Consider the following 71,428-nt stretch of genomic DNA (forward strand, 5'->3'; position numbering starts at 1 on the left):
TGGAGAAGAAAAAAAACCTCGCAAGAATAGTAGCAAGATGGGAGGTTGTGTCCCTCGTTTTGAGCAATGTTCAGGGCAGTGAAAGGCAGCAGAAAGGACAGTCACTTTTTCTGGGTTGTGGTCTGTCTCAGATATAAGGCGATGAAAGGTCCAGTGCTGGCATCTTGATACTTGTTGGGGGCCCAGGACTTCATGGATGTGGAAGCCATGATGACACAGTCTTCTCTATGTCATCCAGATACCTGTCCCCAGAAATGTTCTTCTTTCCATTTCCGTAACAGGGGGTTGGACTGGATAAGCTGAGAAGGTCCCTTCCAACCCAAATTATTTCATGATTCTGTGTGGAATGGAGACACAGGATCAAGCCAGGCTGGCACCTTTGCACCAGCCATGCAAGATCCACCCCACTCCTGGGGGGCAGGGGAGGTGCACCCCCCCTTCCCAACACTGAGCTTCTCTGCCGGGCCATGTTTAGCCTGAATCTCCCCTCTTTCAGTTTAAAACCATCATCCCTCGTCCTATCATGACAGGCCCCATTTTTCTTATAACAACCTAATTGGAAAGTGATGGATAAATAGACCCCCTTTAAGGAGTTTTAAACTAAAGGAGGGAGATTCAGGCCAGACATGAGGAAGAAATTGATGCCCCTGAGGGTGGTGAGAGCCTGGCCCAGGTTGGCCAGAGAGGTGGTGGCTGAACCATCCCTGGAGACATCCCAGGCCAGGCTGGACGGGGCTCTGAGCAACCTGAGCTGGTGAAGATGTCCCTGCTCATGGCAGGGGTGGCACTGGGGGAGCTGGGAAGGTCCCTTCAACCCAAATCTGTCTGTGATTCTACGTGCATGATCTGCAATGCTGACCACCCATTCGGGCCAGGGTGAGGATGAGAATAGAGAACATGATTTTGATTTTGCTCCCTTCCCATCAAGAACTGCTGACTTAAAATCACTGTAAAAAGAGAATGAGGCACGGGACATTGCTGTCTGAATACAGATGTTCACACCATTGAACCTGTCGTTACTCGTGCCACCCAGCAAGCCAATTGCAGTGCTGACACCAGCTTTGGATATGTGACTCTATTACCAGAATCTCCCTTATGAAATATAAATCCTACGTAATATCCAAGTGATAAAGTCCTGTAGGAAAGCAAAACAACAAAAATAAGCAACAACTCAGATCAGGGCATGAAATCAGATGCAGTGAGAATGACACAAAGCATTTGCTCATCGCTCACCCACCTAAAATTCCATACCTTCACTGAGCCAGTTTGAGAGGGCAGGAACCTATTTTCCAGTGCAAGTACCTGTTTGGGGAACAGGGCAAGGATCATTAAAGACACCGTTGGTTTGCAGCTCCACCCATTACAGCTTTACAGACACGGTGTGTATAACTATAATCTTCTAACTCACGTAGTTCACCTGGGGTGAGAAGGCTACTGTGACCTGGGACTTAAAATAGCTAACAAGCCTTTTCTTAGGAAAGCTTTGGAAAGCCAGAATACCCTGGGAAGAGGTGTGATTCAACCTAATGAAGAATGGAAAATATTCTGGAAGCTTTCAGTCACTGGATTTGTGCCAGCCCAGGAACAGATCCACAGGTCAGAAGCAGGAGGAACATAGTCCTCCAAGCAGTGTCCAGGCAGGAGGGGCTGGAAACGCTCTTATGTGTCACTGCGCTTTATATAAATGGGACATTTTGGGACAGTAGGTTGATGCGGAAGAAAACTAATCATTGGGAAGCAAAACGTATATTCCACACTTAGATGGTTGTCCACGTCTTCAAAGAAATGGGGAGGAAATTTCTTCATGTGGCCTTTTCAATAATGTGAGTTCTTGGAAGATTTCCAACACAGTCAGATTTCCTACCTTGGTCAAATTTTTTGCCATCGGAAGGTTTTCCACATCAGATGCTTGTTCTTGGGTTTTTTTGTTTGTTGGTGTTTTGTTTGGTTGGTTTTGGTTTTGTTTGTTTGTTTTTTGTGCTATGTGAATACAGAATGTATTAGACAGCAGCAATCTTGGATAATGCAAAGGTTAAATAAGTTTAACTGGAAAGAGCTCATTCTCCAAGGCCCCTCTCCTGACTTTCCTTGCCAGGCCCTTTACTACTTTCTATAACCGAACCTCCACCATAAATAGAAAGGAGATCTCCTGCTATAGGAACAGTTGGCCTTTGGTCCCTCTCGGGCTTGAAAAGCTACAGTTCAATCCATCTGCCAGACCTGACACAAAAGAAGGACCTTTTAACAGTACTTTAGAGGAGAAGTGAATAAATCTGGCAGCAGAGGCAGAACAGAGTAGTTGAAATATTCAGAAAAGAGTAAAACTGGAGTGTCCTGAGGCCCATAGGAACTGGAGGCTTTTGATGAAGGCGCTTCCATGTAATGAATCAAATGCGATATATTTATAGTTGGAATCTGGTCCTAGCTGTCACCTGACCGACAAACAGCTCCAGACAGATGACAGCACCGTGTCTTTTTCCACAACCCCCTCCTGCACATTTTCACACGTGCTGCAGCCACAGGCTGCAGAGATCCCATTTTACCTACTGAAAACAAGTCTTAAGGACATTCTCTCGGGGCAGCATGACGGTGTCAGATGATCCAAGGTCACTTACCTACTGCAGGTCTCATCTTACCAAGAGGTAACGTTTGCATCTCTGCATATTTGTGCAGGCTTAAAGGTTTTCTCAATCAGACCTTGCTTCAGGAAGATTTTTAAGACAGTATGTCACTTTGTGTGAGTATTTCCATTACTGCTCTCATGCCTGAAGTTAAATATGTCCCTTAGTAGTCCCACCAAGGATGCAAAGATGAGCATTGCTGCTATGCTTTCCTAGAACAGCACATACTGCGAGGACTAGGTAATATATTTTGTATGTCTTATGATTCATCGTGCGTAACAATTATCCCAGGTTTGAGCCAGAAATACATCCAGGGGATTGAGATCAATTGACAATAACAAACGCTTGGGAGGGGAAAGGATGAACCACAGAGAGCAGGCGAGTTTTTAACCCTGCTGAAATCAATGGTAATACATCAGTCTCAGTAAAGCTGGGATTTCACACGTGATCACACCGACAGTGACCTCAAAGCCGCTTTTAGTGCCAAGTGTTCCCAAGGTCCTGCAACTCCAGCAATGCTTTTGGGTGCTATTATGAGACGAAATTGTGTGTAACCCTCCAGGCCTCGTGACTCGGGTATAGAGAGCTTTAAAATTTCTTCATTCCCCATCTGACGCCATTCCTGAGATACGTAGCTGTGAACTCTAGCACAGCCCCAACCGCTACCCAACCCTCCTGACCCCAGCCCTGTGTACACCAGCCCTCTCCCAAGTGAATAAGGGAGTATTTTTGGTTTGTTCCCTTATAATCCCTATGCACAGGAGTTTTTGATGACTTGGTCCTGGTGGACAGCAGGATGACCATGAGCCAGCACTGGGCCCTTGTGGCCAGGAAGGCCAATGGTACCTGGGGTGGATTAGAAGAGGGGTGGTCAGTAGGTCAGAGAGGTTCTCCTGCCCCTCTGCTCTGCCCTGGGGAGACCACACCTGGAATATTGTGTCCAGTTGTGGCCCCTCAGTTCCAGCAGGACAGGGAACTGCTGGAGAGAGTCCAGCGCAGCCACCAAGATGCTGAAGGGAGTGGAGCATCTCCCGTGTGAGGAAAGGCTGAGGGAGCTGGGGCTCTGGAGCTGGAGAAGAGGAGACTGAGGGGTGACTCATTCATGGGGATCAATATGGAAAGGGTGAGTGTCAGGAGGATGGAGCCAGGCTCTTCTTGGTGACAACCAACGATAGGACAAGGGGTAATGGGTTGAAACTGGAATACAAGAGGTTCCACTTAAATATGAGAAGAAACTTCTTCTCAGTGAGGGTGCCAGAGCCTGGCCCAGGCTGCCCAGGGAGGTTGTGGAGTCTCCTTCTGTGCAGACATTCCAACCCGCCTGGACACCTTCCTGTGTAACCTCATCTGGGTGTTCCTGCTCCATGGGGGGATTGCACTGGATGAGCTTTCCAGGGCCCTTCCAACCCCTGACATTCTGTGATTCTGTAATCACCTCTTGTTCTTGGTTTTTCAGCCACTCACCAGACAGGGGGTTTCGTGCAGGATAAAGGCATTTTTTCCTTTTCCTTGCTGGTGCTTCCAGCTTGTGTGTCATATCCTTTCAGATGGCCAACTGCAAAGTGTGTCTTTATTTCAGTGTCTACAGAGGGGAATGAGGTTTCTGCTTTCCCAAAGGTCTGTGATGGTTTCCTCTGGAAGGTCTTTCTGCTTCACGTCTTGGCTTAGCGGTTGGCACAGTGTGAATACAGAGCCCTTGACCTGGTCAAGTCCACAATCAAGACTTACCAGAATGTTACACAACACCCCTCTCCCCCTTGCTAAAAATTATTTGAGTTTGCTTTATTGTTCTTGGAGCTACAAAACTCATTTGTCTCCCATGTGCCTACACTCACAGTATCTCATAAAGAAGAAAAAAAAAAAAAACACTTGAGGAGAAATAAGTTTACTCTCAGGTTATATTTTAAAGGCTTTGGCTAAGTGAAAGACCTTGAGAAAGCAGAACTTCAAGCATCTTCTGCATCCTGTTACAACTGGGGGGAAAAAACACCACAAGAACTACCTTTTCTACATTATTTTCATCCATGTGTTCACCATTTATAGCAAGAAAAGCAAAAAAACAGTGATAGTAACCCCTCTAATAATAGGAACTGCTCCAATCCAGAGCCAAGGGACATGTGACAAAACTCTCTTGGAAGAGTATTCTGGATGGAAGGGAAATATCCTATAAATGAGATGTCATCTTTTACACAGTTGGCATCCTTGGAAATGGGCTGTGGCAATGCTCTGTGAGGAGAAGAACCTGGATTTGAAGGTCTGTCTGGTGTAGGACAAGCATCTGGATTTCAATCACATTTACAGGAGAGGCCTTTTATCCACCTCTTTGAACATGTGCACACACACAGAGAACATTATTTTAGTAAGTAAGCCTACCTTGTATTTTAACACTCCTCAAAAGAAGGCTTAAGGGGTCTTGGCTAGAATTATAGAATCAAAGAATCATAGAATCATTTTGGTTGAACCTTTAAGGTCATCAAGTCCAACTGGTAATTAGAAGACTGAGTGTGGCCCCTTCTTTTGATGTTTTTATATCTTTCATATCTTTGTCCCCTTCTTTAACAAGGGGACAAGTGCAGGCCCAGGATGATTTTTAGAGAAAGAATGAGCAATAATTCATGTCCAGCATCTCTGTGCCAATATTAGTTTGTGTGATAACAGACAGACTTGCCGTCAGAAACTCTTCCTTTAGCCCCATCAACCCCACTTTGTCACGTTGAACAAGTTACCACATTTTCATTCACTCCTGCAAGTAGGGGAAGATCCATATCCCTGGAGATTCAGAAAGAGGTGAAGAGCAGCCAGGAGATGATGTGGTGGCTGCGCCCACACCAGCCCCAGTTCAGCCTTTTCTTTGCAATTGCTGCCAGCAATCTCCCTATACACGGCTCTCTGCAAGTCTCACCAACACATAGGTGAACGCTTAACACTAGGACTTCGGCAAATCAAAGTCTGGAAGAGTAACTATTTCTGCCAGGGGTCACTATTTTGCTTTCTTCTTTTGTTTGCCCCCGAACAAAGGGAAAAGAACAAAATAAAGTAAAACCAAAACAAAAATACTGTGCAATTTAACAACGCTGCATTGAGAGAGACAGTATCTGATATCACAGAAATGACCCTCTCCTTGCCTCCTAATTCTTGCTTTTCAGAGCTGGGGGATATCGTGCTGCTGCTTGCAGCAGGGGTAAAGGAATGTGGAGCTGTGATTTGGAAGAACATTTCAGATGTAGCGAAAGGCACTTTTGACCTTGGCAGTTGTACCAAAAGTGCTGGTGTTCACAGAAAAGAAAAACAAACAAACAGAGCGGCCTCCCATGTCTGATAGTGGGGTAAAACACTCATAAGGGGGATTTTTAACCCAGTTGACCAACATCGCTTCTGAAAGAGCCAGAGAGTTAATGTTCCCTGTGCAGAAAATATCATGTTGTAAGCAAAGATTTTTTTGGAACTACGCTTAATTTGATGAACAATATTTTAGCGGAGTCCAAGTATGCAAATATATTTGGGTAGCTGTGAAACTGAAAAAGCAGAAGTGTTTGAAAATATTTCCTGCCTGTATTTGAGATAAAGTTGGATGCCATTTCCACATTATATAATGTTGATGAAATGCTTCCTATTCAAGCACCTTTGAAAAAGAACATCAAACAGCACAATAAATGTTTTAAAAGCAGCGGGTCTAGAGGACTTACATGTTGGCATTTTTAAGAGAAGGTTCTTCATATGACTCTTCTCATATAAGGTGGGAATGTGGCAGTTTAGAAGTGGCCCAGGAGACCATTTCTAAGAAGAAAAACAGTGTTGTGTCAATATTTGAAAAGCATGACCAAGGTAAGCCCACGTAATTTCAGGCTGACTAGTCAAACATCACTCCTGACCCAGGTATAATGAAGTGATTTGTACCAGTTAATAAGGAGGTGGAGAGTGGGTTGTAATGAAAGGGCAAACAGCAGTTTCCATGGGAAATGGTTCCTGTCAAAGAATAAACTTCATCTTCTTCTGTAATAAAATCACAGGTATGGTTGATAGCAGTAAGTGTGTTGACTCAGTGCTGCACAGTATCCAGACCTGAGGGAAACAAAACAAAACAACAACAGCAACAAACCAAACAACAACAACAAAAACCAAAACAAACACCAATAAAATCAATGTAAGTGCATAACAAATGGTTTAAAAATAGCTAATGGAAAGATCTTAAAATGGCTTTGTCATAAAGGATTCATCAATGAATAAAGACTGTTTTTAATGGACTCTTGTAAGCACTTGCACTTGTGCTATTCATTGTATTTTATTTAGGTTCTGCAAGAAAATACAAGGTGCTTACACCATTAGTAAGCTGAAAGAAAGAGTTTCAAAACTGACTACAGTACTTAACATCACACTAATGGGAGTAGCTTGTCTTGGAAACAAAGACTGCTAGGATGGGGATAATTAGCAAAACTTGGTAAAATGATCGTAGTGAAAGGAGGTCTTAGGACAGACAAGTGCAAAGTCCTGTGCTTATGAACAAGTATCCAGCACAGTGCAGGGTCATGTAAACATAATTTTGAAATGTAGAAATGCCTTTTGGTTAGTCCATGCCCTGGAGAGCAGCAGAGTTCTCCGCTGTAAACTGTATTTCAGGGATGTTTATAACGAACTACACCAGCACAATGTTGTGGCCACCGGAGCGAACAGCAACCTTGGGCAAATGAACACCATAAAAAGGAGGCACGGCTGAGTTCCATTTCTGGTGAAGTTGCTGCAGAAATTCAGAGTTCAGTTCTAGCGTGCAAAATTTTTTTAAGTGATGTTAAAAACTGGAGTATATTCGCAGGTGTTTTGCAGTGTGTTATACTTTCAGTTACACCCATACTCACTACATTCGTGGTATCCCTATTTCTCTTGGACAAAGGGAGGTCCTCATGGTACCTCCCTACCTCTTTCTCAGGAAATTCCCAACTGTATTAACTCTGCAGAAAGGAAACGTATATATATATGGTTATGGAAGTCTTCTGTGTAGGTCTTATGATAGAAGGATCACAGCATCCATTGCTTGTAAATCTGCACAGAAATTCACAGGGTTATATAAATGACACTTCAAAATAAATGTAACTTTCCTTTAAAACTTCCATATAGACACATTCTTCCACATTTATTCCACTGTAAAGAAGACAAATGAAGTTTATACATTCAGTCTTCTTTTTGATTTAATGCAACTCCATGGTGATGGTCCTGTCTCATATCAGAAACTTTCAAGCTACTCCAAACCTGTGAGCTCAGAGCTGCTTATAGTAAAGAGGGAAAATACTCTGCTTTTGAGCTCAAATAAGAGAGGTCTGGGCTCTCAACTTCATCCATACCAACCTTCCCCAGCAAAGACCTTCCTCACAAAATCCAAATGAAAGCCATTAGGACTCTTTCAAGAGGGGCTCCAGGCCCTGAAGTTCCCTTCACTTTGCCTTTAATAAACCAGTTTTCAGGTTGCGTGCCTCCATAGGACTCCAAGAGGGCTGTAATGAAGAACAGTCACATCACAACCCTCTGTGCTGTGGTTCAGCTTGATGATGATGAACCACGAGTGCTCAGTCTTTCTGCTTGTTGTCTGCAGAGCGACTGTGCACACGAATGTAGTGTTTCCATATGGAGAGCAGACATATAGCCCCGTAAATGCACATCAGGAAAGAAATCAAATGATCTGAAAAAAATATATCAAAAAAGATAAAGAACATTTAATGTGCCCCTTGTTCATTTGGATGAACTTTCCTCAAACTCAGACAAAGAGCAAAAGAAGGAAGAATTTGAGTAGGGTGACATGAAAAAAGGGCAAAATGCTTGTTGAATGAGAAAAGATGGTGAAATCCACCTGGCTTTCATGGAAGTGAGGATAAAAAGTGAGAACTCTACAATCTCTGTCTTCAAAGCAACCTACAAGGTTGTCGGGCACTGGAACAGGCTGCCCAGGGCAGTGGTGGAGTCACCATCCCTGCAGGGGTCAGACAGACGTGGAGATGAGGTTCTCAGGCCATGGGTTAGTGCCAGGGTTGGGTTAACGGTTGGACTCGATGACCTTAAAGGTCTTTTCCAAATAAAATGATTCTATGAATCCACAATGTAAGTAACATTCCCTTTCTCTTCCCCACTGTGGAGAAAAATCTGGGACAGGCGTCATGGAGAGATGGCCTTGTGGAATTCATTAGAAATGCAAAAGACAAGTTAAACAAACAGATCACCTCCCTGTTGCTGGAGCAATGTGGTCAAATGCCCTAGCACAGCCTCCTGCCCTGACTTCTTGTTTGTACGTTGTTTATGTCATCTTTTTCCTCTCTTTCTTCATTTGCAAAGGTAGAACAAGCACTCACAAAACTCCTACAGTGGGGACTTGCGAATGCTAACAAAATTCTTGGAGCTTTTAGGACTGAAAAGTGTTGCCAATGCATTTGAGGATCTGAGTACAGCCTTTCAGCATGATTATAATGACTCAGGGAAACAACACACCAGCAGCAAGCATTTTTAAAAGCTTCACCTACCCTTCCAACTTGAACTTAATCTGGCCTCTCTCTGTGTTTTAACACACTCCATTAACAGGATTCCCTTGCTGGAAGCGGACGTAGGAGGTAGAGCACAAACCTATTTTTGGACATACAATGACGTGCAATGCACAGAAGTCCCCTTGTCGCAGGAGACTGTAGGATGGAGACAAGCAGAATGTGTAGGAGATGGAGAATCAGGGAACATATGCATTGTAGCCTGCTGGGGTTTTTTCCATAGTCGATGTACAGGGCTGTGCAGGGCATTTTGCTGTATATCAAGGAAAATGACACATATAGACATTTAGGGATGGAGGCACAGCAGGATCTGTACTCTACTCTGGGTCCTCAGCACAGGACACACATGGACCTGCTGGAGAGGGGCCAGAGGAGCCACAGAAATGATCCGAGGCTGGAACAGCTCTGCTTGGAGGACAGGCTGAGAGAGTTGGGGTGTTCAGCTGGAGAAGAGAAGCTCCAGGGAGACCTTATTGCAGCCTTTCCGTACTTAAAATGGCTTACAAGAAAGATGGGACAGACTTTTTAGCAGGGCCTGTTGTGATAGGACAAGGGGTGATGGTTTTAAACTAAAGGAGGGGAGATTCATGCTGGACATGAGGAAGAAATTGTTGGCCCTGAGGGTGGTGAGAGGTTGGCCAGAGAGGTGGTGGCTGAACCATCCCTGGAGACATCCCAGGCCAGGCTGGACGGGGCTCTGAGCAACCTGAGCTGGTGAAGATGTCCCTGCTCATGGCAGGGGTGGCACTGGGGGAGCTGGGAAGGTCCCCTCCAACCCAAACTATTCTATGTTTCTATGAAGTGTATATAACACCCAGCCAACCACTTTCCTTCCTGCTTTCTGACTGTACACGCACACACACATACCCTCTAGCTGCCTCTTTTAGATGGGGTAAAACCCAGCCATCCACTGTAAGGTGGCACAGGCAGTGAGTGTTGTTCAGAGATGATCTCCAGTCGCCTTCTCTTCCCCTGTGTGTGTGTGAATGTTGGGTGGGGGGTACACTCTGCGCACAGCCACATCCCCCATCAGGCTGTCGGGTGTATATGGCTGGAGGATGCAGACTGTGATGTATGAGCGAGGCAGCAGGGACACTGTACACATAGATGTGTCAAATGTGCAGCTATCAGCTCCCTCGCCCTTCGAGCTGTAGGTGAGATAGGAGTATCACTCACATACCCTCTCGCCGCCTCCTTCCTCCTGGGCATGTTGCGAAAAGGGGGGGTGTCTCATAAACAGGCCACCGCACCCCTGTAAGCTGGGGTGTGTTTCTGGGAGTCTCTCTCTTTCCCACACGCACAACAACCCTCAACCCATGAGAAAGGATGGGGGGGAACTGGCACTGCAGAGGTGATCCATCACTGCCCCTCTGTCGGCTGGTGTTGAGATGGGGAGTTGTCTCACACAGGTGTAAAACAGGGGCACCCTGCGTCATCCTTTCCCCCCCTACAGGCTGCCAGGTGTTTTATCACACAGATACGCATCTCAGCACCCTCTCCTGTTGATTACAAAGCGTGTATTGGGGATGGAGGTGGCTCTTTCTCGCTCTCCCACACAAACAAGCACAGGTGAAACCCAGCCTCTCCAGTTTTGGAGGACATAGCTAGTATTTGGATGATTGGGTAATCTCTCATGCAAGGGTGACCCCAGCTCGTTGCCCCCTGTAAGTTCACAGACTGTGTGTTTATAGAATCATAGAAAGGTTCAGGTTGGAAGGGACCTTAAAAATCATCTAATTCCACACCCTGCCATAGGCAGGGACACCTTCCACTAGAACAGGTTGCTCAGAGCCCAGTCCAGCCTGGGCTTGAACACTTTCAGGGATGGGGCACCCACAGCTTCTCTGGGCAGCCTGTGACAGTGCTGCAGCACCCTCATAGCCTGTCTCACACGTACCCCTACATAACTAAGAAATGCCTGGCTGAAGGGAAAATGAAGTCTCACACCAGCAAGAAGACGTCAAACCTGACCATGTCTCCCTGTCGGGCTATCGGGGTGTTTAGCTGGGAGAGGACATCTCACGCACAGGATCACCCTGTGCATGATCGTCAACCATTAGCCTGCAGGATTTCCTTGGCATGGGGGTTAGTGTTGCACGCACACAGCAGAGACCCCTGTTGCACTTTGGTGGTCATAGGGTGCAGCATCCCCAGCATGCGTGGAGGTGAACAGGTTACCCCCATCAGGTGCTGAGGGGTGTGATGAAGGCTTCACTTTCCCCCTGTACATGAGCCCTGGTGCTTCCTGGCACACTGCAGGGTGTTGGCTGGGGTTGTCTCTATTGTGTATGTGCGAACCCCACTCGCCCTGTTAAGTTACAACGTGTGTGTTGGGCCTGACGCCTGCATTCGCAGGTCAAACCTCAGTGACCCCCCCGGTAGGCTGTAGAGAGCAACACACGTATAGACTGACACCAACACTCCCATCAGACAGCAGGATGAGTGCTGGGGTTATCGAATACCTCCCCAAGGCAGCAGGATGAGTGCTGGGGGTGTCTCACACACAGACACCAATCCCCCGTGGGGCTGCAGGACATGCATTGTCTTGCTCATGGTACAAAATGTGCTTTAAGAACGTCTGTCACCCACATGAGGCCACAGTTTGTATCCACACTCAGAGAGGGTGTGCTGTCCACACTCAGAGAGGGTTGTTTGAGGACCACCTGCCATGATCACACCAAGCTGTGGTTTGCGTTTTGGGGGTGCCCATCACTCACACACCAGGCTGCAGGGTGTGTGTTGGGGTGTCTCACCCACCTGTGGTGCCACAGGTTGTGCTTCCGGGTACCCCAGCCATGTAGAGGGCCAGGGCTGTGTCATGGAATGTCACTCATGTCCACGAGGCAGCAGGTTGGGTTTTAGGGGTCTCACACACACAGGTTGTAGTTCAAGGTGCCTGTCACACCGAGAGCCACGGCTGTGTTTGGGGGTGTTTCACGTGCACGCACAGAGTTGGGGCTCTAACTGCTGGGCAACTCACACATGCACATGGGGCTGCAGGCTGTGTTTGGGGGTGTCAAACTCACCACCAGGGCTGCAGGCTGTCTTTGGGGTGTCTCGCATGCTGACAGGCTGTTTTTAGGGGTGTCTCACACACACAGGCATGGCTGTAGACTGTTTGGGGTGTCTCGCACACTGACAGACTGTATTTCGGGGTGTCTCACACACACAGGCATGGCTGTAGACTGTTTGGGGTGTCTCGCACACTGACAGGCTGTATTTCGGGGTGTCTCACACACACAGACAGGGCTATAGGCTGTTTGGGGTGTCTCGCACACTGACAGGCTGTATTTCGGGGTGTCTCACACACACAGGCAGGGCTGCGGGCTGTTTGAGGTGTCTCGCACATTGACAGGCTGGTTTTGGGGGTGTCTCACACACACAGGCAGGGCTGTAGACTCTTTGGGGTATCTCGCACACTAACAGGCTGTATTTCGGGGTGTCTCACACACACAGGCAGGGCTGTAGGCTGTTTGGGGTGTCTCGCACACTGACAGGCTGTATTTCGGGGTGCCCCCGACACCCCCCCCCCCCGCCGTCGCGCGTGCCGCCGCCCCGCCCCCGGTCGCGTCACGGCGCGCGTGACAGTGCGGCACCGCCCCCGTCCGGACGGAGCCGGCGGCGGTTGCGGCAGCGCGGGGCGGTGAGGGGGCGGCCGGGGTGAGGCGAGGCGGCACCGGCGGGCTGGGCGCGCTGCGGCATGGATTACCCCGAGCCCGGCTCGCCGCAGGGCGCTTGGGACGCGCCGGGCGAAGCCAGCGGGTACGGCGGAGGTTGCTACGAACAGCCGGCCCGCGGTGAAGAGGAAGCGGCGGCGGCGACGAGCCGCGCCGTGCAACATCCCCTCGCCCGCCCGCCCCGCCGCCCCCAGCAGCGCCCCGCACCGCCGCTCCGCGCCGCGCTCTCCACCTCCTCCTCGGAGGGGGAGCCCGAGGCGGCGGCCGCCCCGCCGCGGGAGCCCAGCCTGAGCGACGAGGCCGGCGTCGATTTCGACGAGGCCGAGTCCGACGCGTCGCTGCGCTACTCCACGGGCACGGGCGGCGAGGTGGAGGGCGCGGGGCTGGCGAGCAGCGAGAGCGGCGGCAGCGGCTTCTCCCTGGCGGCGGCCGCGCTGCCCGAGAGGAGGCGGCCGGGCGGCGGCCGGCCCCGCTATGAGGTGGTGCGGGAGCTGGGCGCCGAGGAGGTGCGCTGGTTCTACCGGGAGGACCGGAAAACCTGGAAGCCCTTCATCGGTTACGACTCGCTGCGCATCGAGCTGGCGTACCGAGCCCTGGGAGCCGGCGGCCCGGCCGAGCCGCGGGAGGGCGAGGCGGCGGCGGCGGAGCCGGTGTGTGTCCGGAGCGGGCTCTACGAGGTGGACGTGGTCAACGCGGAGAGCTACCCCGTGTACTGGAACGGTGAGTGCCGCCGTCCCTCCCGCCGGGAGCGGGGAGCTCCTCTTCCCTCCCGTGAGGAGCAGGGGGTCCCGGGGTCCTCACCCCGAAACCGTGCGGGGCGGATGGGCTGCCTCCTGCTCTCCCCAACAAGGGACGCTGGGCATCCCGTGTGTACATAGACCCCCGATGGGGACACCGGGTGGCCCATCTTGCACCCCCCCTGCCCCCAGCACACCCCCGTAGGGGTCTGAGTGCTCCCCATCACACCGGCCCGGCCAAGGAGACCGGGCGCTGCTTGTTGCCCCTGTGTGCTTGGGTATAAGGGATACAGGACAAAACCTTCTCCAGGCAGAGGGAATGCTGGTGCCCATCTGTCATACACACCTGAGCAAGGAGGGACTGGTAATTCCCCTTGCAAGGCTCAGACATGGGGGGGAATGGTGGCATGGGCATTCTGTCCTTCCAGGCACACCCGTGAGGGGAGTGTTGTGGGCATCACTCAGCATACACTTGAGAGAGGGGACATTGGACATCCCCCTCCCAACACACCTGAAGGATGAGAGGCGCTGGGTAACCCTCAACACCCATGTGGGGTCATGGGAGAAGAGTGTACTGGGCACCTCTTCACCCACTTCCAGCTGCAAAGGGAACTGAGCACCTTTTCCTCTCACCCCACTGTGCACATGCACCTGAAGGAAAGGAAGAATCTGGGCATTCACATTGGCATACAGAGTCATGGGAAAGGGAGGTCTGGGCATCTTCTAATTTCTTGACACATGCAGAAGAAAGAGGGAGGGAAGGTGACTGAGACCCTTCTTGCTTGTGCTTCCCTTTTCCTAAACAAAGGGTGAGAGAGAGTGGAGATTTGCCTTCAGCGCTCCCCTCCTTCCCCAACATGCACACCCTTCCTTCAGAAGGAGTTCGTCTGCTGCCACCCTGCTACATGCACGCTTCTCATCCCTCTCCTTTGGTGAGGAATGGTGGAAGAGGAGGTTAATACCTGGCTTCCTCTCTGCTACCCTTGTCCTCTCCACCAGGAAAGTCTTGATATTGTGCTTCGTCTTCCCTTTCCCCACCACCTGTCCACTGGGAGGGGGCATGAAATGGGACGTCTCCCCCTTTTTATTGGAGGGGATGCAACAGGCATCTTGGATACATGCACAGTCCTTACTTCTTACCCTTCCAAGAATGGAGAATTTGCTTCACCCCCTGAACTTCAAAGTGAGGTGGTGATGTACCCTGTCTCCCACCCTTCCCTTTGCATTTATTTGTACTTTGCTGGATGAGAGAGGACCTTGGGGAACAGAGATGAAAGACAAGCAGACACCTCAGCTATTCCACCCCTTCCCATGGTCTCAATGGATAATTGGGCATCTGCTCTCCTGGAGCAGACAGAACACTGCTCACCCTCTGTCCCTGAGGACTTGCTTTCCACCTGCATTCCTTCAAGGGCAATATTATGGTGTAGAGTGAGAGGTGCAGAGTGGCTCAGCAAGACACTGTCCTGGCGTGAACCTCGGAGACGTGCGTAGGCAGGTTTTTCTCATCCCCTCTGCCTATTTTTGAGGCTCAGGTGGGAGTCGCCGAGGAGCAGCAGAACCATTTCAGAGCAGCAAATATGAAGACTGGGGCCTTTGGTGGTTTCCCCTCTTTCTCAGCATCTTTACGAGAGGGAGAGCCATAAATCACAATACCAGGTGGTACAATTCACTTGTGGTGTGACAATTTGTCTTTCAAGTTGTTGCCCCTGCGAACAGACACTCAGCTCAAAGAGCGAGCAGAGGTCTTGGTCCACAACTGTTTTGAGTTAAAGAGGAGCCCGGGCCCAGCTCTGTGAGCAGAAAGCAGAGGTGGTTCTCCCTGTCACCACCCTGAAGCCTCTGCTACTGCTACTTGATGCATCTGCCACATGGTTACCAGGAGGAGATGGATGCAACTCACCCCGGGGATGCGGAAACTGCTGCCATCCCTCTTGTCACTGTGCTGCAGGGAGAGAGGAGAGCAAGCGGAGCTGTCAGGTGAGGCAGGATTGCTCCCGATGATGGGAGCGTGAGGCTGTACTCATCAGCAGCTTAAAGGTTTAATTTCTTGACCCTGTGCTTTGTCCATTTGGGAAGCTGATTCAGTCTCGTTAAGCCTGAGGAGCAGATGCTTCGCCATACGCTGTGCAGAGATGATTTCTGATGCTTGGAAGGAGAGATTCCCAGAGGTTAGCACCAGAAGCTGTGCTAGGCAGGGGAGAAATAAACTCATGCTCCTGAGAAGAATAATGACAGGGATGTTTTCTAGTCCTCAGAAAGCTGATTAAGGAGAGTGCTCAAGTCTTTTCTTATTAGCAGGTCCGCTGCTTCACAATACTAAGATGAACTTTTGGTGTTCTGGTCGAACTCCTCCTTCGCTTGCACACGCATTGCTTCTGTTCCCTGTGTACATGAACACTCTTGCTTTTTTTCCAGTTCTTTCCTCCCAGCTGCTGCATCCAGACCTGAGAAGACAGCAAGGTCAGATCCCGAGGCTTCAGTGTCATCTGTGCTTTTGAAGGCCTGGGTATAGCTGTTATTCCCAAATTATTCCCATTTGATAGTGTTCATGTCATTTTTGAATCCAAAAGGTAGCTACTACATCAGTTTGCTATAGTGTGGGAGGGAGCAGGTGGTGGCAAAGCAGATCTCACAGTAGCGAAGCCCATGAGTAAGGGAGGAGAATTTCGCTTTCTGATTGCACAAGTGCGAAGTGTGATGAGTACAGCTGACTTAAAACATGCTGAGGTGCACGTTAAATAGCACAGAAACTGCTATCTGGTTTTGCTGATTCACGTTTTTGGTTCAGAGCAAAAGTCAAAAGCTTTTTTCTTTGTTCTTGCCTGTTTTGTTGTTCTTTTTCACGTATCAGCTGCGCTTCAGGGAAGGCTGTTATCTGACAGATACAATACTGAATGTGCTGAAAGGTCTTCAGATGTGGCATCATAATGACAGGGAAATGTTGATTGTAGCTTGGCATGTGCTGAAATATTTTTTCAATCCACATCTTCAGACGTCTTAAGCTCATCTCAGGTTTCGTTTGTAACATCAGCAATATCAGACTGAGTTACAATTTGAGCAGATTAATTACTGAGAATTTTATCCTTACCTTGTGACCTCTGGGATTTATTTAATTAGTATTGCAGAACTAGCTAAGATGGCACAAGCAGACTAAAATGATTGGTGTAGGCTTCCAGATAAGTTAATAAATTGGAGCTGGGCTGCTTCTTGTCTTCTGTGGACATAACAAGGAGTGATATTTTATTCAAGGGTCTTCCGTTTGAATCTTCTGAGATTATCCAGCCCTTTTCTGCCCTCCCAGTTGAAGAGGGCTACTTTACAACCATTTTTCTATCAAGTTACCCAGTCTAGTTTTCAAAGTCCTGGGTGAGTCTGTTGAATCTGCAGCCTGTGGACTTCTGGGTGACTCTCCTGTTCCTTGGCTTGCGTGTTTGTCCCATGCAACTATTGCCCTGGCTTGTTTTTGCTTTTCCTTTGCTTACTTTGATGGTTACATTTTCAAGTTGCTTGTATTTAGTTCTTGAAGAGTTTTCTTATAAATCAGTCCACTTTCAGTCTCCAGGTGGTTGTCATCACAGAATGGTTTGGGTTGGAAGGGACATTCCAAGCTCCCCCAGTGCCCCCCCTGCCATGAGCAGGGACATCTTCACCAGCTCAGGTTGCTCAGAGCCCCGTCCAGCCTGGCCTGGGATGTCTCCAGGGATGGTTCATCCACCTCTCTGGCCAACCTGGGCCAGGCTCTCACCACCCTCATATTAAAAGATTTCTTCATCCCAGCATGTTCTCCAGTTTGAATTCTGACTGTTAGGGGACACTCATCATCTAAGCTAAAGTCTATCTCGCAATGATAGCTTTCAGAGTTGAAGTAGGGCTTTTGTAAAATCTGGTGGTGTGTGGAGAGAAGCAACAACAAAGATACGTATTTCTACAGCCATTTGGGGAATCATGGAGCACTGTCTTTTAGGGAAGGTTAAAATACTCCACTTCCAAACACAGGTTTGGTAAGAGTGGCTTTTTAATTTATTCTTTAACATGTATGTTTTTGTACCTAATGATTGCAGAAGTCCATTAAGTAAAATACCTGTTGCTGTATTTAAAAAGTCATTTGTTTACTGTGACAGTTACTGAGTGAAGGTGTAAGATCTGCTGAACTGATATAAGAGATATTTTACTGACCTTAGCCTGGAAATACCCTGTGAATACAGAGTGGACCACTGGGTGTTCACTTTAAACTTTGTATGCTCAGACTGCAATTGGGCAGCTTTTAAAAACTATTTCAGCTGCCTTTAAACTTGGACTGAAAGGAGCATCCAAGGGCCTCTGTTTTCTTTGGTAAGCTCTCTGTGAGCTGATTTGTAAAGTGGAAGAAGAGGCAGCCGTGAGCATCTTGTGACACAAGCTTCTGCCCTTGAGCTTTTGCAGAATGAAGGCCTCAAAGTCACCTTCAGCTTGTGCAGACATGCTCATGCACTGCAAATGGTTTGCAACTGTAATAATAAGGAAATGAAATTTAAGGAACAGAAATTACTGCTCTGAAAAGCAGGAATCTGAAATTACTACACTGAAAAACATCTCGAGCTGAATGCGTTTTATGAGCTTGTGTTTCATGTCCAACCTCTTGGCTTTGCGCTTGGAGAGCTGGGAAATTTGGATTGTCAGTTCAGCAAAACACAAGCTTTAATTTAAATTTCTGAGCCTTTGATATTATATTAACAATTCACCCACAAATAAGATCTAAAAGGTTATTGCTGTCTTGAAACTGATGAGAAACTCCAGGACTTTACCATCAAGCCATCTGAACAGGACCTCAGCTTTGAAGCAATGAAACAGAAGTTTACTCAATCTTGCTCTATTATAATTGGTTATGTCTGTCTTTCGGGTAGTATTTCCAAAACAGATCTCCTTTTGACTACTTAATTAAGCTCTGTTTGTTAACCTTTAGTTAGTATTTCTATATCATCTTGGTTTTGCCACAGCTTTCTTAGTTCTGAATCAAAGAAGGTAAAATAATGTGAGCTGTGCAACATTTAAATTTAGGTATATACTGTTTCAACCAACGTGGTGGCAGGAGACAGATTCTAACATAGGTGTAGGAGTACAAGAAGAAAAATGAAGGTAAATTCTGCACAGTTATTACTTTTCATACTGTGTCTTGATGGATTACAATACTTTTTCATGCAATTTGTGTTCACTGAGGTCTCCTGAGACCTCAATGGATGCGATCATGCAATTTAAATGTATTCACAAGAGAGGGGTAGTTGGGCTGTATATATATATATATGTAAAGTTACTGCATCTGTGTATGTTGCATACAATATTTTAACATCTTTTTTGTTCTTCAGTGGATTTAGGTGACTGTCATAATACAAATTGTTCATGTTCTTGTTCCTTCACATTAGCACTTGTATTCTTTTATTTTTTGGATTTTCAGGGGAAAAAAAAATAACTTTTTTTTGTAAAAATAACTAAGTCCTCTGGTACAGTCTAGATCTCTTTAACTATTTTCCTCTAAAGGGTAAAATATGTGTGACTAAAGAAAATAAAGTGCCTTTCATCGGCTTGTAATCCCTGCCATTCAGATTTCTTTAGAAATCATTGTATAAATAAACCATGTAAGTGTATAACCAGCCAAATACATTGGTATATTTCTACTTGAAGCATTGCCAACTGCAGATTATGTGGCGTAAGACTTAAGGCAGTGAAGAAATCAGGGCAAATCCTGTCCTAGGGATCAAGATTTTAGGGACAAAGATAAAGAACACTTCATTTTATAGATTTGGAATTCTCTATTGGCAATAAAAAAAAAAGTTAAATTATGACATCATGTAAATATGTGTGTTTAATTCTCTCATAAAAAATAACTGAAAGAATGTAGTCTGAGCTTTCTGAAATCATCTGAATATCCGAGACGTGAATGAATTTATTGAAGGTAGAGTAAGTGAAATTGGGTGCTGAAATGGCAATTTTATTTGATGGCTTTTTAACAGTGATCACTGTAGTAGATTACATCGAGTTCTCTGGATGAATCACAGAGAAATACTGAAATAACAGCACCTGTCCAAGATCAAACAAAGGCATCGTGTTTCTGAAGAGGTGCCTTTACTGTGTTCTGCAGTCAAAAGGTTATACTGAAAAATCTCTTGTGTTGCAATCACCTCATTTCCCCACCAAATCCAGAGTATTCCATGTAATTCTTAATACCTTTAATATACCCCTTTTGCTTCTTGACTAACATGCCGCTTGCGTTTGCTGGTGGCTTTTAGGATCAGTAGGTTATAATGATCATGATTTGAGTTAAACTGTGACCTGGACTGAAATCCAGCCTAATATATAACATTATAGCCACTGTTGTTCGCTTTCCAAAACACAGATGTTAAGGAGAAGTTCCCCCCCCCTTTTATTTTAATGCTTTATGTTTAGAATTTTAGAAATACGTAGGTGGAAATTCTCATGTGAAAACCTTGAAGCCCTTCAAAACTGAAAAAGACGTGTCTTGTGTTCGTTTGATTTGGAGTACAAAATAGTATTCATATGGTTATTATTTAAAAAAAAGAAATCTTGTTATGGATTCCATGAATGGAACCTCATCAGAATGCTTAGTTGAGAATTAAGGAATTGCTTACAGATTTTCCCAGTAAGGATTAACATCTGACGTAGTCGTGTCATTGCTTCAGCAACAATGGGATCCTTTATCTGCGCTCGCGTATTATGTGCATTTCATTTTTTTCCCTACAGACAGTGCTTTGTTTGTAAGGGCAGCCTCGCTGGATCTGTGTGTATTAGCTCTACTAAAAAGAGCAGAGATCTGGCAGGTGTAAAATGGAATACAGTGAAGGTGAAGACAAGTTCATGATGAGAAGCTACTGTGTGCGGTGACAGCTAACATTGCTGTAGTTAATTTTCATTTTGTGGAAACTAAATACTCGCGTTTCACACTTCATTGATGGGATGCAGGCTCCAAAATGAGTTTAAGTTTTCATAGACAATTGAATTTTCTCTCATTTGTAGTGACAATGTCAGTTTGAAGCCTCTCAGACCTTTTTGTTCTTCTGATAACATTGGGATTCATTTTCGTTAAATAACCTTGCCTTTTGAACACCTCAACCTCTGGATTCATCTGGTGCAGCATCCAAAACATTAGAAATTCAGTGTACAACAATTGGCTCATGTTTGGAGTTGCTATTTTAGCTGTGCAAACAAAAGATGAATGGCAGAACCAGGTCCTGTGCTACTTCTGTCTGTGTTTTGGTCAGGCCAACACGACCAGAGTTGTTAATAGTGTTAAGAGATTATTGTCGTTTCTAGTACTGTTGAAACAGTGTTTTCCTGTGAATCTGTTATGGGAAAGGTTTCAGAATTGGCTTTGGAATGTTTTGTGTGTTGTTTGCTCTGTGGGGAGATCATTGCAAGGAGATTTTCCTTTTCCTTTCATAGCTGGTAGGTGCAGCGGTCTGAGGGATGAAGAATTCAGAGCAGTTAGAGGTTCCACGTACATTATGGAGGTGCTTGCAATTCTCTGTTACATTCTCATCTGCAAGCGGTTAGTGTGAAAGATACTCCTGGTGTATCCTGGTGCCCACGGGCATAACGAGCAGATGGAAGCAGATGCTTTGGTGACCTGTGCATGTGGCTGTGCCAACAGAGCAGTGTGGCCAGGCTAAAAACCACTGCCCTTGGCTGGGTCACCTCGTCCAGCTGCATTTGTACCGGTCTGGTGACAGATCAGATAGAATCACAGAATCCCAGGTTGGAAGGGACCTCGAGGATCACAGAATCACAGAACCGACTGGGTTGGAAAAGACCTCAGAGATCATCGAGTCCAACCCTTGGTCCAACTCTAGTCCATTTACTAGATCATGGCACTAAGTGCCATGTCCAGTCTCAGTTTAAAAACCTCCAGGGACGGCGAGTCCAGCACCTCCCTGGGCAGCCATTCCAATGCCTGACCACTCTCTCTGTAAAGAATTGCTTTCTAATATCCAGCCTAAATTTCCCGTGGCAGAGTTTAAGCCCATATCATATCATCTGGTCAAGCCTTTCTTGGCAAAGCACGGTTGAGACAAGCTGCCTCAGCACCCTGTAGAGCTGATCTTCAAAGAATCCACCACTTCTCTTGGAGATTATTCCAATGCCCAATTGTTCTCACGTGAAAAATCTCAGGAGTAACTTGTCCGCATTGCCCCTCATCTTTTCCATGTGACTCCTGGTAAAAACAGAATCTCCATCTTCTTTGTAGCCACGCTTTAAATACTGGAACATGGTGAGATAGGTCCCTTCCTTGGCTCAGTAACTCTGAAATATCCACGCTCTCTATTGTTCCTTGTTTGTTTTTTACCTCATTTTCCTTTTCTGTTTCTTTGCATCTATTGTTTCTTTTTCAAGCTCTCCTTACCAGGTATTTTCCCACCTTCCAGGCAGGAACACATCTTTGAGTAGTAAAGCCTATTCTTTTTCTCCCATCTCCTTTTTCAAGTCTCTCCTTTTGTGGTTGAGTTCTTAGCTGCTTTGGGGAACTAAACAAATGCTGGGCACCCAACTTTCTCATTTGGAGCACTGAAACTGAAACCAGAATGGCAATGACCAAAAACAGCCCACGGTGAAAGACTGATTTTATTAAAAAAAACCCCATCTTTTAAAAATCACCTGTAATGCTAATTGAGTGTTAATTTGGGCTATTGCTATTCCCAAAGGAAACAAGGCTCCCTGCAGCATGGGAGTCAGTGGGTTTGTATCTCCTCATTCTGCACCCTCTTGGTAACTTTGAAACCAGTGGTTGTTATCAGTCAAATTTCATATAGGAGCATGAGTTCCTAATTTTTTGAAAATACAAGGCACCTGGGTAGAGAGGAGTCTATCCCAGTAACGCTGGCCTGTTGTTTGAACTTAAGGCTTAGTAAATTTTGCTGAATCTGTGTCTTTCTGTCCGTCCTTCACATCCTCACGCGCATTCTGAAAACTTGGCCTCGTTAGCTCAGCTGGTTTTGGGTTCACACCAGTTTCACTGCTCATTTCAGCCCAACGGGAAGAGGCGGTGGTGTTTGTGGAGGCATCTGTGGTTACCTTGTATGGGGTCCCAGCAGCGGGAGTGCAACTTTTTCATCAAATCCCAGAGAGAATTCCCTTCCCCACTTACCTGCTCTGTCAGTTTGTGATTTGTTGCATTTAAAAAAAAACCAAACAAACAAAAACCACAACCAAAACCCTCTTGTTTGATTTTTCAGAAACAGAAAAGATCCCGGTTATGCGTGGCCAGTGGTTTATTGATGGGACGTGGCAACCTCTGGAAGAGGAGGAAAGTAACCTGATAGAACAGGAGCACCTCAAATGCTTCAAAGGCCAGCAGCTGCAGGAGAGCTTTGATGTGGAAGTATCAAAACCTGTTGATGGGAAGGAGGGTAAGATTGTTTAGATCACTGTTTTTATAGTATGTTCTCTGGAAAGTTGGAGTCTGTTTTTCTTAAGTTTACAAGTGTCACCTGTGATGGTTTTCCATCCTGCGTAGTGGGGAACATTGTTATAGGCATCAGTTTGCTCTTCCATTTTTCAGTGCATCTTGATGCTGTAGGATTTCCTGCCACAGCACATTTGATGAACGCCTTAAAAATTATATTAGCGGATAAACTTCTTGTTCCCATTTTGGTTTGTGTTTCATATCTTTTAATTGTGTTCAAAATCTTGCTTCAAACTGAAATCTCTTGATGGGACAAGAAGAGCCAGTGTCCAAATGCAAAGTGGCTATTAGCTCTCTGGCCAGCATTCCTAATTCAGCCTAATTCCTAATTCAGTATCAGTTTTACAGATCGCATTTCGTTTTCCGTCCTATTTCAGCCTCTGATTTTTATTAGAGTAGATTTCGGCTATAGTAAATCTTGAGCATTCATTGTGTTATGGAGGCCCTTATATATTAATGAGCAGGCTGAGGACGTTCTGTAACTGGTTTTGGGAATCTCAGACAAATGCAATTAATGTTTTTAAGAACAGACTTCTGAAATTGCTGATCTATTATTTGACGTACGCTGTTGAATTAGTTAATTAGGGTCAGTGTAGCACAGCAAATGTTCAGTATTTTTGGCTTTCACACTTTGCTTCTATTTGCTGCTTGTCACTTGATAAGCTTCCACAAACCAAGAGCTCCACAGCTGCCTGGTACATGGTAAATCAAAGTTCAAAGGAAATGTCATACACTGGTCCCCAGTATAAATCATATCCTCTGGCAGCCTCAGATTTGCTATCTCTGCTTTAACAATACTTCATTAGCTGTTAGTATCATAAATATAGTTGAATACCTATCATCTGGTGCTCCATCATCTTTTTCAGGAATGTTGATTTAATTAGGATGAAGTGAAGCTGAAAGCTTAATATATGCGATAGCAGGATAGGAATAGACATAGTTCATTGTATTTGCACAGAGAGATGCTCAAAATTCAGCTGGAAATCACCTGAGCAACCTGATCCAAACGTGAAATTGGACCCAACTTAGAAGTTGATCCTGCTCAGTGTAGAGGATTGGAGCAGAGGAGCCCCAGCAGTCCCTTTGACAGAAATTATCCTGTGGTCAAGTCTATGATTCTGTGATAGATGATAAGAAACGTAGAAAAAAAATCCTGAGTCAGAATCAGCATGAATTTTTTTAATGCATTGATTTTGAAATGACATAAGTTTATTGATTTTTCTTATGGAGTCTCAGCATGTGGTTAGATGCCACAAAATCTATAAAAATTGCGTTTGGAATAGTTTGTTTTGCCTTAGATTTCAAAGAAAATTTTTTCTGTTCATCACCAGCTTATATTAACAATGAATTTTTATCACAGCTGGCCAAGTTATCCTTTAGATGGGGAAGCCAGATTCACATGATAGAATCAGAGTCATGCAGATCAGAGGGATCTCTGGAGATTATTTAGTCCAACCTTCTCGCTCAAAGCTGCAGAGACAATGAGAGAAGGTTGCTCAGGATGTTCCAGTGGGGTTTCAAATACCTCCAGCAATGAAGGCTCCACAACGTCTTTGGGCAATCTCTTTCAGTATTGGACCAGCCTGACCATACAGAAGACTTTATTCTCATACTTTACTTGAATTTCCTGTGTATATTCTTCTTGAGTTGCCACAGCCAGTAAACTGTTCTGTAAATAAAATTATTCCATTAAGTTCCAAGTGCAGTAGCTATAAGCCTAATTTTCCTCTCTAGAAAACTGATGTGCAACAGTAATATACTTAATTTGCATCTGTATTGAGGCATCTGCTGGCGGAGCTGTTAGCTGAGGGGGTGAAGGCGGTCCTGGACCAGCATCGCTGTGGCGCTCAAAGCCCTTGCCACAAGCATGGAATATCACTTTTTATACTGTCATAAGTGTGGATTATAGAGTATTAATAATTCCTGGTGTTTGTCAGGGAAGACGTCATTATGTTGCATTTCTCCCTGCTCTCCAGCAGACTAACTGATTTCAGTTAATTGCAGCTTAATGACTTGGTGCATTCAGAAGCCAGGCTGGAGCCTTGTGATTTCTCACTGGATTTAAACACTATATCAGGTTTTTGAGGCTAAAGCATTTTGAAATTAAGATGGTTTATATGAGTGAGGGCCCACAGAGCAGTAACACAGAACTCGTAGATTTGCAGGACCTCTCTTCCAGCCTTGCTTAGGAACCTCCATCATAACAGAATGAACAGTCAATATAATTCTGTTGTGTAAGTGCCAAGAGCAGCTTCTCCCCATTCACATAACCTCACCTGCTCCTTAGCAACAGCTTTCACTTACCTTAATATTTCTTCCATAACCACACAGCACCAATATGTAAGTCCCTGAAAAAAAGAATCTTTTGAATTGCTGTGCAATATTTCAGTATCCTCATGAGGAATGAAATAAGAAGATTGAAAGTCTAATAAAAGTTATGGACTTCTCCCCCTCTATGGGGAAAATAATAGAGCTATGCTTGAAATTGAGTTTGGTTTTGTTTTTCCAAAATGTTCGGTGTGCAGTTAGGAAGGGTTACTGTGTTCTACCCTATACAAACAGAGCGTTTGTGCTTTTGTACGAGTAAATGCGAAGGCATTTAGTGAGTGTGATTACACTGTGTTCCAGCTGTCATTTACTAATGCCTTTAGCTTTGTTGTGATGTCCTAACTGTTTATAAAGAGTGAAGAAAATGAATTTGGCTAATGTGACCTGACACTTTTGCTACAAACCCAGTTTTTTAAGTGTATATACTTTTTCAGTAAATATGCCAACTTTTTCTTATTTTTTTTCTAAAAATGGTAATACTAATGAATAAAAAAATGACACCCCTTTTAAAAATTTTACTTTGAAGCTCAGTGTTTTTACTTTTAGTTCTCTACTACCTCCCTCCTTTCTCCCTCCCTTCTTTGTTCAAATGGAGAGGATATAAGGAGAATTCAGATGCTGCAGGTCTTAAGCGCAAGCGTTCCCAAGGTACAGTAATTGTAGATTTCTTTTTTTTGTAGTACTCCTAGTTTAGGAAAATTAAATTTATTAAATTCTAGTTTGCTTGTATCAGTTAAATGTGTTAGATTTACATGCTTCAGTTTCTTGAGCTGTACTCACGCCATTTCCTTCCAAAGAGAAGCAAAAAGCATCGTAGATCTTAGAAGAAAAGTAGAAGTGTTGTGAATCTGAGAGAAAAGTAGACGCTAACAGTATTGTGCTGTAATCTTTATTATAAATGTGACTGTGAAAACTGTAAACATTTGTTTCTTACACTCTTTATATGTGGTTTGGCTTTTTCAATAAACTAAAAGCAACTTTTTTTAGAAGCACCCCAGACCTGGTATAAGATGAATTATGTCAGAGAAGGAAAGGAAGGTTTATACTAGATAATGTTTTGGTTTATATTTTTAAATAATGCACACATCTTTAATTTTATGTTGTGAATTATTTTTACTTTGGCTTTTTTTGTAAGTACTGGAATGACATGAGACTTTGGACGCACCGTATAAAAAGGACAAGCTGTATAGATTATGTGATAAAGACTGCTGGGTTGCAGGAAGCAACTTTGGACTTGCTAGCAGCTGATGTGCAAATTTGTTTCTGCAAGTGGGAGTAGATCTTAGAGGAGCCATTAATGATTGCAGAAGGCTCAAAAGTCCTTGTCACTGATATTCCTCTGCCACCGTTAAAGCCAGTAGTGATTAAACTTCTACTGACTTCAGTGACCGTGGAACCAGATTTCTGAAAGCTGCACCCTCAATTTGAAATTTAAATGCACATGGGTGGTTTGGAGTTATTCTTGTCACACCCTTAGCTCCTGGGGATAAAGTGTAAGGATTTATTTTGACATGCATAAATGTTTGCCTTTTGACTTCTTTCAGTTATATTTTTCTATAATTGGGTCCAAATGAAAATGCCTGAAATCAAAATGTTTACTATTAAACTTTTTCCTGCTTCTTCTCACACGTGGAACTGAATTCTGTTAAAGGCAAATAAGCATAACTACTGTCTGGAGCAATAAGAAAATACTTCTGCCTTTTGTTTTGTGTTCGTAATTTTGAAATTATTTTGTATATTTTTTCCAGATCATGCTCAGTTGTGCTAATGAATATGCATGAATTAAAAAATTAAGAGTAGGTGCTTGCAGAACAAATAGTGACACTAATGAATGAAGAGGTGGTGAAGTGCGTTATTAAAATGACAGCAATGTGAAACAGCCCAGTTTAATTAAGAGGAATAGCCTTTTTAATGGCTTTGCGTTTGTTTTTAAATAAATTAAAAACAGGTTTTAAAATCTACAGCTGTATTTTGGGTTTACATACCAGAACTTCAGAGTTTAAGGAAGAACAATAGCAGCCAAATGATGCTCTCAGCCGCGTGTGCTCAAGCAATCTCTAAGCCTTAGATGAGACATTCTGACTTGCATTAAACTGTGCCTGCTGTGCTTAATCCTGACAATAGGATAGCGTGTCATGAGGTTGGTCCTAGAGCTCAATCGGTTTCAAATGTGGAAAACACAATAACTACACAAAAAAAACCCACTAGAGCTCTTAGTGGCTTTTGGACGAGTGAGATTCTGTTCCATGCCAGAAATTACTCATTCAGAGGCTTTCTCATTGAGCTGCGTTTCCATCTCCTAGATGTTTCTGAAAGGATAGAAATGCCACGGAGCCTTCTAGTAATGGAGCCTTGAAAGCCTCTGTGTTACTGCAGTGGACAGTCAAAAATGGGTTCTCACTGCTCATACACAGGAAAGAAAAGACAGGGGTGAAATTGTTCTTTTTCTAGTGAAAATAGTGCATGGGGCAGCTACCTGGTCATCATCCAGTATTTTGGATGCGTTGCCCTGCCTCCCCCTGGTTTTTGTTTTCAGCTAAGGGAATATTTTGAAAGCCTACCATCGTAAAATGAGGGTGGGAGGAAAAGGATGTGAAATGTCCTCAGAGGTGCTTTCCAAACAGCTGCTTGTCCTGCTGAGATAAATCCTAAATGTAAAAACTTTTCAAGGTAAGAAGTAATAGATTTAGTTATAATGGAGCTCTAGATTTTTAACCTGTATGTAAATTACTCTTTTCTCTCTCTGTTCAGAGACTTCTTTTTTCCTCTTACCCATCTACATTAGATGTCGTTCCTTTTTACTGCAGCTATTCATAGTCTAAAGTTGAGTCGCAACCATGTGGACTGGCACAGTGTGGATGAAGTTTATCTTTACAGTGATGCAACAACATCTAAAATTGCAAGAACTGTTACACAAAAGTTGGGATTTTCCAAAGGTAATATTTCTCAGAGTTTGTAAAGAATATTGTAAATACCGGCATTTTAAGTTTGTTACTTTAATGCTAGAAGTAGATTTCAAGGTTAAAGTTTTAATGTGTGATTAACCCACTTCGGCCATTGCAGTTTTCACAGAGAAGTATATTAGGATCCTTAGAATAGTCTGACTTATTTTTATTACGTATTTTATGATTATTTTGGATGCAGCAGTTAGCATTACCTAATACGTATATGAAAATATTACAGCAGCAGTCTAGTGTCTGCAATATAAGAATTACAGTTCCCTTTGCAACCTTGACTTCACCGCTGTGTACCTGCATACTGTGATTCATTGCTTAAATACATGATCATACCTTTCCCTCTCACCAGCTCCTGTTTTTTTCAGTTTGTTAAACAGACGTGTGAAGGGAGACAAGGGGTGTAGCGCTTAGAAATTGTTTACAGCAGGAATCCAGGCTCATTGAAGCCCAAAACTACCAGTCGTAAAGCCAGCGAGGCTGAGATGGTTGGGAGAGAGGATGGTCCCTCTCAAGGAAACGGCAGATTATTGCCAACCTAGGACATTGGAACTTGTCATGGTGCTCCTGTGCACTGCTGTACAACTAGAAAAACAAGAACATACACATTTGTTTTGTTCCTTGGTCTCTCATGTGGTAGGTTTGGCTTTAATCTCCGTGCCTCTGTCCTGTAATTAATGCCCTCTTACCCACAGGGCTCTTGGGTAGATACTTAATTAATGTTTGCCGAGAATTAATATAATTCAGTGCTTCAGTTCCAGAAGAAATGAAGTATTCTGTATCGAGAATATTATTTGGATAGTGTGTAATAAATAATAAGTAAGATGTGCCCTAAACAACTTGTGGGGGGAAATATCCAACAGAGGCCCACTTGAGAAACAAAACCTGTCCTGTGTAAAAACTACCCTTAGTGTTTTTGTAGTGTTTTCCTCTTTAAAAACAAAGCAATTTGGGATTCCTGTGTAATGCTGTGGTCCTGTCTGTGGGTCTGTCACTAGAGGGGGATGCAGACACGCCATGACAGTGGGTTTGGCAGTGAGAGAACACCCAGATTTGCCCTGGGTAATTGATTTTTGGCCCAGTCACTGAACTAGAGAACAACTGGGGAAATTGGAGTTTGGATCAGCTTGAAATAAAATACAGGTTTTCCCCACCAAAAGGAAAAATTGGAAAGCTTTGCAGCCAGCTCTCTTAATTGGGTCAGAGAGTGACAACACTTGTCAGTTATGTGGCCAGATCATTTCCATGATTCTTCGAGACTGTGGGAGTAAGGTGGAGATAGGAGGAAGTTTAATGATTGAGGCACACAGAGGGAGGGTATTGTGTTGTAAAAGTGGATGGACAATTGTACAACTGTTTTCTAAAAAGTTATTTTTCAAAACGTTTCTGAAATTAGTTATCTTTACAGTGGAAATGGCCTGTTAGTACATTGATTGATACAATTAATAGCACCTAGTTGCTCAAATCTCTCGGGGGATTAAAATCGCAGATATTAAAAAATACATGCTATTCCCTTTATACATAACCTTATTTTCAAAATACTTTATTGGTCTTAAAAAAAGCCAAGTTCGTGTCAACATATAAGACCGTTTTGCACTTCAGAGAATGTAACTGACCTAGGATAATGTTTTCTCTACAGCTTCAAGTAGTGGGACGAGGCTACATAGAGGCTACGTAGAAGAAGCCACGTTAGAAGACAAACCACCGCAAACTAGTCACATTGTGTTTGTCGTGCATGGTATTGGGCAGAAAATGGACCAAGGAAGGATCATCAAAAATACAGCTATGTGAGTGCTTTGTAATATTTGCCATACCAACTCAAGCCTGGATATGAGGCTGACTTTATAAATGAAAACAGACCCTTTGGTTTAAGCTGTATGTTTAACTTTTTCCGTGTTCTCCTCTTTCCTGAGTCATTAAATTGTGGGTACGCTATTTTCTACCTTAATTCAAATGTATGGACTAGCTGCAAGCCAGAAGAGCAAAGATATATTCTGTTTCTGTGGCCAGCGCTTGCGCTTTTAAGGGTCTGGCCCCTGAATTTCTAGCAGCTGTGGGCAGTCACTTTGCCAAGCGGGTAGAGGTTTTTCATTTTGTTAAAATAGAGGGGAATCTCCGTTGTTCTTCCTGGTTGTCGGAATAATGGTCAAGTGAAGCACATGCTGGTGAGAAGGGAACTGGGGAGCTAGTGGGACTATTAAAATATTAAAAAAAAAAAAACAGGACAGAGTTATTTCATGCACTTGGAAGATTGTTTGTGGAGTTCTGTGCGCAGATGCCACTTAAGCCCTAGGTCTGCCCATCAGTGTCTCCACTTCTTCTTCCCTTGCCCCATATCATGGTGCCACCAGCAGATGTATCCAGAGGGACCTGGACAAGCTCAAGAAGTCAAAGATGGGGCCAGACCTTTTAGCAGGGCCTGTTGTGATAGGACGAGGGGTGATGGTGTTAAGCTAAAGGAGGGAGATTCAGGCCGGACATGAGGAAGAAATTCTTTACAATGAGGGTGAGAACACAGATGAAGCAAACTCCATGATACCTTGCATTTTTTTGATATGGTGCTTGGATCTGCAGAAGGGAATACTTGTTCAGGTGTCTTCCTTTCCACAAAAAACTGTCTTGTGCATTTTGGCCTTTGCCACATACATTTATTGTTGCTTCTTTTTGGGTTCATTCTACCCTGAGATAAAACTTTTGTATTTATTTCAAGCTGTATTTACTTTAGTTTGCAGCACAAAACCAAAGCCTCACATGAACAAGTGGTCCTAAAAACAAATGAAAAGAGAGGTGCAAAAATACAACTTATAACCCAGATGTGGAATACTCTGTATGTAGCCCAGGCTGGTGAGAGACCCTACCAGAGCTCATTTGAGATGCTCTGTCCTCAGGTCACTGCCTCGAGGAGAAATTGGTGCAGCGTATGTGATGCGTCTGCATCATTAGGCAGATCCTGTTGGTTACAGAGGTGAAAACAGAACTCTTCTTCCAGGATAATTTAAAATTATATGCGCTAATTTCATTAAGGAATGGATTTCAATCTAATCATTAATGTGGTTAGACGCTGTGGTTGCAGGATGTCCTGTAAGGTAAATGGAAAAGATGCATTTTATCGATGCTTGAATGAACAGGTCTTGGGTAGATGTGACATGATTTTGTTGTTTCACAGTGTGGTTAAACACATTTATTATCTAAATGTAGCACAGCAGCTGGTACAACAACCTGTTTGTGTCAGTGCCGATATTAACTGCAGAACTCGTCTGGGGAGAGGCGGTTCCTCCCTCCTCCAGGCTGGAACCATCATTCAGCTGACCCAACGTGAACAGAATGATGTGCTGAGAGCCGCTTTGGTAACATAGGGAGGGTTAGTTAAGGAATCTGACAGTATATTCTGCATTTCTGTGAAATATAAGCTAAGATACTATGGCATAATATACTTAATTGGAGGGGTTTTTATTTGCCATCAAGTGCAATATTCTGGCATTACCAGTATAATGTTAACTTAAAAGAAAATCATGTTGGGGGTATCCTTGTATTTTACTGTACGTACTTTGATATTGTTATTTGGAATATTTTTTTCACTGAAACCTAATCTCTCATTTTGCTGAACTTGTGCTTCTAGATTGTGGAGGGGAGCTGGTGTCCTTACACATATTAAATCACAGAATCCCAGAATGTCAGGGATTGGAAGGGACCTCGAAAGCTCATCCAGTCCAATCCCCTCGCCGGAGCAGGAACAGCCAGATGAGGTTACACAGGAAGGTGTCCAGGCGGGTTTGAACGTCTGCAGAGAAGGAGACTCCACAACCTCCCTGGGCAGCCTGGGCCAGGCTCTGCCACCCTCACTGAGAAGAAGTTTCTTCTCATATTTAAGTGGAACCTCCTGTGTTCCAGTTTGAATCCATTGCCCCTTGTCCTATCATTGGTTGTCACTGAGAAGAGCCTGGCTCCATCCCCCTGACACTCACTCTTTACCTATTTATAAACATGAATGAGGTCACCCCTCAGTCTCCTCTTCTCCAGCTCCAGAGCCCCAGCTCCCTCAGCCTTTCCTCACACAGGAGATGCTCCACTCCCTTCAGCATCTTGGTGGCTGCGCTGGACTCTCTCCAGCAGTTCCCTGTCCTGCTGGAACTGAGGAGCCACAACTGGACACAATATTCCAGGTGTGGTCTCCCCAGGGCAGAGTAGAGGGGCAGGAGAACCTCTCTGACCTACTGACCACCCCCTTCTAACCCACCCCAGGTACCATTGGCCTTCCTGGCCACAAGGGCCCAGTGCTGGCTCATGTTCACCCTGCTGTCACCAGGACCCCCATGTTCCTTTCCCCTACACTGCTCTCCAACTGGTTGTTCTCCAACTTATACTGGAACCTGGGGTTGTTTCTGCCCAGATACAAGACTCTACACTTGCCCTTGTTATATTTCATTATTTTTTTCCCCGCCCAGCTCTCCAGCCTGTCCAGGTCTCTGGATGGCAGCACAGCCTTCTGGCGTGTCAGCCACTCCTCCCAGCTTGGTGTCATCAGCAAACTTGCTGACCGTCACTCTCTTCCCTCATCCAAGTCGTTGATGAATACATTGCATAGTGCTGGTCCCAGTACCAACCCTCGAGGGACTCCACTAGATACAGGCCTCCAACTGGACTCTGTCCCATTGACCACAACTCTCTGGCTTCTTCCTTTCAGCCAGTTCACAGTCCACCTCACTACCCAGTTGTCCAGACTGCACTCCCTCAGTTCAGCTGTGAGGATGCTGTGGGAGACTGTGTCAAATGCTTTACTGAAATTAAGATAGACCACATCCACTGCTTTACCATCATCTATCCACCTCGTTATGTCCTCATAAAAGGTGATGAGGTTGGTCAAGCATGACTTCCCCTTGGTGAAGCCATGTTGACTGCCCCTAATGACCCTCTTATCCTTGATATGCCTTGAGATGGCACCAAGAATAAGTTGCTCCATCACCTTTCCAGGGATGACTGGTCTGTAGTTACCCAGATCTTCCTTCTTGCCCTTTTTGAAGACTGGAGTGACAATTGCTTTCCTCCATTCCTCAGGCACCTCTCCTGTTTCCCTTTGGCAAAGATGATGGAGAGTGGTCCAGCAATTACCTCAGCCAGCTCCCTCAGCACCCGCGGGTGCATCCCATCCGGACCCATGGATTTATGGATGTCCAGATTGCCTAATTGCTCCCTAACCTGGTCCTCATCAACCGAGACAAACTCCTCCATTGTCCTGCCCTCCTCTGGGGCCTCAGGGGTACGGGGCTCCTCAGGACAGCTTCTGGCAGTGAGACAAATTTAGTATTTAGAATTAAGGAATGTTACTACCCATTTTTCCTACCTTAGTTAAAACAAAATCCTATTGTTTTACCTGAGTTAGGTAAAGGTCAGACCTTTAGACTGACCCTCTAAATTTCATCAGCTCCTGTGCTTGCAAATTGAATGAAGTAACTATTCGGTGTATTTCCATGGTAGCTGTAATGTTGTGGTAGTTCTTGGCTGCTCTTACCCCAAAGCTGGTGTCTGTGCCTCTGTCTGAATCTCCTGTTTTGATTCAAAAATTATATTTGCCGGTGATGCTGCTTGTAGCACAAAAATTGACGTCTGCACAAGCAACATCAACTTGGTGTTCCATAATCACCAATTACATTTTTATTGCAAGTCCCATTAGAAAGCATTTTAATTGTGGGTTATCATTATAATAATTACTCCAGAATAGCAATTTTGGTAAATTTCCAGTGGTGTGCAAACCCTTACAGATTGCAGAGCCTCTCAGAAGCCTTTCAGTGCATTAAATATGCGCTGCTGGAATCTTAAAACAAGATTTCCTGTAAAATTTTTCCTGTAATTTTTAGCTTTTTAGGTGTGTTGGTAGAGATTTAGGCTAAACTCTCTCATTTCTATTGGAGGAGAACAGAGGAGCGTTAATATATTCAAGGAAAGCATCTCAGGGGGTTAAACTTACTAAATTGCATTTGGACTGGTAGAAGTGCAGATAGGAGATTAATGTCATCGTGCATGTGGTTGCAACAAACGTTAAAAGGAGTTTGCTTTAAAAATAGGGGAAAAAAATATGATGCTTTCTCCAGTTTGGTTGCTGGATGCTGTTGATAGAACGCACGGATTGGTAGAATGCATGGATATTTCACTAAGCTGCATAATTTCATGGCGATTTTCATATTTTGCTGATCAGTCTTTCACACAACACTAGTAATGTAGCATTTTAAAAATAATATATCTCGCTGTTATTCCCCTTCTCCCCAAACAACAAAAAGGGTCAGATGTACTTTGTTTCCGAGGTACTTTAAAGTTTCGCACATCCCTTCAGAGGTGCGTCAATGTTCATGTTCAGATATGCTTTCAAAGGGAAAAGCCTTTTAAAAGGAACTTAGCCTGTCCATCTGCTACTGCAAGTTAAAATGCTAATAAATGATCCTTTTTCTCTCAAGCCTTCCAATTTGATGTGAAATTAAAATAAAATTCTGAATTATCTTCCTTACATACTGGCCTACATTATTGATTTTGGTGGATTCAAGATTTCAAGGCAGTGGGAAAATTCTTAATTTTCATTTTATGAGAATTTAAGTACTTTATAACAAAAGCATGAGGTGAGCTATTACCTATGTTAGTAAGTATGTATTGCCATACTTGAACAGGGAGAAATGTGCTGTTCCTGGATATACTGGCTTTATTTGATAAGAGCACTAACAGTAGTTTATACAGGAACGTGTTCTCTTTTCTTTCTTTAAGGTTGCGAGATACTGTAAGAAGAGTAGAAGAGAAGTATTTTTCCAATCTTGCAACGCATGTTGAATTTCTCCCAGTTGAATGGAGATCAAAACTTACCCTCGATGGAGGTACATCTCTCACTTATTGGTTCTTTTGCTGTTCCAGCAGCTGCAGTCTGCAAAATTGTCCCCAGAAGTTTCACATCGTGTTCTCTCCATGTGCCTTGTTTGGATTTTATCGTTCTGCCACATGTAACTCAAGTATCTTCTTTGTTTTTTGTTTTTCCTCAGACACTGTGGACTCCATTACTCCAGATAAAGTACGAAGTATAAGGGATATGTTGAACAGCAGCGCAATGGATATAATGTATTATACAAGTCCTCTTTACAGAGACGAAGTAAGTGCGGTTTTATGCAGGTTTTACTAGAGGAGGGCATAGAAGCTAAAACAGACTGGATTTAGGAACGTAAGCAAAGTTTCCTTCTGAGAGACCCTGAATAAAGAAAGCAAACAATTTGCAAGTACATAATGGTCATCCATAGTAATCAAAATACAGAGTTTTAAGAGTGAAAAGAGTTGAGAAACAGCAAAAAGTACAATCAAAGTAGTTTATTTGGAGCAGAAATGGCTGTCTAAAGTGGGTCTGTGTCAGCAGCTTAGAAATGGGAAGGGTTTTTACGGCATTTTCATGTACCTGCATATTCAGAGCAATGGGAGTCCATAGACCTGAGATTCTTAGAATCAATCATAGAATTGTTTTGGTTGGAAAAGACCCTTAAGATCATCGAGTCCAACTGTTAACTCAACCCTGGCACTAACCCATGTCCCTGAGAACCTCATCTCTGTTCAACCCCTGCAGGGATACTGACTCCAGTGACAGTGCATCACCCAGTAGCACCTTCTGTGTGTCACACTTCCTGGAAACCCTTGTGGGGATGTTTTACGATTAGTTTCTGTAGGAATTATACGTTTTTTTTCTGTATTGACTACATTATGTATGGAGTAATGGTAATCTTTTTGCAGCCTTGGTGCTCTGTGCATGATTAGGCTGGCACTAGGAGAAGAGAGGCTTTCAAAGTTTACCTGTGGATTTGATGCTACCTTTCATTAAAATGAGATTTGCATAAGTCCTTCAGCTGGCAATATCATTTTAAGCCCTCAGCTACCTAATAATATTTCTTTTTCTGATAGCAGCAATGGTGGTGAGATTGCTATGAACCTTTTAAGCTCCCAGTGCTAGCAATAAGCCTACAAAAAACTGTATTTCTCTTGTTGCTAAGTAGTGCAGAGTTCATTTTTCAGGGTTCCTGGGTTCTCCGCTGTGTATCAGGTGTCTCTGTCTATTGTGGAACTGAGGCCAGCATGAACTTTTGTGACAAGTGATGAAAAGTTCTCTGGCAGCTTTAAATAGATTTTTTTGAAGTGCATTAGAGGGTTGGCATGTGTCTGGGATTCTATTACGCTTATCCTAGATAGCTGCTCGAGAGGCTGGTTAGTGTAGTATGTGAACATACATGAACAGCAGTGATACGACGTTGATATTAAACTTCTTTTCCTTACTTTCTTGAAACAGCTGGTGAAAGGGCTGGAGCAGGAGCTGAACCGGCTGTACACACTCTTCTGCTCCCGGAATCCAGAGTTTGAGGAGAAAGGAGGGAAAGTCTCTATCGTGTCCCACTCGCTGGGCTGCGTCATCACCTACGACATCATGACTGGCTGGAACCCCTTCAGGCTTTATGAACAGTCGCTGCAGAAGGAGAAAGAGAAGCTTGAAGACCGTTGGATGAGCTATGAGGAGCAACATTTACTTGAACAGCTTTACATAGCTGAACAACGGTAATGCATCCACTTCTGATTGTTAAAGGAGAAAACCACATCCCTAGATGATGCCATTTGAGTCCACATCCCTAGATGATGCCGTTGAGTGTTTCCAGAATCCACCATGGCTGTTATCTTTTGTGGTTGATGTTCTTCTGCTGGTGCTGAGTGGCAGTGGTAAATGCTAAACGCTGCTAATAGGAGCTCTGAATCCACATCCCACGGCTGTACCAGAACCAAACAACGAGCTGCTTACTGCTCGCTGGCCAGATGCACTGGGAGCAGATGACAGCCAGGAAGAAAGGAGGCGGTCAGGCCATTAGTCCTGCTTGAGGAGAAACACAACAAAGTAGCTCGCAGGTGGGCAGTGAGCTGGAATACTGAGTAGAACCTGAGCAGTGAAGTTCTGAAGTTTCTAGAGGAAAATGACAAGTTTTCTCTTAGGCTCAGCTTGGAAATGGAGCTCCAGCAGCTGGATACAGATGTTGTAATTGCTGTGTTTTGGTTTAGGGGGTTGCTATTCCGTGGCGGATCATTTACTGACTTCTTTCTGCTGCCATCTAGAAATGTTTGAGCTGTTTGGGGTGCAAGGCAGTGCTGCCCCCTGTGACAAACAGGATCTTGGTTTCAGTAGTGGTGGGGATTCTCATTGTCAGATCATCGTGGTGTCCCCACGCTGTTTAGGTGACCTCCCTGTCCTAACCTGGATATTGAGGTGCTATGGGACACCCATAGATAGAGAATCTCGTAACAGTAGCTTGAGCTTCAATCTTTCAAGTGGGAGGTGAGGATAAAGCATGATCACATTTTTGGTTCCTTCTTGGCGGTACTTTGGAAGCATTAACAGAGCATCAGATCTCCTGCAGTGCTTGAAATGGATATTTGTGTAATTAGGGATTGGCACAGGACATCTCTGTCAGCTGCAAAGCTGGATAAAGTGAAATCTTTCTGAGAGAAGTAAGAAACCTAATGAAGTTGTCTAGTGGTAGGGACATAGCCCTACCATATGATCAGGGGAAAATTACCATTTTCACACTCATGCTCCAGCTCCTTAGGCATCCTCCGACGTGCCATCAGGTTAAATCCACAGTAATCCAAGTATCACTTGAGACTGGTGCTTCTGTATAGAGTGGCTCTCCATTTCAGAAGCCATCTTAGTGTGATTCAGTCTGAAATGATAGAAAATATACTACTGACATGCTATAATTTCTGGATTTCTAGTGTTTAAGGATGGCAAACACATAACGGATTTCTGTAAATGCTTATGCCTGAGTAAGGTGTGTCGTAGCATGTATAAATATTCTACATTGTAGAATAACATACATACAGCATGTGAGGTTGTGTATTGAAACCTTTCAGCAGCAGTTCACAAGAGTCTTGAATTCTGTATGCTGTATTTTTTAAGACTGAATCAGGCTTATTAAAGCATACAAACTTTTTTGAATGTAATGCTCCAGACTTGCTTCTTTCTAATCAGGATGGCAGAGGTTATGCTTAATATATTTGCTTATGTGATGCTTCTGTGGAACTGAAGGAGATGGTGTTTTCCTGCTCTGACGAGGGTGTGATGCTCTGGTGCTGGGATCTGGGGCAGTTTTACCTTCCGGATGGGGTGTTCAGCTGGAGAAGAGAAGCTCTGGAGAGACCTTAGTCCAGCCTTTCTGTACTTAAAAGGGGCCGATAAGAAAGATGGAGACAGACTTTTCAGCAGGGCCTGTTGTGATAGGACAAGGGGTGATGGTTTTAAACTAAAGGAGGGAGATTCAGTGTGGACAGGAGGAAGAAATTTTTTATACACTGAGGGTGGTGAGAGCCTGGCCCAGGTTGGCCAGAGAGGTGGTGGCTGAACCATCCCTGGAGACATCCCAGGCCAGGCTGGACGGGGCTCTGAGCAACCTGAGCTGGTGAAGATGTCCCTGCTCATGGCAGGGGTGGCACTGGGGGAGCTGGGAAGGTCCCTTCCAACCCAAGCCATTCTATGATTTATATTGTAGCTACATTTTTAACTCAGGCTAAGCAGAAGAAGACATGAACAACCTTTTTTAATAATAGTTGAAAGGGTGGGACAGCACTCTTTAGATATTCTATGACAATACAGAACTCCATAATGCTTAGGCTATGGAGTTTCCTGTCGCTCTGCCGTTTTTTTCTTTGTTCTGTTTTGTTTGTTTGTTTTTTAAAAACCAAAAAGACCAGGTGATTTGACTGCAAAAAACACCAAGGAAACAGGAGGTGAGTTACCCCCTTCTGAGGAACAGGGATGGGCAGACGTTTGGGGTGGTGAACAAGGAAACTGTTGTGTCTTGATTGAATCCTTTTGTGGGCAGAGCCACAGGATTTCACAGACATTGATTCTTTATCTGTCAAACTGGCTCCAAGAAATACTGATGCCAGAACTGCCTCTTCCCAGCATGCAAAACTGTTGGACCCCACAGGAGCGCCGGTTTGGATTAAGGAGGTTAAGGCTACATTTTTTAATTGGATCTCAGAGTGATCTCTATTTTCTAGGGTGAGAGAGATAGAAGAGAGGTTACGTGAGTTAACGGCATCCACTGTCTCAAACCCACCTGCCTTAAAATTTAAGGTATGTATGTTGGAGAGGGGTTTAGTGAAATATCTACCTGCTGTAAATATACACCTAAAATAGGAGTTATTCTGCATACATTTTTTTTTTTACATCCCTAGACATGATGTTGGTAGAATAATTTTAACGTAGTGGTTGAAATGTGTGTATGTTTATGTAAACATGTGACTGTATTCATAGATTACAAATATATATGTTTATATGTAAATATATAAACCTGCACCTAGATTGATAAAATATTGCACGTACAACTGTGTGGAAAGGTAAAAGCTATTTGGCAAATTACATCATTAATCCCATATCTTAAACAATTTCACTTCTACTTTCTAGAGTAATCCATTTTCCTTGGGGACTACTTCTAAAATGTCACATCTTTGAGCAAATCTGATTGAATTTCCTCCAGCAGACGATTTTCTTTCCAAATTCCAGTGCTTTGACAGTTAGCACAAGTTCCTTGTAGTCTCATGAAATAGATTGCTTGCTAATCATCTGTATAATTTGCTATGACTTCCTGTCCTTGGGAAAAAGCATTTTCTATCTCCTTGGTGGGATGTGTAACACTTCATACTTGCTCGACTATATCCTGAAATATTAAACAGTAAAAATGTGACATGATAGATGAGAAGAAAATAGATTATTGTTTCTTAACTTGCCATTTTTCTTCCTTTCTGTATTCAGAAGGCGTCTTAGAAGCCAAGGTCAATCTTGAGCCATAAAAAAGGGGAAACTAACCATCATTCAATTTGTCATAGCCTTCTTTTCACCACTGCTCGAAAGCATGTATCATGCCATTATCTCTACTATCAAGGAAGCTGGGGTCAGGCTGATATTCTTCCAGCTCTGGAAAAGATTCTTCTTCACTCGCTTGTGTTTAAACTGAAGATTTTTTCAACAGGCGCTTTCTAGAGGGAGCAGGGAAAGAGGGGAAAAGAGAGGGGGGAGAGGACAGTATCAGTCCAAATTACTGCTAGGTAGTTTTCCATGACAGTACATAATTTTTCTTAACCTTACTGAAAGGAAGATATTGTTGTCCTCAGGCCGTGTTACACAACAAAATGGGCGTAGAATCATAGGACAGTTTGTGTTGGAAGGGACCTTCAGAGGTCATCTAGTCCAGCCCCCTGCCATGAGCAGGGATGTACAGCTGTAATAAAAAGACTGGTGACTGTCTGTATGTTCCTTCTTTTATGGACTGAAACAAAATCAGCTTCCCAGGATGAGACATAGTCACTAGTCCTACGTTAAGCAGAGTTAAGCTTGCTTGTTGAGCAAGCACAAAGGTAGCTTTTTGGCAAGGTAAGCATAAGAATAAATATAACAGCTAACTTGGCTGGTTTTTCATGTTGGAGGATCTTTGTGATTGACTGACCCTTTGGGGAGGTAAAAATAAATAACCCCCACAATACAGAGTGTATTTTACTCTACTAATATATTGGACAAGCCACCAGAATGGGAACTTGAGAGTGAGGTATCTTTGTCTCTCTACTTGTCATCAGATGGCATAAATGAATAAACTGTTAAATCAATAGAACCTGCATGACTTAAAAGTAAATCCAACACCCCATTGTAAATGTAAAGCTTATATATATGTGCAGCCTTCTCCCTAGCAGCTGTGTAAGCGGAGTCAGGGTTAAAGGCTAAAGGAGCTGAAGAACTTCAGAACATGGGGACTGGTGTGATGCCGGCCTCTCGATGACCTGTGGTGCTTGGAATAACTGGTGTTGGATGATGTTCGATGACAGTGGGGAAGGGGAGGGCAAGACCTACTGCAGCGATTCCCTGATACTGAGATGGAAATTCATTTAAATCTAGACTCGTCAGTAGTGCTGTCCTAAAGTGCTTCAGGATTCCTCAGAACTTCTCATTCACCCAGGGTTACAGAAACTTGCTCCCGCTTGTACTTGACCTTGTGGTTTCTGTGTAGCATCACCTGACAGTGATGGCAATGTTGGTAACAACTATCACAAAATCTTTATGATGCTGGTGATATACCACATGCACAAGAATGATGAGAGATCAATGGGATGATGATGTTCAGCCTTATCAGAGAGAATGAAGCCTTTAAACTGAATGCAGAAATGTGCCGTGGTGGTTGCACACACAGCTGCCCAGCTCAATTCCCTGTGTAATACTGGTGTAAGTCTCTGTTCCCCTTGTCTGCTGAGGCTGCAGGACATTCCTAGGTGCAGAGCTCTGTATTTCCTTGCTCTGAGAGGATGTTCGGGATCCTCCAGGCTGAAAGGCAGCACAGAAACATAAATCTTAATCACCTTTGGTATCTTCCGTTTTAACATCACCACTGAAGACGTTCACTTGTTCCCCACATTTACCTATGCACAAAAGAGCTGCGCTCCCTCACTTCTGTGGGCTCATTCAGCTGCTTTTTTCTTTCTAAATTCTGAAGATACTGCAGTCTTAAGATGAATGGGTGACTGTGTGAGTCAGCTTCTGCTTAGAATAAAAATAAATTGATTAAGTCTGCCGTTTATGAATCATACCCAGGAGAAAAATGCTATCTTGAAAGGTCATGTTCGTAAACATTTCTTCTCTGTTGTTAAACAGTATTATATGTGAAGCGCCCCACTCCTGATTCTAGGAGAAACACCAAAATTCATCAGTATGTTCTAGAAAGATTTTAGTCCTCTATTCCTAGTAGATTGGGTGGCATGGCAGTCTTCAGCCACTTTGCAACAGCGCTGGGAAGTCTAATGGTGACAATTTAAAGGACTTGACTTCATTTGAAGACTTAATTTTTATTTGTAGCGTTTACTGCTTTGGTATTGGTCTGGTGCCACCCATTAAGGTACCCACCAATTGGTACTTTGTCTTTGTAAGCATTTCCAGAGCTGGAAGACCATGTTGGAAGCTTGTGCATGTAAGAAAATCCATAGCAAAGAGCAGCGCCTTCCAAGAATAAAGCATCTGTCGGTAGACACTGTTAATCCTGTGTTTAGCAATAGAAATCATGGAACAAAAGCACTGTGTAACCACTGAAGCTATTTACCTTTTGCAATTTTTGCCTAGTCAGTAGTGGCCTCAGGTGAATTCATGAAAACATCTTTTAAGCATCTGCTAGCAAGTGTAAGCTGGCAGTTGCTTCTGCTTTCTTTTTAAAGCAGAAAGACTGTAATTGTGTACTCCAGGCACTCGATACAGGAATAGCAGATAGACAGAGTTAAAGGTTACTTATTCAGTTTATAGGATTGCGCTGTGAGTATCTGTTTCTATTGTATTTGAAGATAAGAAAGCTTTTTGCCCAAACTGCAAAAATGTAAGAGTCTGTGTAAAGCCCGATGATAAGAAAGAATAGCAGCTTTGCACTAGACTAGGGTGACAATACAGGTGACAGAGCAGCGCTTTGCAGCATATGACATTGAATAGCTTTGCTGAAGACCTAGATATTTTTTTTCCCCAATTGAATTGGGACTTGCACATTCTTTTGAAAGGAAGAGGTGGGGTACCAGTGCCAAGGCAGAGGAGGAGGAATCAGTGCTGGAATCTAATAGATGAAATGGACCATTATGTCTACGCCCGCGCTCCCTGCGCTGACATACAGCGAAGGCACATGGGAATCCAAGCGTCCTCCACTCGCACTTAGCAAGAATGCAGCCATTTCTCTTGCTGGTGAAGTAGCAGCACACTGGGAGTTGTGGGTTGTAGCACCCTGCGAACTGGGCACGACTGTTGAGAAAGTCACAGTGATCATGGTAAAATTAATTTTTCATATAAGCAAATACTCTGAAGGTTAAAAATTAATTTTGACTTCTCAAAATATTTTTGCCTATGGAGTTTTACATCTGATGTTTCTAGGAGATGATGTTCTGAGGATTGGTGGTGGGATACAAAGCCATTCACCTCTAGGTCACTGTTGAATCCCAGCCCAGGTTGGTAGTGACCAACAGTCATTACCACTGATGCACAGTCAGTGACCTTTGTCAGATGGGTCAGTCCAAGTTTCCTCGATTTCTTCTCAGTGTTTGAGATGGTCCTTTTAGAGCAAAGTCACGGTAGCTTTGGCTGGTGTGCGAGTAGGCGGTGGAGTCTCTGTGTGCTGTACCTGTCCTGGGCAGTGGCTCCTAATGTGTGACATGGTGGCACTTTTGACACGTGCCGTTCTGTTCACTTAACACCAGGTGGTGTTAAGATAAGAGGTTGTACATAACACCAACCTGTATGTGTGTGTGACTACTATAAGTATCCTCTAGGTTGACTTTAATACTCAATGTATTTCTACTTGGTTAATGGGTGTGTGTAGCAAAAAGAGTCATGGAGTCCTTGGTTAGGGTAAGATTAAGGAGCTGTGGTAAACTTTGGGAAGTCACCTGAGAAATCAGACTTCAATCTTTATGAAACTCATCACATTTCCTTAGTGTCTCCCAAATTCTTCTTGCTCCAGCCTTTCCAATGTTGGTAGACCTCTTTCAGTTCAAACACCCGACTTGTTTTTTGGTTTTCCACCTACTTTGCATCATGACATGTAACTCTTCTCACAGCAAAGTCTTCCCTGTTGTGACTTACTAATACTGTATGCGTCCCCCAGTTGAAACTGAGAAATTGGTTGGAAGAGAGAAATCAAATCCAGCCATGTTAGAAAGCATTATTTCCATCCTTATTAACGTGGATGAAATCTCTCCTTAGGTTGAGAATTTCTTCTGTATGGGATCCCCATTAGCGGTGTTTTTGGCAATGCGTGGCGTCCGTCCAGGAAACAGCGGCAGTCAAGATCACATTCTGCCCAGAACCATTTGTAACCGCTTACTAAATATTTTTCATCCAACAGATCCAGTGGTGAGTCTTAATTGCAGTTGGAACTTTTTCCTTGACTGTTTTTAAGCATCAGCTGTGTGATAATGTGTAGTCTTTGAAGCATGTCTTGCTTTTTATAACTGTAGAATAACAGTTTGTACAAATAATTGCCTTAAATATCCTATACTTTTATTCTCTTTTCATATTAATACGCGTAAAATTTAAGATTACTCTGCTTTTTTTTTGAAAGATGTTAAGAAATAGTCCTTCTCAGTCAAGTTCCTACTTGTGTTTCTTTCTGCCTTCCATTAAACATCATCTGTCCAAAGATACTACTGCTGTTAAAAAAGGCTTCACAAGCAATTTACAGGATGCCGTAGAAAAACAAAGACGGTTTTATTTCCCAAAGGGTCCTGAGTAACAAATTATGAGAGGGTGGGATAGTTTTGGTGTAGCTTTGCCCTGCCCTTCCACAGGCAGCCAGTGTTGACTGTCAAAGGGCCTTTGATGCAAGCTTGAGTTGAGATTTCATGCTGTAGAATAATAATTTGGGGATACTTTTGTGTTTAAGCTCTGCCTGAATCTGAGCATATTCAGACTTCAAACATGCTGTTTCTGCTCTTCTCAAGATCTTGTTTGGCTCCAGCTGCTCAAAAAAATGGAATTTTCCTGGGATATCTAAGGCAAATAGTTACTTTCTTTAGTTTTAAGATAAAGAACAGCAGAGTGCTTTTCTACATCTGAGTAAACAAAAATAATCACTAGAAAATGATTCTTTCTTATTAAGCACACCAATTAATGGTTTGCACAGGGATCAATGAAGACTCATTAAGCAAAATGTTTACATAGCCAGTTCCTCCCACTCCCTTGTGTTGTCCAAAAGCAGCTTGACTGTTTATAAATATAATGTTTGCTCTGTCAATGAATAACAACAAACATCTGTTAACAGTAGCCTTTGTGGTGGTAACAGTAGCCTTTGTGGTGGTAACAGCAACCTGTAGTAGAAGCATTGCAGAGAAATGTGCAAATGGGAGCACACAAGCAGCTGGGTGGCTGATATATATATCTTCCAGGCTGTGAAAAGAAATGTCAACCAGAATGTAACGCTGCTGTTCTGTCACTTTCTAGGCTACACTCGTTACAGATATTTTGGATTTGAGGTTGCAGAGGACTCTGTATGGGAAGAGAATGTGACTTTTTTTCAGTCTTGACACTTAGGATTTTCTTTTCTGAATGACTCTTGCAGGCCTATAGATTAGAACCTTTAATTCTGAAACACTACAGCAACATTTCACCGGTCCAGATCCACTGGTACAACACTGCGAACCCTGTACCTTATGAGCATATGAAGCCAAGTTTTCTCAACCCAACAAAAGAACCTACCTCAGTTACTGACAGCGAAAGTGCTTCAACTGGACCGAGCCCAACGACTTCACCGGTCATGGTTCGACGCCACTACGGGGAGTCTATAACAAATATAGGCAAAGCGAGTATATTAGGTAATTGTTATTTATGTCCTTTTTTGTTAATATAGGACCCCCTACAATCACAGAATCATTTCAGTTGGAAGAGACCCTCAGGATCATCGAGTCAAGCCATAACCTAACCTAACCCTGGCATTAAACCACACCCCTAAGAACTTGGTCTAAATGCCTTTTAAACCCCTCCAGGGATGGTGACTCCACCACTGCCCTGGGCAGCCTGTTCCAGTGCCCAACAACCCTTTCCAGGAATAATTTTTTCCTAATATCCCATCTAAACCTCCCCAGTGCAACTTGAGGCCATTTCCTCTTGTCCTCTCACTTGCTACTTGGGAGAAGAGACCAACACCCTCCATGCTCCAACCTCCTTTCCTTTGCAGAGCTTTGCTATTTGAGGTGCAACCATAAGCAAGCTATTCCTGCCTGTTTGGGTTCTGTATATGCGTATGGCTTGTTTTAATCCCTACTGGCATTTACTTTGAGGAAAAGATGGTTTACGTATGCTGGAGACAAGGCTTGTAGGGAGAGGATGTGGGTCAAGGAGTTTATGCTGTTGCTGCTTTGTTGTCGTCAGCCAGATTGAAGTAACATCCTGGTGATTTAATAGTTTCCACTCCATGGAAAAAAATAAATCTTGTTTGTGACTACATTTTCTGATACTGGCAAATAGGAGAAAAAATACTCTACGTAAGCTATTACATTTCCATTTAACTCATGATTTTGCAATAGGAAATTCAGGCTGTTTTAATATGAAGTCTATGCCCTTCTGGCTTTCTGATTCACAATAAGCCCTGGTTTAACTGAGCTTAAATTCACTTTCACTGGAGCTTATATCTGAGCGTGCACTTGCAGTTTTTGTTGACTCAAGGCTTTTCTTTAGCTCTCTATGTGGGATTTGGAAGAAGGCAAATGTGATGTAGTGCCAGGAGTCTTCTCAATCAAATAAGTAAAAGATATAAAACCAGTTTAGTCCTCAAGTGGCAGTAGGCAGTATTTCAAAGCAGGGTTGCTTTCTGCTCTGTTACTGTAGTATCTGTAATGTCTTTTCCATAAGGTGGCAGCAAAGTCAGGATAAAACATCACAGATCTGTTCTTAACTTTCACACTCCTCTTTCTGAGCAACCAAAATAGTCCTTTTAAAGGTCTGGAAGGGTTATGCCAACATAAGGACCCTTTTGGGAGGATTATCTTAGATGTCTTGATGAGATTCCGTACACAGAAGGTACTAACATTGTTACAAAGCATTTTTGTCTTAGTATTAGACTTGTACAGATATGTTGTAATTTCTCTTTCATAAAAAGTACCAGATTTCTTGCTGCAGAAGTGTTATCATGTATTTTTGTTCCCCTAACTCCAGTTTCCAAATTATAGCCTTTGCATGTACACTAGATTAGTCTCACGATCAACGGCATACACTGAGGTCAGATAAGCTGTCCCCGCCCTAGAAAAGCATGAATAGCGTTTTCCTTCATCTGTCACTCAACTCTAATTGATGGATGCTTCAGTGACTTTTAATTTGCAGTTTGATTTAGCTGCCCTTGTGCTTACTTTTTCTTTTTCCTCCATGCTGAATGCAGGAGCTGCGAGTATCGGGAAGGGCCTTGGCGGGATGCTGTTTTCGAGATTCGGTCGCTCTAGTACAGCACAGAGCGCTGAGACAGGAAAAGATGGAGCCGAGGGGGAGGACAAGAAGGCCACAAGTGTTGAGACACCACCTCTCCCGCACAGCAGCTCGGGCTTTGTCGAACCTGCAGGTTAGTGACGAGTCCCCCTCACAGACCCCATGGAAACCTTTACTGAGCTGCATCTGTGTGTTAGGCCAGGCTGGAAATGCTGCAGCAACACATGCTGCTGTTTAATTCTGTTGCTTTGCCCTGAAGTCATCAATACTGAATCCATTCCTGCTTTTCGAATCTCTTAAGACTGTCCCAGGACTGGTCCTTTGTGCTCCATTTAATCTTTTTTTCATCTTAAAGGTTTATCTGTGTATCTGTTTGTACATACACCATATTTATATACTTGGATGTATGACTTTTGGCTAATGATATCTGGATATCAGTGGTTCCTAGACTCCCTCTAGGAAAAGCAGTATAATTGCTGCAGAAAATCCCACTCACTTTATCATAAAATGGGTTTATTTACATTTCTTCATACAGTCACAATCCTGAAGCAACCTGGATTTAAAGGCACGTATGACCAGAGACAGAAGCTGCCCTTGCCCTGGTCTGAACTGCCCAGGACAGAAAGTGCAATTTTGGCAGTTGTTTTTTTTGAAAAGTATAGGTACTTCCTTTACAGAAATTCATACTTCATTTTATTTCTAAACTTCTCATTGGCAGTGTTGCAAGACGGGGGTTTCTGTTGTATCTTGTGACAGCGTTCACATGATGCATCGCTGTGTGTTCATTTCAACAGATAACCCGAGTCAGTATTTGAGGACAGAGACTTGCTTTTAAACTTGAGGAAAACAGAGCTGCGCGATGCCGAATATCACAGAGCTACCGATGAGGTCCTTTCGGGTCGGGGGTTGCATGTCAAGGACCTTCTGCGTGGTTCCTTTACCCTCTGTGCTCAAAGCCCGTCCCTGCTCCATAGATGGAGAACGTGGGGCCGCACGCAGAATGATGCAATCGGCCGCCAAAGGATTTGCTGCTGGTCGGGCGGCCGCTCGGCTCGCGGTGGGTTTGGCTGCCGACCAAGCTCCTGCAACGGCCTCTCCTCGGGGGGGTACACAGAGTCCTTCGGGGCATCCTTCCTGCGGGGAAGCTGTTTTTTAAATACATATATCTTAGTGTCAATGGCTGCGGTTGTCCCCTGGTATCCCAAGGCTTTGACTCCTTCTCCTCGCTGTGTTTGCAAATCAGTGCGATGCTCCCGGGTGATGCTGAGATGCCTTTTCATTCCATGGAAGCCGAGGCAGTGCCTGTGTGATGCTCCCTTTAACGCAATTGGAGCCAAGAATTAAAATTCCTTGCAACTGGCTTTGATAAATGGCTGTGTTTTTTACTCAATATGGGGTTTTGGCTTTTGTAGCTAAGCAGGCTTTTTAGTTTTGTCCTTTTTATTCTATTGCTCCTCGTAGAGATTTTTTTCTAACCGCTAAAGTGCCTTAACAATAGGTTAGTCATTGGTCCAGTTAAACACACGGTGAAAATTGCTTTGAATGTGGTATTAATCAAACCCGCCATTGAAATGAAAGGATAACTGCTGAAATATATTTGGAATAATCTGGAAATTAAAAGGGCTAATGCTGCGTAGGGACGGCTGGTTTTCAGAAGGGGCTTATAAGATGGGGTGTAGTCTCCTTGTATAGCCACTAAAAAAGCAAATAAGTCAATTTATTTCAGAAAGTTCTGAGCATCCAGCTTCTGAAAGTCAGTGTTTCCTAACGAAGCCTCAACATTTGCTGGATACTTCTGTATAGTTATCATAAGGAGCATAAATAAATGTATTTCTATTGTGACTGTAAGGAAAACAGCCCATTAAAGAAGGCCAGCTTTTTCCAAGCTTTAGGTTTAATTTAGTTTCTTTTTCCTTTTGACTAAGCACCGCTCTGAGGTTTGTGCTGAAGGCATGTGCGTAAAAAAGGATGTACGTGCCATTAAAAATCACAGTTCATTTAGATGGATGTGCTATTAAACACAGAGATGCTATGTGTATTTTTATATACAGCAAGTAGAATCAGAACTGAAAGCTGACGGAAAAACATGCTGGTGTTTGTTCTTCTGCTGACACACAATTCTAACAATTTGTTTTGCTTCTTGTTCGATTTCCAGTGGAATTGGAGCACAGGATTGATTTTGAGCTCAGGGAGGGTCTCGTGGAGAGCAGGTACTGGTCCACAGTCACATCACACACTGCCTACTGGTCATCTCTGGACATCGCTCATTTCCTCCTGACCTTCATGTGCAAACACGACCAAGGAGACACCGACAAATCCAGTAGAGACGCTGTTTGAATTTTGGACTGGGGATGGGGCGGAATGGGAAAGGCGATTTTACAACAAATGGCACAAAACTGATGTTTTACTGTGGAGCTGTTTATATATGGCATGGAGGTTTCAGGTTTAAGTGCATGTTTGGATTTTTTCCTGTTTCTAAAGAGCAAAAATGATTTGTATTTAAAAGCACTTGACAGTTTTAAACATTTTGCAGTGCTTAATTAGACCTGAAACGATTCCAAATTCTTGTTAACTTTGACTGTATAAAAAGCCAAGACAACGTGTAGCATCCCGTAAGCACGGTTGTGCAGTGTGCTTGGGTGACATACTTGTTAATGACCATAAGTGCTGTTTAGTTCATTGAAGTATAAAAGATCAGTTGATTAAAAAAAAAAACCAACAACCTAAATTAATTTCCATTAACCAAAATAATTTGCATGAAGCAAATATTTGAAGTACTGTAATTATAATTTATTATTCTCTCTAATTGTTTCATTTAATTCCAATGTATAAAACATTACTTTTTTACTGGTTTCTTTTGACATAATTTAAGAACCACATTTATTTTCTACAGTGTTAAGACTTTTTCTCAGAAATACATATCTTTGTACTACTATTCAAATGAATATATGGACACTGTGGCACACTTTAAGTATTTTTTCATGAAAAATAAATATTTGTGGTTTCACACAAACGACATTGGTCACATTCTTCTCAAAGTTAAGTAACTGCCTTTGTTTTTTAGGTCCCAAGTGCTTCTCAGGCCCAGGGAGGTTTTGATTGCACATTCGACTTGGTTTGCAGCGGATCCAGCTGTCTTTTGGTTATGGTTACCATTATTAAATGTGTGTGTTTGTATAAAAATATACGTATATTTATGCGCAAGGATGGTATCAAGAGGGAAGACAGCGGCATAGAATAAACATGGCGAGGCCTGAGAATACTATAGGTTAGATTAGGATGGTATTGGAAACTAATTTGAGAGAAGCCAACAGAGAAGTGTTGCGATGAAAAGGAATAATCTCTAAATGAAACACTAAAAGGTCATTGCTGAGGTTTTTAAAACAACGTGGAAAGCTCTGGGGTAGAAGTGTCAGATATGCGGCCTCTGAGCTGCCTCTGGCAGAGCTATTTATGATCTGTATGGCATATGGAAAAGCTACGGAATCTAAACTCTTGTTTTAAAAAGAAAATCAGGCTGTGGTGTTGGCGAATCGCGCTGTTCTCAGTGTAAACAGATGTGGCAACATCAGCCCACAGCACCAGACAGCAGCTCGGACATGTGGAAAACACCCAGATGTTCTGCGGGGAGAAAGAGTATTATCCTCCCAAATAATATTCCTTGGGCTGTTGCTGGTTTCTGTGGTGCAATGGGGAGGGAATTGGGAGCTGCGCCTGTACGTTGGGGTTATGGATTTAGGGATAATTGTGAAGGGGGGAAAATAATGCAAAGAAAAATGAAAGGGAGGAGTGGAAAGGAATGGGAAGAAAAAAAAGATGTCAGAAACAGCACTACTATAAATGCAGTGAGCAGGTACCCAACACAGATGTTCAGGAGGTGTAAAAGACCACGCTTCAGTGTGGATCTCAAATCCATCCAGCCTCAGCAACTTGTAACTCTCCTGCCTGACGTGTTTACCATGGTTGATGAGAATCACAAGAAATTAAAATCAACCCTCTTGGAGAAGAAAGCTTAACACCTCTGCTCCACGGAACAGGCTTTTGTTTGCATTACCGCCTTTCCAGATAAGTTGTTTAATCAGCTCTTCCTAATTAGAAAAACTTAAACATAAAAGGAGAATCTCCTTTAGAACGTGCAAAACGTTTCCAAATGTGCACAGTTTGTGTTTCAGCGCTTTGAGTTGGATCGTGTGGCTGCTGCGTTACCCCTTGCGCTACCGAATCTGCGCTAGATCTCTCTTTTTAAACGCTGTAAACAAAAGGGAGTTAATTCCTATAATTCTTGTGGTCTGTGTAAACTCTGCTGTTGTCCGGAACGTGTTTCAGATTTATGGAATAGCTGTTCCCTTCGCATTGGGACGTGCTGGTACTTGCTGCCTGCTCTCCATATAAGGGGTGAGATCCTGCTTTTATGTACGTGCCCCTTGGTAAATCAGGGAGAAATACAGCGTATTCGTGGTAGGAGCAGGGAGGATAGGGACTGATACCTGCTCATCGCTTTGCATTTTTCCTGAATTAATAGACATATGTATTTACGATTCTGTTCTCATTTGTAGCTTCACGGAGCATCCACTGATCTCCAAGCTTTGTTACAAGGATAAAACATACCTCAAAAGAATAACTGGAGATTTATTCTGAAGTGTATGCAAAGATGTTAAGCATGCTGTAGGCAGACTTTGACCTTTTTGGTCCTCAAAAGAGATCCCTCACCCTCCTGCAAAGATGAAATGCTATTTGCAAATTAAATTTTGAAGCTGATAGAAAAATGGTTGTCCCATTTTCCGCAGCACGGATTCAAGTAGAGTCACGTCTCTGCATGCTAGAGCCTAAATTTCACGCTTAAAACTTTCTGGTCAGATGCTCTGTGGCATAATATAGAGCTGGAATGTCCTGGCTTCCAATTACTGACTTGTTTTCTTCTGCAAGAATGATGTTTAGCTTTACAAGCTGTGTTGACTGGTGGTTTTCTTGAGAAACCAAGATAAGGGGAATGTTGTGCGCCGCTGTCAGTCCCCTGACTGATACTGAGCTGTTTCCCGAAACTTGTCCTTGAGTGTTTTGTCCAAATTTGATGCTTACAGTTGGGTTGGGGTTTTTTTGTCGTTTTTTTTTTTCCTACGAGGTCATTTTTGCAGATAGTCAGTTTTAAGTATATATACATATATCTATATCTATATATATATATATATATTATTTTTTAACTGAATTCCATCCCTTTGCTCCTAATTATTCTGTTGTGGCTTTACCACAATTCCCTTTCCCTGTATATGCGCTCTCTGCTTTTATTGCCCATGTTTCTGGAGTGAGAGGCCCTTTCCTTTATTTTACTATCATAGTCTAGCTGGCCAACTTTATCTCCTTTCCTAATCCGTAGTATTGGGCTGAACCGAAGCATGTTTCATGTTCTCATACATATATTACACCCGGCTGCCATCTCTTCCTGTTGTCCCACACCGCTAGTCAGTCGAGCTGACTCTGCCCGTAGCTAAATCGCCGGGGATTGATTTTATTTCGAGTTGACTTCATGGATCATTATGTCAACTGTTTGCAGTTAGATAGTTAATGTATATTTGCGTGCCCTCTGCCCAGTGAGTTTATTTGAAATTCGTTCTTCCCTGTTTTCCCATTATTAGCTTGGAGATTCCTGCCTCTGCACATCATTTTTCTCCCGAAGTCGGACTGCGGGTGATCGACCCACAGGGTTTTACAGGGTCAGCTCCCCATCTCTGCCGTGCATCTTCAGCAACCAGCAAGGGTTCAGTAACTTCTGCTCACCAAGACCCAGTAATAAACTGCCACATGTATTGAGTTATTCTCCGTTTTCCAAGCATTATCTTACTCCATCTACAATTGTGGCGGCCGCTTCTCATTGCTTCCCCAGAGTCCGTGCCTATTGTCTTTGCCGATCTTGCGAAAAGCTTTAAAATCCTTTTCTCAAATGTCACCCGTGTGACAAACCCATTTTCTGGTTTATCAGATGGACTTCAGCCTGACATTTTTCTGGCGCTCCATGTTTAACCTGCATTTAGTGATCATTTTCCACACAATTATAATTTCTCTTGGTTTACCTTTTTCCCTCCTTCTTCCGTAGGTATTTTTTCCTACAGCTTGTCTGGTACCAGTTGCACTCCAACCTTTTCTGAAGCATTTGGTTTTCATTTCTGCTCCGATTCCTGTCTGCTGGAATTGAAGCTTCGTGAATGTTTGAGCATGGCCTGTGCACCCTCAAAACTTAAAGTGGAGACTTTGAAGCCCACTTGAAACCCCAAAGGCAGGTATTACCATTGTAATCTCGGAGACTTCGGAAAGCTCAGCATCAGCAAAGCCCAGCTGGACGTGTTCAGCTTTCATGACGGGTTTGCACATTGTCTCTTCACTGCGTTCATGTCTTGCATCTGTCAGCTTAAACTCTGGGATTGATGAAGCATTTTCTGTCCTTGACGATGAATTCTGGCTCTTGGGGTTTCTCCTGCATCCCTTGAGGCCCATTGAGACCCATGTTACAATGTTCTGCATTTCTCTGCATGCTGTTGCAGAAGCACTTAAAGCTGGATGCAGAGCTCGCAGTGTGTTGATATGGTCTCATCTTCCGAAGAATAGGAGGAGAAGTCCTAATCCACGGAGAGAAGCGCCTGGCTATCCAAGTTCTGATTGCCCCAGAGGTCGGTGCTCTCTGGTCCCACCAGAAAGCAAATTCCAACATCAGCTTTTCCCCAAAAAATGCCCCATCTGCCCCGACTGCAGCTGCAGCAGCTCGTGACTTGCAGAAGTATCCTTTTGAGAGCGAAAAGTCAATGAGTCCCCCTGCAAACACGAGATGTCCCAGGAGCAATCTCTTGTGGTTTTGAAATCCTCGATGATTTATCCAGAGAGGGTTTTCGTTTGACAATTCTGTGGGCATCTGCCATAAATTAACGTGTCTCTTTGTTTCTTAAATACCATTTCTTGCAGCTACTCTGCTCATTCCCTGGTGCCTCATCGATTGTGGGCATGGACGGGGGAGAGGTGAAGTGCAAACACCTCTACCGACTGCAAGCTCTAAGCACCCCACGTCCCACCTGTTCTTGCTGGTGTTATGGCTCTTTCAATATCTCTTTCAAAGTCCCAGAGTTGTCCCCTACTTCGTACTGCAGCTACTTAAAGGGTCTCACCATTTCATAGAATCACAGAAGAGTTTGGGTTGGAAGGAAGTTATCTAGGAAGTTGGAAGGAAGTTATCTAGTTCAACCCTGCCATGAGCAGGGACATCTTCACCATAACCCCAGATACTGAAGATCCTTGTCTTCCGTTTTAAAACATGATTTTCAAGCATGTTCATGCCAAAATATCTGTTTTTTGGGTTTTGCTACTTTCTGCAGTTTATAAGAAGACCCCTTCAGCTTGTGTTTTGAACTCATAATAGCTGTTTCAAGTAGAAATTAATCTTACCTTGTGTCTTATGAATCTAGATTTGTTTTTTCTCTGATACAATATCACAGGTAACATGACAGACAACCTCAAATTACCAATGTGGCCCTGCTTATGCTGCTTCTCTAACAGCCAGATCTGAACCCCACCAAAACAAAGGTCTTCCCTTGACTTTGGTGAGTGTTGGATCATGTTCTGAGTGCCCTTAGTGCTTCTTACTCTTCCGACCTTTTCTGTATAATATGGAATAAGTGGGGGAATAAAAGGGCTTTGGCATTTTGGTTGCCAGCTGGCCAGCACTGGACACTTGAACCTCTTGATACCCTGTTATCCGTGTTGCACTGTCACTTGTTTGTATTAATATCATACCAAACAGCCTCTAAGCAAAAAGAGGGTTTAATTCTGGTTTTCTGTTCATATTCCTCTGCGTGCGAAGCCCAGAGTGGTTAGAAACCAGAGCCACAGGGCAGGGGAAAGGAGAGCAGCTCTGCTGATGCTGAATTTGTGATCGTTTTCCATATACTGCTGTCCTCACACCTACCCCAAGCTGGAAACCAGTTTGCGCTGCTGCCTGAAAGCGGCTGACGGACCACGTCGTCTCTGGTGTGTTCTCACAGCTTGTGTTTTCACAACCGAGTCACACGCATTGCGGTTCTCAGACTCCAGACATTCAGGTGTTTGCAGGGTAAGGACCCAGCGGGCTGGGGATGGAGACAATTCTGATTAACTCCCAACAGTGGAAAAGGCAATTGGGAGTGATGGGGGTGGGCAAACGCTGAGCTGGTGTCAATGGACGTCTGGGTGCTGAGCGAGCCGGTGCTGCAAAAGCCCGTGGTTTGGAGCGGGGCTGCCACAAACCCTGCGCTTTGTCACAGAACCACAGGATATCAGGGGTTGGAAGGGCCCTGGAAAGCTCGTCCAGTGCAATCTCCCCATGGAGCAGGAACACCCAGATGAGGTTACACAGGAAGGTGTCCAGGCGGGTTGGAATGTCTGCACAGAAGGAGACTTTGTCACCGGGAGCCCAGCTGGGCAGGAATCGGCGTGGAAATGCAAAATAGCAAAAATCTCTGCAAGCGAACATACCTCTGAAATGTGCACAAATGTTTTATCTTCCGACCATTTCATCCTATCCTGTTATGCTGAAAGGCCAAACGAGGAGCGTGCACGTTTTCAGTTTGAAAATGCCCCTGTCCTGTTCTGGTAGCTTTGCAGAATGTTTAATACCGCAGGATTTTGTCAGAAATTTTCACATTCATAATTACTCTTAGGTAACCAATGCTCAGTCTAAAAATAACTTCACAGTACTTTCGGCATTGCTAGGTGTGATTTCGGTAAGGAAATGGTTAGGCGTGTTTGCAAAGAAGAGCAGACGCTTCCGAAACAAACCCCATTTATGTCCCAGCTGGTGTCTCAGGAGTGTGTTCCAGTGATACCACCACTACGTTTCACCAGTATTTCCCCAACTAGTTTTAATGCTACTGGACTGTGAAAAGTCCTTTGGTTAATCTCTTGGTATAAGGCGAGATACTGTTGGAAAAGGGATATTTGAACGGCTTGGATGTGGCACTGGTGTTCAGCCTGGTGCGCTTTGCAGGAAGGGCTTATATTGAAACAGCAGCTGAATATTTTGTGTTTGCAGAGCACGATGTTCGGATGGGACAGTTCTGTCTCTTGGCACACTCCTCTCGGTTTCTCCTTTATGTTCACCAGACTGCTCCTTGCATGCAATTGAGCGTGGGGGGTTTTAAATTTTCATATAAACCCGAGTATTAAAAATCAGCAGGGGGAAGGGAGGGAGGTGAAGGTCGCTTTGTGGTGGTTGCAGAAAAGGGAAGAGGATAGAAATGTTCTTTCCAGCGATGCGTGCTCTGCTGTCACGAGAGAAACCTGCCGTCTCCTTCATGTTGGAGAGACCACATCTGCACTTGGTGATGGGGGAGGAAAAATAAGCAGCAGAAGTGCTGATTAAATCAAGGCAAAGCTTGGCAGCCCTGTGGAACAGCCTGATGTGTATCAGCCAGCACGTGTCCAACACATGTTGTAGCTTGATGCTCCCGTGGGCACGCGGTGGATGGCAGCGAGGAGGAGGAGAGCTGCAGCCTTCATCCTGCGAGGGGCCCGGTCCTGTCCCTGTGAGTGACCCCGTCCCGTGCACAGGAACCAAGGTACTGCTGCTCACACAAAATATCACCATAGCGAGGCTGCTGCTGGTGGGATTTAATGGCTCCACTGATGATACTCAGCCCGCAGATGGTCCTGCAAGGCGGCCACTGTTCTGTCTGCTTAGGTGGGATCTCCCAGAACTGTCGCCATACTAGGGGTTATTTGGGGACAGATTTTTAGCAGGGCCTGTTGCAATAGGACAAGGAGTAATGGTTTTAAACTAAAGGAGGGAGATCCAGGCCAGACATGAGGAAGAAATTGTTGGCCCTGAGGGTGGTGAGAGCCTGGCCCAGGTTGGCCAGAGAGGTGGTGGCTGAACCATCCCTGGAGACATCCCAGGCCAGGCTGGATGGGGCTCTGAGCAACCTGAGCTGGTGAAGATGTCCCTGGTCATTGCTCATTGTTGGACTAGGTGGGCTTTGAAGGCCCCTTCCAACACAAACTATTCTATAATTCTGCGGTTTGGTCCACGGTCTCCAGCCCATTTTGGGTGGGCAGCATCTAAGGAGCAGCTGGGCTACAGATCCATGGTGGCATCGGGCACCTTTGCTTCCCTACCCAGGGCTGCCTGAGCTGGGACGCTGATGGATGGCTCAGGTCAGGAGGGTCGTTGTGTCTAATCTGACCTCCCACGGGCGACAGCTTCTCACCCAGCATCGCCAGTCTGCTTTCTAGGGATTATTCACTTTCTTTCCCAAGTCACTGGGCTTGACTGAGCGTTCCAGCTTTGACATCTGCAACCACAAAGTCTTGGGGAAAAGAAATGTTGAGGACTGGCTGCTTCAGACTGGCTCTCTGCAGTGCGTTTTGATTCTGGACAGCAAGTGACAGTGCCTGAAAACATCTGCAGACCACATTGGCCCTGCACTCTGCAATGCGCCCTGTTCTTTTATTCCAGCTACTCAAAGAAAATGGTGCAGTGGTGCAGACTTTGCAGACTTTGCAGTAAACGTTTTGCCAATTTCTAGTTATATTTCATAATCGTGATGGCATTCTTGGCCTCCTCGGATTTATGATTTATGGTGACACGTTCACAGCCTCCTGGGGGACGCGGGAGCTCTGGAGACAAGCTGTTCTGTGTGAGCGTTAAGGTCCTCCTGAGTTTATTCCGTGGTACCAGGAAAAACCATGTGTGTATGCGAGCATGGATTAATATATTCTGTGCATTATATATTATTTGTCTGCAGAGTGCACTTGTTTCTCCACTGTGTTTAAAGCAGGGCTTTAAAATAAGCCTAAAAGCATCTGCAAAATAATTTTACCCTCTCCAAACAATTTAGTTAATTAAACGGCTAAATCGGTTCTTGCTGACTCTCCCTGAAGATACCCCTCCTGAAGGAGATTTTTTCTTTAGATTTGGATGAAATGCAAGGGTTGAGTCATGAATTTTCTTTCTGGCTCGGCTGCCGGAGTGGGGAATGTTGTTCACAATACTGGCTCTTACCATATGCTTTTTTCATCAAGTAAAAAGGGTGCAACTTTCTTTTTTGCTTCCCCCTCCACTGACTCACTCCCCAAATATGTTTCTGGTTAGGATGCCTTGTGACTTCTTCCTGACATAAGGTTTTCTAGTTTGCAGTTCGCTTTGTGAATCGGCTCTGGGAGCTCTCAGACATCCCGGCTGCTGGGAGGAGAGCGCGGGTGTCCTGGGGAGCAGAGGGAACAGCAAGATGCTTTACCTGCTTCTTCAGTGCTCTGCGTGTTTGGTATCAAATCTGCCCCAGAAATGCTTTCCCAGAAGCCGAAAAATCCGTCTCCGCTGCCCGCCGGTGCTCTTTGGCTCCTGAATGTGGGTTTTTATGTCTAGGAAGTCAAGGAAAAGCCCATGGGAATCTCAGAGAGATCTCCCTTCTGGATTAGGTGAACTTGGCATTTGACCTGGTTGCAACACGATGCTTTTAGAATCGCTGCAAGTTAAGGAAGGGAGGTGCTGGCTGTAAAATGGCTTGGAGGGACAGACAGACAGACATGTCCCTTTCTGACTTATTTTAAGGCATTGCATTCAGGCCCCTGTTTGCTGTTGAGTTCTCGGTGCAGTGACCTTTCCACTCATGCCAAATGTCCTTGGAGAGGGCAAGTTAGGAGGCTTTTGTCAGAGCCAGCCCAGTGCTCCCAGCATCCTGTCCTTACTGGTGGGCAGCTTCCAGCACTTGGCTGACAGAAGTAAACAGCTCCCCACCCCCAAGAAAAAAGGCAAACTATAAATCATTCAAATGATGCTTCCTGAACCTGACCTTGCAGAAAACAGGCTTGCACCTGCGAGCATGGGACAAAAAACAGTGTCCATCGCACCCTGCCAATGACAGTTTGTTGTGGTTGGGCTGTAGTGCACACCCCATCCTCACTTCCCGATGTCCTGACAGCCCAGGAGATGCCAGAGATGCCTGAAGAACAGTTCGCCTCTTTCCCAGCTAAAGGAACCGAGATGCCAGGAGTTAAGCGACTGGCCCAGAGCCAGAGCGCTTGGAAACGTGCCCGTGAACTCCTTGTATGAGCTGGGACATGACCGTGTAGCTGCCTTGCCCTGCTGGAAATGTCACCCATGATCTCTGCTATTCCTTCTTTTTTGTTTCTTTCCCCCAAACAGCTTTGCCTCACAGGACAATCCACATCTGTTCGATCCTCTGGGATGCAGAAGAGCCTAAACGCATTTCCTACAACTTCTCCTGGAAAGTTAACTCCGGCTTTACCCACGCTGGGAGTTTTCCCAACAGCCGCTCTGCTGGCATCGTAGAATCACAGAATCGCTTTGGTTGGAAAAGACCTTTAAGATCATCGGGTCCAACCATTAACCTACAGAAAGTCGTTCCAGCTGAGCGGTTGTCTGGCAGCACGTCCCTGGACACAGGGCTGATGGCAGAAGACACGTAAGGTCACCGAGAGGTGGCACTGCAGGGTGGCCCTGCCTGATCCTGGCACCTCTCCTGGGGAAAAGAAATTGGGGGTCGGATCCTCCCTGTCCCTCCTCAAAGCCTGAGAGCCGCTCTTCCCTGGGCCACTCGGGATGTCGCACTGAGACAACCTCTGGTGACCCAAAGCCGTTTGGGTACGGATGGTGGCAATCATGGCATCGCATGCCAAAGCCACTTGAGATGGACTCGGGCTCTGGTAATAAGGGGCTCGCTCCATGAGACAGCGAGTCCCGTGTTCACACTGGGGTCCTCTCCAGGAAGGACACATCATTTACAAACAACCCTCCCCATGCTGGTTATCCCCATGGCATTGGTAACCTCACCTTTGAGATCCAGGAGTGACTCCTGCAATGTGGTGCCTAATTTCCATGTGATTTCATAGAACTTTGTTTTATTGTTGTGGTTTGGTTTGTTTTTTTTTCTTATTTGTTACAGTGCTGCTATCACTGCTTTTTCCTGGCCTGGTGCTGTCATCATCCGGTGCCATCACTCAGGAGATGGAAGGAGAGGCTGGCGTGTTTCCTCGCAAGGAACAAATACTGGAATAGCCCATCTTTGCTAAGGTGGCAGCACCTCCAGAGCCCAAACCACGCTGGAGAGATGTAAGCAAAGCCTGGCCACAGCACAGCCCTGCAGGGAGGGACGGGGGACGTGGTGCTTGGAAAAAACACTCCGGCAGCACAATCTCGTGGACTCTGCCTTAAAAAAAATGTCCCAAAGGACATTTGGGAGCCCAACATTTGCGTTATTTAAAACTGAGCAAAATAAAGAGCTGGAGGCTGCAAGCTTAGTATGAACGGCAGTGGCTTCTCAGGACATTAGTTAAAGCCCCTGGGGAGGAAAAGCACATCAAATGGCCAAAATAGGTCTCTCCTCCTCTCCATTGCCATGTTTCCATGTAGTTGGGAAAATGAGTGAGGTCTCGGGAATATCTTTTTGTTGGCTGTGCTTTCAAACACACAGTTAAGAAACTTTCCTGTATCGCCTCCCCTCCCTTTGGTCCCCTGACAAGGAGAAGCGCTTGGGACTTGCTCTTCCCCGTCTGCACAACCACCAGCACAGGGGACAGTGCTGGATGTGGGTGCCAGGGACCTCCAAGGGTGGGTGGTGAGAGCCTGGCCCAGGTTGGCCAGAGAGGTGGTGGCTGAACCATCCCTGGAGACATCCCAGGCCAGGCTGGACGGGGCTCTGAGCAACCTGAGCTGGTGAAGATGTCCCTGCTCATGGCAGGGGTGGCACTGGATGAACTGGGAAGGTCCCTCCCAACCCAAACCATTTGATGATTCTGTGATCTCTCTGCTGTGGAAACCTCTTCTCACCCAACACACCTCCCCCTTCTCTGTTCTCCTTCCCCAGAGCTTCCTGATGGTCCGTTAAGCCACTTCAGATCAGTGACCTGATTTTCTCCTCTTCCCTGTGTTCCCAGGCTGTTTCCTATCACGCTGCCATGGGGCTTGGCTTCCACTCCCACCCTCCCACGGCTGTACACAGCAGCGGCTCTTGGTGCATTCCTTCACATCGTAATCTCCGGTTTACTATCTAAGGAGTTGAAGGATATTTCCAACCCAACGCTGCCAGAAAATACTGGCACCCACCTCCAGCTACCTTCCCCTCGTACACACATCCAGCTCCTCAAGCGCTCTGATACTCTGCCATGTTTAAACGATCGTCACTTACAGTCAGCTCTCAATGCAGCGGGTTATTTTCTGGCTGATTTTTTTTTTTTCTTAAATTATTTTCCAAGCCCCAGCTGATTTCTGCAGTTTCTTACCCTAGTCACAGAGCTTGAGTCTTCACACTGAGTGCCTGCTCTGTGCATGCTGCACGGGAGCTGCAGCTTTAACCAGGCTGAAAAACATGCAACACAACTGCATCTTGGCCTCTCTGTTCCCTGGGAGCAGCAAGTACAAGATGTTACTGATCTTCTGCCATCGGTATCAGTCGAGGCTGGGGATGAAGGGATGGAGAGCAGCCCTGCAGAGAGGGACTTGGGGGCACTGGGGGATGAAAGGTTGGCCATGACCCAGCAATGTGCACTTGCAGCCCAGAAGCCAGTTGTATCTTGGGTTGTGTCCCCAGCCCTGCGGGCAGCAGGTGGAGGGAGGTGATTCTGCCCCGCTCTGGTGAGACCCCCCTGCAGTGCTGGTCCAGCTCTGGGTCCTCAGCACAGGACACACATGGACCTGCTGGAGCGGGGCCAGAGGAGCCACAGAAATGACCCGAGGATGGAACAGCTCTGCTGGGAGGACAGGCTGAGAGAGCTGGGGTGTTCAGCTGGAGAGGAGAAGCTCCAGGGAGATCTTATTGTGGCTTTTCTGTAATTAAAAGGGCCCATAAGAAAGATGGGGACAGACTTTTTAGCAGGGCCTGTTGTGATAGGACAGGGGGTGATGCTTTTAAACTAAAGAAGGGGAGATTCAGGCCAGACTTGAGGAAGAAATGTTTGACACTGAGGTGGATGGTGAGAGCCTGGCCCAGGTTGGCCAGAGAGGTGGTGGCTGAACCATCCCTGGAGACATCCCAGGCCAGGCTGGACGGGACTCTGAGCAACCTGAGCTGGTGAAGATGTCCCTGCTCATGGCAGGGGTGGCACTGGGGGAGCTGGGAAGGGCCCTTCCAATCCTATCATCTGATGATTCTATGCCCATCCTGCTGCCCTCAGGAGCAGCCCCAGAACATCTTCCTATGGCACAACCCGGCAGTAGGGACAAAGGGTCCTCCTGTGTAAGCAATGAACTGCTGAAAACTTTCACTCATCAGAGAAGGTGGGAGAACCTCACTGGCACAGAGCAAGCACATTGACCATCCAGGATGCGTGTTTTCTGGCTCAGCTTTAAAAACCCCTGATGATGGTGATTCCCCTCCCTCTGCAGTCCTTTTCTCCCGTAAACAGTCTCCCGAAGGAGCCAGCCTGAACTGTTTTCCAGGTCATTTGCCCATTGCTTTTTGCCTGTCCATTGTGGAAACAGGGGACAGAGCATTTGCTCCCTCTTCTCTTCCTCCCTCTTCAGAAAATCCCTATTTTATCTACTTGAAGATGTTATCAGCTGTCTATCTTTCTCAAGGGTAAACAGCCTAAGTTCTTATAACTTTTCTTCATCAGTCATCATCTCATCTCACCAAAAGCTACTGAGAAACCCAGAGCAGGGGTCCCCAGAGGGGACCTGATAGAGCCCATCTGTCCCCAGTTTGCAGGGGACAGGGAGCTGCACCAGAAACTGTGGGTGCACAGAAACACCCTTGGCTATAGACAACTTGTAGGGGCTTGCAAGTCACTGCTATTTCATGCTTCAGCGAGGATTTGGAGAAAATCTCCCCATATTGCCCATTCCTGGCCAGCTGAGCGCCCAAATCTCCTTCCTGCAGGAGCTGCCCATCACTCAGACCACTCTGCTCGGAGGTGAACTTCATCCCACCCGGCTGATTCAATAACATCTACCTTATTAAACCGCTCTGCTCTGCTCTGTCTCTGTTTTTTCCAGCACTAACTGCATTACCATCCCACTTGCATCTGACCTTTCCGGTGAAGAATGAAGCCGAAAAAGCACAAAACCATCCAGCTGTCTGGGCATGATCCGTCTCCAACTTCCCCCGACACAACAAGCTCCCAAATGTGCTCAGCTGTTGCAGCTACACTGGGCATCTCATGTGTCCGAGAGGCAAGTAAAAGGTATCAACTCCCATCCCCCATAAATAGATGTATCTGTTTTCTGGTTGATGTCCCCCAGATCCCTTTGTTCAGCTCAGAAAACTTCAGTGTATCACCAACAACCAATTCATAGCAGAGAGACATGCGTGTGGCTGGGAAATCTGAGCCCAGCATCCACCGGTTCACTAACCCTCCTGTTTCTCTGGAGCCTCCTGGTGTTATTTTCCCTGCAAAAGGAAGCAGTTTGGGGCTATTTTTGACCCAAATCTGCACACAGGGGCTGCTTTACTTTTCCACTGTATCACAGCTCCAGCAGGGAACTGCATCCTCAGTGGTTGTAAGTCACTGCCGTGTGTCCGGCCTCAGCCTCTGCACCGGTAAAATGGGGAGGAAATTATTGCAGTTTCCCTGGCTGCAGCTGTTTGTACCCAAATTTGACAAGGAAAGTCCAGCAAACACTACAAACCCAGCAAGAAGAGCCAGGATACATTTGTGTTTGGTTAAAAACAAGACAGAGGAGCAGTCAGGGGTGCTGTGGGGAGCCCCACAGATGCCCAAGTGAAGCGGTCATAGGGGATGATGCTGGTTCACTCCACCTGCACCCACAACCTGCAGTCTGGGGCAAATTTGAGTGATTTGCACCGGACCAAGTTGCCCTGCATGACAGCTCCATCAGGGCCGTGCAGCCAAATGTGCCGCAGATGTCCCCGGCACCCACGTCGTGTCGGTGCCTTTGCTCAGGTGCCTGTTATCAGCCCGGCTTTCGCAGAGCTCTGACGTGCGTATCGATAGAAACGCTTGTTTGGAGCTTTTTGTTCTCCGATAGCTAATGAGCAAAGGCGGCCAAACCCCAGCGGCTCCATCCTCGGTGCCACCCTCCTCCTCCTCCTCATCCTCCAGCCTTTGCAGCTTCACGCAGCAGGGCTGGGATTTATGGGGAGGGTGTGATTTATAGGATGGGTGTGATTTATGGGGCTGCTGCTATTCTTGTTTGGCCTTGGGGGCTTTGCAGCCTTGGGGAACTCCTGGCTCTCTGCATCAGCACAGCTGGCTTCGAGTCCCTTATTCTGCAAGATTTGGATGCTTTTGGGATCAGACAATGGGAATGAAGTGGGGGTATTTCTGGGGTGCTGATGCTCCTTTCTTCCTTCTGGCCAGGCTTGGGGGACATAGGGCTGCTCCTCCCTGGGGAGCGTGGGGCCATGTGGCTCCTTCTTTCGATACCACACGAAGGGTGGGTATGGGGCTTTGGGGGCTAATTGATCCGTGAGGGTGTCCCAGCTGCCCACTGGTGTTTGCTTTCCACGTTGTACAAGGGTGTCTGGGTTTCTGCTGTTGTCATGGGAGATTAAGAATAAACCCATCTCCAGAGCATCCTTCTGAGGATGGGTGGCCCAAGCTGGGATTTCTGGGGTTTCCACGGTGGGAAAATCATCTCGATCCCTTCCCACCCTCATGTCCCTTGAGCACTGCTGTACATCCAGTCCACAGGGCTGGATTTGCTATTCCATTTCACAATTTGGTGATTTTTGCAATGCTGTAGAGTCAAACAGTGCCCTGGGGAGTCCATCTTACGCTGAACAAAATTTGCATAGGGTGGGGGGATTCAAGTAATGCTCGCAAAGAAAAACTGGTGTGCTGGAACCCCAGGTTTGGGCAAGACATGGATCTGCAAGAGGTGGACTTTGCTTCTGATCCCTGCATGGCACACAAGCAGCTGAGAGACCGGGGGGGTTCAGCCTGGAGAACAGGAGCCGAGGGGAGACCTTCTGATCTCTGAACTGCCTGAAAGAAGCTTGGAGCATGGAGGGGGTTGGTCTCTTCTTCCAGGTAACAAGTGACAGGATGAGAGGAAATGGCTTCAAGTTGCACCAGGGGAGATTTAGATTGGATATTAGAAAGAATTTCTTCCCAGAAATGGCTGTCAGGCATTGGAACAGGCTGCCCAGGGCAGTGGTGGAGTCACCATCCCTGGAGGGACTGAACAGATGTGGAGATGAGGTTCTTGGGGACATGGGTTAGTGCCAGGGTTGGGTTAATGGTTGGACTCAATCTTGAGGGTCCCTTCCAACCAAAGTGATTCTATGATTCTATGTCTTGAGTTGATTTTGACCCCACTCCAGAGCACATCCATAGGGTTGGGAATGGTCCAGCAGGCCTTGGGGATGCCCTACACCTCCGCAGCCCTCGGGCCCCCTAATGAAGCGCGACAGACGAGCTTCGCCTCACTGCTCCCTGCACTGATAGAGGGAAAACCCATGGGCTGGGAGCCAGTTTCCCCAGACCGTTGGGGAGGGGAGGGCTGGGGCCGGAGAGATAACGGGAAACGCCGGTGCCAGGGCCCGGGGTGGGGGGTTGATGCTGGAGCGCTTGGTGATGCCGGCCACGAGGCTGCCGCTTTGCAAACACACAGGACAGATCTTAAAGGTCTTTTCCAAGCAAAATGATTCTAGGATGGGGCTACACAGGGTGCCAGGTGCATTTTTCCTCCCCTCCTTCTCAGCCTGGGGAGATGTGCTGGGTGCCAGCACAGGGTGCTTTCCCGCAACTCCGCTTCCCAGCAAGCGGCTGCCCTGAAAGGGCCTGAATAGCAGCTGTGAATAATTGATGGTGTGATTTGGGGATTATTTTTTTTTTGTCTCCACTGCTTCCCAGTAAATCACTTCCAAACAGACACTTTCTACTGTCTGGCCGGCTCCGCAGACGATGGTGTTGGAGCCATCGGATGAATTATTTGGGACTCTTGGGTTTTTTCCTTCTTGCTGACTAGCAGTGGATAAATGATAGTGGGTGTTTCCTCTAACAGCCCAGAGCCACCAGCTCCAGGGATGGTGACTGAGCATTGCGTGACATTTGGGTTTTCTTCAAGCCCCAGCTCCATGGGAGAAATTCAGCCTTCCAGCCTGTACTTTGTACTTGTAAAGGCAAATGAATAGGAGGCCTTCTAGATGTGGAGAAAAGCCAGAATGGGACCAGCAAAGACTCAAAAAATCTGATGGACAATAGAAGGCGGTTTAATATGTTGTATATTACAGGAGAAAAATGGGGGTGTGAGATATTTGAGCCTTTGGGATGGAGTTACCCCCTGTCTCTTGGGCAAGTGCAAATCAGTAGTGTGGCAGAGTAGCCTTTGAGGTCAGTTTCAGCCAAAAAACTCTACAGATTGATCATGTTCTGGGATTAACTCATCAGAACATAGCATTTTCCATCTAGAATATAACCTAGACTGACTGCTTGCTGACAGCACCATGTAAAGCATCCACAGGTGAGCACCCTCTGAGAGCTGGTGTAAGTGGTCAGGGAAAGCTGTGTTTGGGACAGGTTTTGCTGAAAGAATTTGCAAACCTGGGTGGTGTGCTGGATGGAGGAATTGATCCGACATCCTTGGAGGTCCTGGGGCTGTTTGAAAGGCCGATGGGGATAGCAGCAGCTGAGATGGACATGTTCCTGCATCCCTGTGCAGCAGTTCTGCCCCATCCTTTACTAAAACATGGGCTGTGCAGAGCTGCGTGATTTGCTGCTGCAAGTCTCCAGGTGACATTAAGAGTCCAAGGTGAGGATGACGAGTGGTACCAAACCCATGAGCCAGGCAACGGCGATGCAGAGGAAGATCAGGGACAAGAGTGGGGGCCTGGGCACAGCTGTTGTGAGACACTCAGGCACCAGGCAGGGAGCTGGAAGGAGAATTTACCTGGGATTTATCAAATTCTCCATCACATGGATTCAAACCTTCTGCTTACAACTCCTTCTGACTAAAACAGATGTCAAGAGGGTGCTCCAGAACCCACCAGCCCCTTCAGACACAAAGTTCAAGGATCCTTCTGACCTTGGGGATGACTGGAGGCTGATTTGGGGCACGTTGCCTCCTTTTTGGGCCAAGGCAAGAGTCAACACTCGGTGGAGGTCACTCCTGGCAGCCGGAAACATCAGAAGGACAAAACTGCATGATAGAAAAAGGATAAATGATGGCACAGGGAATAATGTCAACAGGAAACTAGTGCCTGATATGCCGAGTCAGGAGAGCCAGCAGAGTTATTTGTTATGAAGAGCTGATTGCGGAAGAAGAGGCTGGGGAACAAACCTCCCAGCCTGAGGCTTCCAGAGCTCAACTGAGCCCGGTTCCTAGAAAGAAGGTGACAAGGGGACAGAAAAGAGCCCTGCAGTGAGGTTTGCCCTGCAGCACAAGCCCAGCAGGCTCCAACACACCGCAGATGATGACAGGCACATGCAGAATGGAAATGAGATGTGATTTTGTGGCTGTAGGGCATCAAAACCTTGGCTTGACTTAACAAGGGAGGAGCAGCTCGCTCTGGCTCCACGTCTCTTATCTGAGCGTAGCTATCTCTTGCAAGCTCGGATTTCTTCCAGCTGCAGGGATGTATTTTGTAACCTTTGGGCATGAAGGACCAAGATGGATCGTTGTGATATAGTCTCAAATCTTGGTTCCTGGCTTCATCGCATGTGTCCTGGACCATCAGGAGGAGAGATCTGGACACTCGATGGCTCTCGCTTTGGGTAAGGATGCCCATCTTGGCACCAGTACTCACAGATGTGTTTCCACATCAGGTTGCCTGAACTTCCCTTGGAGCAACCAGGACAAATGTCCCATCCTGAAGATGTGAGGACTTGAGCACACAGCCCTGTTCCTGGCCCTCAGACTCTGTGAGGATACACAGTGCTGCTGTATGTGTCCAACCCCGGGCTCCACGTACCACCCCAGCTCCGATACCTGCAGTCATCTCCTTTCTCCCCACAGCTGGTGGTAAAACCCAAAGGCACCGCAACAGCTATGAACAGCCCAAAGATGAGACAAACCCCTGGGAATTTCTCTGACCTCATTCACCAGGAGCAAACATCACACCCAGCTGAGACGATAATCCTGGAGTAAGACTACGCACGAGCAAAGTAATGCGATTGCATCGCTGGAGTTGTGTCCTAAGGGGCATAAGCAAATTTTATGGAGGTATTACTAAGGTATAGAAATGCTGAATAATCTTTGCAAGATCACAAGAGGGAATTGCTACAGTCTAGAAAGGCTGAACCTCCACATCTCAAGTGCTTCTTCAAGAACTTGATCCCAAATATGACCCGTCCTTTCATTACAATGATGCTGAATGAATGCACATTTGTACAATATGTAGCTGCAACAGCTTCATTACTCTGCACACACATTCAGAAAAATGAAAAAGCCAAGTCACACGGACATTTCCGAAATGACAAAATCAGGGAAGAATGAATGTGGCCGGGAATAAACAAGGAAGCAGAGTTACCCGGCATATTTCCTTTGCTGGGAGCGCGACCTTCTCTCTGCTGGGAAATGGTCATTTGTGACAAGCGAACCTTGGCGACATCCAAAAGATGTTTGGAGGTGGAAGGAGATGAAGAGACACACAGGAAAAAACACCCAGGTGGTTTGGACCCCTCTCACCTGCTGTTATGTGATGCTGGAGATGTGGGAGCAGGAGAGAAGTGGTTTGTGGTGTTCAGTCACTAGTAATGCATTTTTAAAGGGACTCAAATAACGCTCCAGGTTCCACGTTGCTTAAGGGATGTATGTAAAGAGCTCAGAGTAAAACTGAGGGAGGAGTAAAGAGCTTGCAAACCCTGTGTGAAGAGGTGTAAAGGAGCACATAGGCAGGGAGGTGTTCGACACAAAAAGTGCTGGGGAAAAACAAGCATCTGCATTTCTCCTTTTTTGGGGTTTTCTTTTGAAACTTTGCCCTTGTTAAGGAAGAAGCTGCAGATGGGGAATATCGAGACGCAGGTGAACCAGAGGGGTGACGGGGGCTGAGCAGGGTCTGCCCACCCCCGGGTCAGAGCGCATCGTGCTCAGCCACGCTGGAGCATTTGAGGAAACGGAGCTTTTGTTTATGCGGAGGTTTGGGGAATTTCTCTGCCTCTGCATGTGCAGAGGGGCCCGGTGCTGAGTCCTGCTGCTTTTCCTGCTCCAGTCACCCAGCTGAGGCACCCAAATGCACAGAGCAGATTTCCATGGCCGGTCACCCTGGAAAGAGCCAGTCTGACCGGCTTGCCCGGAGCAGCTGGGCAGGAAAACCAGCTGGTTCCAACAACCGCACAGTTTAAAAACCAAAAAAAAAAAAAAAAGGCAAAACAAGTCGAATAAACCCACGACCGGGAAGGAGCCTCTCAGCTTCATCGCTGATTTCCCAAAGATGCCCAACTGAGTCATTTCATTGGAAAAGCACCCCGGCTTCCACGGAGCAGAGGCAGAAGGAGCGTCGGGCCGGGAGCTGCGCTGCCGGCAGATCTGGTAGGTATCATCCCCGTCCCGATGGAAGCGGCCGTGTGTTTCGGCACCTTATTTGGCTATTGCTGCTTGTGCGGAGCGAGGACTTCTTGCAAACAGTGGGAAGAGCCGTGGGGATGCTTGGCTGCCTCTGACGCAAGAGCCTCGCCGGTGCATTTTTGACCTTGCTTTGCGTCTCGGCCGAGCGTTGGAGACGATGCTGCCCGCCTCTCCGCACACCCACCGCCGAGCCGCTGCACTGGGGGGGACAGAGAGCCCCGGGACGGCATTGCCCGGCCCCAGCTGGGACAGAGAGCGCCCTTCCCCATCCTCAGTTAAAAAGAAACTCCGCGAATGGTTTTAAGAGTGTGAAAAACCAGCAGCTTCTAGCCGACAGCGTGCAATCAGCTGTACTACAAGGTTACTAGCTCTGGAGGAGCCGTGTTGAATTGCATCAGCTGGGAACCTCGTCCAAACCGTTTGGGTTGAGAGTAACCCTTTCTATTTATTGCCCTATTGTTTTGCCCTGGAAGAACACTGAGATACAATCTCTGAAAGCTTTATTGTTACAGACCAGCTTTTCCCTGGCCTCCCAAGCGGTCAACCTGTAAATTACACTCCTGCTTCCAAGTCTGAGAGGATGAAATGGGGGTTACATTGACAGGGATTAAGGCCCTGGGAGGATGTGGTGGGGAAGGTCATCTGCTGCCCATCCTTCCAGCATTACCTAATTTCCCTATAGCAGCGTCAGCCACGCTAGCCCAAAGCCTCTGTGCTGTTTATATGTCAAACCTGGCTTATTGTGCTCAGAGGAACTTTTGGAAAGCTTTATTAATGTGTATGGGAAGACAGAGGAACAGCCCTTTATAAGTATCTCCATTATAACAGCAAAAGTGAAAAGGTGGCAGGACTTTAACATCCCCATTAAGAGGTTTTTGTTGTCTCCATGACGGCAAAGCTCCCGCTGCCATTCGCAGCAGAGAATGCGGGAATGGTGCTTGTGAGAAAGCTCTGGGCTGGCAGAGACATCCTGGAGGGATGTGACTTCCCACCGCCCCGCACAGTGTGGGACACATCCTGCCCGCTGCCACCAACCACTGTGTTGGTCCCCAACACGCAGCTCCTCCTGCGCAACGGTTTTTCAGGAAGCCCGGTTGCCTTGGCGGGATGTATGTATCATTGGGTGGAGAGCTACAGGAAGCGGATAATACTTTTTTTTTCTCCATTTGTGCCGGTTCAGACTCTTTATTTGAAGACAGTTCCCATTTCCTACACTCACAGATGATACGGATGGAGGGAACCAGTCTCAGCGCGGGCACGGCGCAGGCCATGAACGGCGATGCTAAGGTAAGGGGGTTGCCTATGGAGAAATATTTTGCTGATGAATATGGGGCTTTTAAACACCCAGTGTTTCAAGAAAAACATCGTAAAGGCAGCAGAGTGGGCAAGGCTGCCACGGAAATGTGCTCGCAGCATCCACGCGTGTTCGGGACAGGGAGTTTTCACGGGCCCTAGAGGATGCTGTGCGGGCCGGATCGGGGGTTCCTCCTCCGCACACCCCGGGACCGCCGAGCACCGCGCCGCGGGGGGAACGAGGCTCCACTGGCTGCGCCCAGAGGCGAGAGCCGAGCCGAGCCTTGCTGAGCCGAGCCGGGCCGGGCCGAGCCTTGCTGAGCCGGGCCGAGCCGGGCCGCCCCCCGGCGAGTCCCGGATGTTGGAGCGGCCCCCGCTTGCTCCGTCCTTCGCTTCCATAAAAGGCCAAGGGGCCCGGCTGCG

The 71,428-nt window shown here is 45.5% G+C and overlaps 2 protein-coding genes across 3 annotated transcripts in view; both read left to right on the top strand.

Annotated features, from left to right (window-relative positions):
- Window positions 1–12,756: 12,756 nt before the first annotated feature.
- On the top strand, window positions 12,757–50,287 carry DDHD1 (DDHD domain containing 1). 2 transcript variants are annotated; one of them, XM_082058110.1, is made up of 13 exons: window positions 12,757–13,539; window positions 22,781–22,954; window positions 25,885–25,986; window positions 28,146–28,274; window positions 29,932–30,079; window positions 35,043–35,149; window positions 35,312–35,418; window positions 36,595–36,857; window positions 39,348–39,423; window positions 44,062–44,211; window positions 45,416–45,668; window positions 47,228–47,404; window positions 49,427–50,287. In XM_082058110.1, exons 1-13 carry the CDS (start codon window positions 12,843–12,845, stop codon window positions 49,606–49,608), a joined length of 2,565 nt encoding a protein of 854 aa, XP_081914236.1. In that variant the 5' UTR covers window positions 12,757–12,842; the 3' UTR covers window positions 49,609–50,287. The 2 variants fall into 2 exon arrangements, with proteins under 2 accessions (XP_081914236.1, XP_081914237.1); XM_082058111.1 differs by lacking the exon at window positions 25,885–25,986.
- Window positions 50,288–70,905: 20,618 nt separating this feature from the next.
- Window positions 70,906–71,428, top strand: part of FERMT2 (FERM domain containing kindlin 2) — a 55,796-nt gene continuing 55,273 nt past the window's right edge. The window contains 1 exon segment of the mRNA XM_082058170.1: window positions 70,906–70,999. Within this exon segment, the coding sequence (XP_081914296.1) occupies window positions 70,934–70,999 (66 nt within the window). The 5' untranslated portion in view covers window positions 70,906–70,933.

This window comes from Streptopelia decaocto (assembly GCF_964273445.1).
Source record: "Streptopelia decaocto genome assembly, chromosome: 7".
NCBI lineage: Eukaryota > Metazoa > Chordata > Aves > Columbiformes > Columbidae > Streptopelia > Streptopelia decaocto.

Excerpts from the sequence above, each read along its gene's own strand:
- DDHD1 (XM_082058110.1), top strand. The coding sequence starts at position 12,843 with ATGGATTACCCCGAGCCCGGCTCGCCGCAGGGCGCTTGGGACGCGCCG. Across the intron at positions 30,080-35,042 it reads ATCATCAAAAATACAGCTAT|GTTGCGAGATACTGTAAGAA; the intron begins GTGAGTGCTTTG and ends TCTTTCTTTAAG. Across the intron at positions 47,405-49,426 it reads GGGCTTTGTCGAACCTGCAG|TGGAATTGGAGCACAGGATT; the intron begins GTTAGTGACGAG and ends TTCGATTTCCAG.